This window comes from Adiantum capillus-veneris, chromosome 27 (assembly GCF_014529385.1).
Source record: "Adiantum capillus-veneris isolate H3 chromosome 27, ASM1452938v2, whole genome shotgun sequence".
Taxonomy (NCBI): Eukaryota; Viridiplantae; Streptophyta; class Polypodiopsida; order Polypodiales; family Pteridaceae; genus Adiantum; species Adiantum capillus-veneris.
The window spans coordinates 4361200-4433288 of record NC_140957.1 but is presented as its reverse complement, the minus strand read 5'-3'; the positions used below and the strand labels follow the sequence as shown (position 1 = coordinate 4433288).

At 43.6% G+C, this 72089-nt stretch overlaps 1 protein-coding gene across 1 annotated transcript; it reads left to right on the top strand.

The window, feature by feature from the left end:
• The first annotated feature begins 21057 nt into the window (after positions 1-21057).
• On the top strand, positions 21058-70512 carry LOC147421430 (mitochondrial ATP-independent inner membrane protease subunit 2-like). The gene is made up of 5 exons (XM_086503717.1): positions 21058-21225; positions 43490-43662; positions 44449-44632; positions 69978-70084; positions 70188-70512. Exons 1-5 carry the CDS (start codon positions 21157-21159, stop codon positions 70267-70269), a joined length of 615 nt encoding a protein of 204 aa, XP_086359843.1. The 5' UTR covers positions 21058-21156; the 3' UTR covers positions 70270-70512.
• Positions 70513-72089: the final 1577 nt, after the last annotated feature.

The window sequence follows — 72089 nt, the reverse complement described above, 5'->3', positions numbered from 1 at the left end:
CACACTTTCCTCTCCCAGCCAAAGTGTGGGCTCTCCATTGCGACTCTCATCACTACAATTTTGGAGCATCGAGAGTCACTCATCAGCCATACACATACTACATCATATGTAACTTTGGTCCCATAGGTCATATTTGACCTCCGAGGACGATAATAAAATCTATCTATCTATCTCTCTCTCTCTCTCTCTCTCTCTCTCTCTCTCTCTCTCTCTTCTCCTACACTCATTGGTATGTGTTTGCCCTATTTCTCACCTCATTATCAAAGCAATGAAATTTGATAAATGGTCAAAAATAGTAGGTTTAGCATGTGTGTTTAGACAAGAAGAGCACATACATGGAGTGTGAGGAGGACTCAAGAAGTTCATAATCAAGAAAATGGAAAAGAAAATTTTGTTATGTATTAATGAATCAGCTAATTGATTGTTTGGAAGTTCAAAACCATAGAAATTATCAAGCACTTAACCGGTATATCCGTTGGGACTTCAATTTTCCTCCTTTTCCAATTTATCTAGTAACTTGATCACGTAGCCACATTGAATAAGGAACATTATTGGAAGGACAAGCAACCCTAAGAATTCTATGGCACATTGAGGATGGAAATGATTGGGTGGTTGTAATACCTCCACTTTAAATTAGACAGCTTGCTTTTGAGACCTTAAAAGTTTGCTCAATATTCTCTTTAGAATATAACATTAAGGTCAGCTATTTCTTTTAATTCAATAGATACATCAAACTTTCTCAGTGTCAGGATCCTGGGAGTATGATGATTTTCCATTGCATGTGGGTGGTAAGAAACAGTTCCTTCTTGATATGAAAGCCTTAATCTCATCAAATCAACTCTTTGGTAGCTTACTCTAACAATGTCACTACAAAACAAGATTGGTGAGACTAGTTAAAAACAAGTGTATCATCAATTTATGTGTGCTTCAAAAGCTCCATATGCATATCTTCAAAGTTATGTTGCCCTTCATCACATCACTAAGTGTGACAAAATTGAGATTGTTGCCGCTACTTGCCTGATCAAAATGAGAGATTCATAACACATTGTCAAACATAATTAAATCAAGACACAAAGGCAATTTAATGAGCATAAATATGAACTTAAAGAAAGTGGGTAAAAGATATAGCGATGCCATGGTATTGAGTTTCAGAATGGCCGATCCCACCCATATGGCTTCTGTATTACTTGTAGCTTTACATGAGAGCCTAAGTACAATCATCATAATTCATCTTACCAATTATGTGGCCTTCTTATCATGCCAACACAATGGCCTTTTGATGAGTCCTACAAGATGCCCTTTTTCTGACAAGATCCATAGATATTAGGAAAAATATGAACCCTCTAGGGGCCCTTTGGGATTAAGGTTAATTAGAGGCCAACCAATGAGAAGAGGGTGGTGGACACACTCTATGCCCTCAAAAATGTAGGGGGACAAAGTAGTCTTACACTTCTTAAATGGGCTCTTACCTAGTGAGAAGGTGGGGTGGGGTGGGGGGGGGATGAGTGGGTGGGTGGGCCATATGGAACCTCCAACTTCCCTCCTTTTTGATCCGGTTTTGAAAAAATCCCAAAAATTTGAAATTTTTCAAAACTCAAATTCATCTTCTTAAAACCCCCCTAAAACTATTTTATGGTCAAAAAAGCATTTTTTGACCTCAAAAAGTCAAAACGTGCACCCAAAGACCCTAAAATTCAAAATTTTAAAAAAACTTTTGAAAAAACTTTTTTTGCTATCCAGAGCTCCCCCAAAAGTAGTTCTTAGGCAAAAAGTGATTTTCTCTCTCTAGAACCCCCTTTTCCAACCCCTCCCTGGTTGCAACCATCACACTCATCTTCTACTCCAACACTCTCTCTCTCTACACCATCTCCATTGCTGCAGCAAGGAAGCTCCTTTCTCCTCCCCTACCACCTTCCATTGCCACACCAAGCAAATGTTATCCACCTTCTCCTCCCATTGCCACACCAAGCAAGGGTTATCCACCTTCTCATATCACTTTATCCTCTGTACATTGTAGCAACAAGCAAGGTCCTTCTCCTCCTCCTAGTTTTCTTTGCTCAACCATGGCCAACTCTACTTCGCAAAGGCGGCCAAAGGATGAGGTCACAGCACTTGCATGCCACAACACTAGAGGTGTAGATGATGAGTGGGTGCCACAAGAGTTCACCAAAGGTGCTTGGGTATACATGCAACCATCTGCTATTGGCCCTCATCGTGTGCGGAATCGTGCAAACTTGGATCTTCATTGGAAAGGAAAGCTCCTTGGCTTCAAGAATCAGAAAGACAAGGGGACCGTAGCCATTGTGCAACATGTTTTCTCAATGTCAACCATGCATTTGCAGCAACCACCTCGATTTCCAACACATTGTAAGTACATGTTTTGAGAATACAAAGCTAGGTGTGAAATCACAATGTAATGTTATTATGGATTCATACTTAAGATTTGTCATGCATTTATAGTCATATTTCCATCCACATTGGTGGAGGAGCAGCCACTACATAGTCTCTCTGGCAAATTCAATGCTATACATGCGGATATTGGAGCAATAATTTTCCCACATCTTTGTCCAACCAAACTGGTTCAAAGAAGGATTTTCTTTTATTCTCACTCCTATATTGTCCCTACTTCTACACAAGCGTTTGGAACGCTTGAACCCATCAAAGTAACTTCCTTATTAAGTATGGAGTGGCCGGTGCCAGATTTGTGGTCGGTAGCATCTTTCAAGCAAAAGATGATAATGGATGTCCAAAACTCTTTGAAATACTCTAAAGCTTTTAGGTCTGTGGGCTTGAGTTGGTGTTTGCCTATTCATTGTTTTGTGCACATTTTTAAAGAGTTTGGATTTGTGGAGACTACCACAATGCTTATATGTAAAGATGCGCATTACGAGGAATTAGGAAGGCTTTTAGAAGAGGACTGGGATTTTGTGGAGGGTATGCACAATGGGGACCGGTACCGTTGTAAGGTTGGAGTTTCAGGTATTGGAATGCGCTATTTGAAATCCTGCACCTCCTTGTACATACGATTTCACTATGATCGTTGGATTTGCAAGCTTGGAGTGTGGACTCCCTTATAGAGTGTAGACGGCGCTATTGCAAGCTTTGACATTGCAGTGAAGATGCCCAACGATGCTTTGGAGGCAGTCCAAGTGAACAAGCATTGGACTCTCATTAATGTTCGAGAACATTTGGTTATTATGGGTTTTGAGGCCCTTCAACAAGCACAATTTCGTTTACAAGGTCACAAGGTGAGAATCCTTCCACCACATTTTCAATACATCATGGTTTGTCGATCATTGGATGCTTATTGTAATGAATGTCCGCAGATTGGGAAGAGAATGGAAGACAAACTGAAGGTCGAGGAGGACTGGGGAATGGATGGAACTATGCTATCGATCTTATAACTTTGTAACTCTTGCAATGTTCAAACTGATCCCCACTGTAATCAACATGATTTGCTTCGGCAAATCATGCCTTTGAATATAATTTTTTACATTGGGATGAGAGATCATTTTTTGGTGAAAGTGCCTTTTTTTTTTAATGTCTTAAAAAAAGGGTCCATTATAAAAAGTGAGCCACCTAACTCATTCACTATTTTCACTTTTGCAACTCTTGAGCTCCTCCACTCTCTGTCTACACCCCAGGCTAGATATGGATGCTTCCACAGGCTCAGCATCTGCAGCCACATCCACCCCTTTGTAACGCTTCATCCTCTTCCTCGAGGACACCAAATACAAAGGGAAGTTGGACCTCCACACCTTTTTTACTCGTCTCCCTGACCTTGATTCCACAGTTGCCCTTCACATGGATGCATTTGCCGAGATTTTTGCGTTCATGGAGGAGCACATCATAAAATATTCTGTATCTATCCCCCCACATGTAGGGATTTGGGTGCCTTGCGATCTTTTGCGCTATATACACAAAGGTGATTGCCCATTCTCCAAGCGGTTGCAACGATTCCAAGAAATTGCAACCGATGCAGGCCATTACTTGGACGAGCAAGCCCCAAGGGTGTCAGCGCTCAAGAAGCGCAAGTTGGGGGTGGAGTACCTTTCTCGGCTCGCAACATTTATCTTCTTGGTGAGCGAGGAACCTAATTTGGAGGAACTTTGCTTACCACACCTTCAGGTTGGGTCCTTTATCAAGGACACCAAGGAGCAACAGGTTATCCCCATGAACCCTGCAGCGGAAGGAAAGGCACACCGGCTCGAGTACCCAAGGGGTCTTGAGGAACTGGTTGAGAAATCCATAGTTGCGGCTGGCCCTAGTGACACTCCAGTGCCACTAACACTGACGGATGTGGCTATCCCAGAGGTAGAAATCAGCCGCTTCTCCTCAGTGTTAGTGGATGGGGAGGAGTATGTGTTCCTGCATGATTTGAAGAAAGCATTTGGCCTGCGCATGGATGAATGCTTAAGCGTGTTGTGCAACAGCACCAAATGTCCCTTAGACAATACGCCAGATGTCCTAGAAAGCAAGCTCTTGCCAGATGGGGACTCTGTTGCTGACACTATTGCAGTTGTATGTGCGGAGGTCCTCGCAGCAGAGCAGTTGCACGTGGCTGATGAAGAATTCCAAGCCACGCAAGCCAAGGTTGAGGCTGCTAGGATGCCTATGCCATTATGCAACCTCCCATCTGATGATCCAAAGGTCGTATCTGTGGTGCATGGGAGCATTGACTTGGATGCAAAGGGCAACAGAGAGAAGAACGACAAGGAGCAGGAGGTAAACTGTATCCTAAATTTCATGTTACTATTTTATCCTTCATTGTCTTTTTTCTCAACCTTCATCTTCCAAGTATACATACCCAAAATTATCTTTGGTGTAATCTTGGAAATATTGTTTGTGCAGTGTCGCATGAAATGAATCCCCGGAGTCTCCTATCCAAGAATTAGACACATTGTCTAATGAGAGAATTAAAGCATCTTGCTCTACTTTACCTGCCACATTGGTCTTTGATGTTGGCTTGTTGTCTTGAGACTCCAGCTCCTTCTTCTTGGACCAACAATCCTTCTTGATGTGGCCCTTCTTGCCGCAGTTTCAACCTTCAAGAATTAAATTTGTGTGTGACTTGCTCCGTCTTGAGCGATCACGACCCTTTTGGTTTTTGAACCTCTCCTTCTATCTTCCCCTCGTTTTTGTTGACAATGTAGCACTTGATAATTCACTTGTGCTTCTCCTTTGTATTTCCTCGCTTAGGAGAACACACACAACATCATTAAACTTAAGAGTTTGTGGGTCAGAGACATAGTTACTTACAACCATTACAGTGCTATCCCAACTATCCGGTAGAGACGATAATATAAGGAGGCTCGCACTTCGTCGTCAAACTTGACCTTCACCGATGTAAGTTGACTTATGTTGGTGTTAAAGTCGTTTAGGTGTTCTGCAACTAAACCACTCTTTGCCATTTTTAGATTGAACAAGCGCTTCATGAGAAATACCTTATTGGATGCAGATGGTTTCTCGTAGAGGCCGTCAAGTGACTTCATCAAGTTCTCTGTGATCTTCATCTCTAAAACATTGAAGGACACCATTGATGCCAAGCTTAGCCGAATTTTTCCTAATGCCTTTTGGTAAGGACAATCCATGCATCATCTACCATCGTTGCGGGCTTCTTTGCAAGACTGCCTAGTAGAAAATAAAGGTCCTTCTGGTAGTGATAGTCTTCAATCTACATCTTTCAATGTTGGTAATTCTTGCCATTGAACTTCTCGATCTTGAGCTTACCTTCCTCCGTCATTACTTCCACTCAATTCAAGGAATCCTTTCCTTAAGATACTTTAGCTACAAGCAAACCTTGCTCTTATACCAATTGTTAGGAAATAAGGCGTAGCTAAGTAGATATTAGAGTAGTTTACTTAAGGGAAAGAGATAATTTTCACACATAAGAGATTATAGAAGAGAGAGAGAGAGAGAGCATTTATGATATATGTGGTTCACCCAATGTGGGCTACATCCACGGGAAAGCAGCCATTCAATGGCTATAGTACTTCAAACTAGAAGTAGGTTACGGAGGGATTATGCCATTAATAGAGCTCGTGCCTTGCTTCACTCTCACCACCTCATATGCACTTTGCTTCATCAACTTCACAATGCATTTTGTGTGTAGAAGAGGCCTCCTTTTATAGGCCAAAAGGGTTGCCCTCTCTCATGAGAGGCAGTCGTGTAGCTGCCCTTGTGTAGACAAGTCTGACTTGAATTCTCCCATGCGCCCATGTGTGGCCGCCCTTGAGAAGACGAGTCTACCTAGAAATCAGCCATCGGGCAAAGACTTCCGCCCAGCCTACCAGCCATTGACTTTTGACCAACCGACCGGCCGTTTTTTGATCACTTTTCGACCGTCGTCCAGCCATAATATTCTAGTGGAAAAGGGAATACTCCGACGAGTGAATTTTTGGTTTTTCGACGAGTGATTTTTCTTACGCACAATGGCTTCTCACAATGGGGGCCTTAAAAATGTGCATTTTTAAGACTAGAAGTTACAACGGATAAATCAGGCTCCATACTTAACACTGCTGACAAGATAGTGTGCCAAATTCCATGCATTTTTCTTAAAAGTTGCGTTCTTTTCAGTGCAGTTTATGCGGCATAGCCATTGTGCTCACGTATGATAGTGTGAGTTACTTCAAAGAGTATTTCCAACACGATTTTATACAAATTTTATGCTATGTATGCATATTTGAATACAGATTGAGCTTTTGATAGCTCAAAGGTGACAGTTTCATGAGTATACAGATATTTGGATGAGATGAAGTGTCAAAAGAGACACTCGTATGGGAGTGAGCTCAGTTTCCATGCTTATGGTGCATGTATGCCATAAGTGGATTTGTGATTGTGACGACCCACAACATTGTCTTGCTTCTCTTCATCGTGTTTGAAGAGTGTTTAGTCTTTCTGACTAGTGTATGATATATGTGGATGAGAGACTGAGTCTCTAGCTTATGTGCATCTCCTAGTTGGCTTACTTTATACTTCTATACTTTTTTTTGGTATGCCACTTTGATTGACTGAGTTGCATTTGAGATTCTACTGAAAACACAGGGGAAACTCTATCAAATTTTTCCCAAATTCTTGCCATACATTATATGTATTTGCAGTCTTATACTATGATGGTATATTGGTCAATTTACTCCCATTTTGACAATGATCGAGTATTTACTCTCATTTTGACAAATGTTTTCAGCTTAGACACGGACTTAGTGTTCTTGTATCCACTCTTGCAAGAGTGAGATCTATGGTATGCTTGTAGTGGCTACAAGTAGATTTTATCATATGCATTGTTTTCGATCGACGAACATTTTGATCGTAAGTCTACTGCATACAGTTTACAGGTAGTCACTAGCTACAGGTTCTACATGCCTACACATTTAGATTTACATAGTTATTGGATTCACAACATTATTTGTGGGATGATTTTTTTAATCATAGTGTTTGCTCACAACTTGCGTGTATGATTATGCGCTTTATGGTCACTTGAGAGCTATTTATCCCAGTTTTGAGTTGTTGATATTGTTTGTAATTGTATTATCACTTGGTGCTTGTTTATGTGCGGATTCTCCTTGATTTAGAGCAAACATTGGATGTTGCTTCTATACATCCCATGCTAAAGCTTAGTCAAACTACATACTGCATATAGCATTGAATTTGTGCAGTTTCATACTTAATTAGCATAGTGGTCAAGTGATCTCCCACTTTGACACATATGCATTTTTCTTCACTAATATGACATCCATTATGTGTGATAGATCATAGCCAACAGTGCCGATTCATGAGAGATGATGGTCTCGCTCTTGCCGATACATCCATTATTGGCATTGTGGTCACACAAGGCACATTAGATGTCAATGTTTCAGATGTATGAGGTAGCAATAGAGATGTATTCATGATGTAGAGATGGTTTTGACACACACTAGAGAGGTGGCTTGTATGTTAGTGACAGTGATCTCACATTTACCTCTCACGTTTCTCTTCCTTTTAAGTTTGAAAGAGACGACACTTACTCCCAATGGTGGGGATATATGAGTATGCAACATTCCACATCACATCATGTCATGAGTGGTTTATCACTTTTGCTAGTGGGAGCCTTGGTCGTGTGCATCTAGGTGTGGTTTAGAACTTTTTCTAGTGGGAGCCTCAGTCATGTGCATCTAGCTGACGAATCAACATATGACATAGAGGGTGCATGAGATGTATGATTGTCATTACCATGTGGTGCATCTTAAATGCTACAACATGTACATTATGTTCTCGAGATTGCATTGAGCTTGATCTCAATGAGATGCTTGAGAGATAGTGGGTGTCACAAGTACTTCTTTGAGAGCAATCTTTCAAGGTGAAATTGGGTCATTGAGTCATTGCGTGCGGAGCTAGGTCCTACATCATCTACCCATTGTAGGTTTATGAGGTGTGAGATGGCATAGTCTCACTGAGGGCTCTCACGTGTGAGGAACAAGAGACAAGACGTGTCTTATTCACGAGATGAGCTCTAGTATGCTCAAGAGAGAGAGCATGTAGTTGTGCATGACATGTCAGTAGAGTTTGTAGAGGCACACGGGGAGCAAGATTGCTCTTGTAAAACACATCAGGTGTTGTAAGAGTCTATGCAGAATAGAGGTAGAGCAGGTTTTCTCCCTAGAGACACAGAAAGAGATGACGGACATGGATTTCTTTGATATGCCCGTGCTAGATATTGATTAGGTGATGCTAGGACACATAGTTCCACCTATATGGATGATAGGGACGTAGCCATCCCAATGTCAGCAATGACACATTCATACGTGATGAGTAGTCCTGATGATGCGGTTTATGCACATAGCACTAAGGAGGCTTACAGCAAGCATTGCATAAATCTTGTCGACATTCTGGAATCTTATGTATGACCTACTAGTATCGGGGAGACCCCTAGCAGCTACAGTGGTTACAACAGGGATGCGGTTCATGCACATAGCACTAAGGAGGCTAGTATAGCCAGCGTTGCATAAATTTTGTCAATGTTTTGGAATCTTATGTAGTACAACCTACTAGTATCGAGGAGACCCCTAGCGGCTATAGTGGTTACAATAGGGATTTTCAGTTGAGCAATGACACTAGCATGATGCATTGTGGAGCTATGCATACAATGCATAGATATCTACAAGATTTGCATGCAAGATCTAGCATGGATACACACAATTGCCTATCACTAGAATCGATGTGTCTGCATGAAACTCAAGTGAGCGAGCCAGTGGGCATAGGTTGAGAGAGTACGACCTATTTTTTTGTTCATACTAATAGTTTAGCTAGTATGACCCACTTTTTGACACATTCGTCTTTAAGTGGCAGATTGTTGGGATGAAAGGCGGATGTGTCTTTGCCCCAGGCCGGACGTCCGTTGTCTGGCTACCCATTGATGCAACTAACCTTATTCTTTACATACATAGAAGAATAAGGAGTGAGCACCTTCTAGCCACTCTGCTCCACCCCACACAATGTCTTCCTCTTCTCCTTCTTCACCACATACGCACTCATCACGTACTCACAATGGGATCCATCAACCAATACAACTCCTGGGATTGGTTGCTTAAAATTTTATTTTGAAGTTTAGTTTATAGTCGTGCCAAATTGTGCTTAATGATTCATGGCTTTAGGAGAAACCTCAAGTTTTACCCTAACTTATACAAACAGTACCAATCTTGTACTCAAAGTTTACAAGCACCCAACATTTTACATATTGTAGGACTGAAAATACTTTCATTGATCCAAGAATGAGATCATCAATTCTTCTAATATATAATTTTCTTTCTCATATTGTTTCACAATTTTGGCAAGCAAGTTTATTATAGTATTCTCTCTCATGGCATGCAAGGAATCAAGTTATTTCATAAACATATCTCTATGGTCTATCTAGAATGGTGGATGTATATGCTACTACTATAATCCCCACATATGATATATTTTGATCAAAGGGGAGTTACAAGATCCATGTAAGCTCCAAGATGGATATGCCCTATTCTCATACAAGCTCATGTAACATCAATGTTGAGAGAGAACAATTTTCTCAAAGCCCAAGCCTCTCCTGCCATAGGGCATTGTAGTAATTCAACTTCATTTAATGCTATAAAGATAAGGTTGTTACTAGAAATCGCTAAGAACAAATACAAAAGGTTTTTCTAGTTCATAAAATACTCTTACATTTAGTAGATCATGCAAAACATTACCCTAAGATTATGTTCTAGTACATATAAAATATTAAACGTGCCAACCATGTTGAGGATACAAGTATTGATGTGATCTTTGAGTTTGATTTATAGGGGACCAAGGACACCATCTCAAAATTTGTGTGATTTTTGAGTTGGATTTGTTGTAAACAAGCATTGGTGCGATCTTTGAGTTTCTACCCCCCCCCCCCCCCCCCCCCCCCCCTTTCTTTCCTTCTGACACGTGGTGGCAGCTCCTCGCTCCGATAGTGTATCTTGCAGCCCTCGACCACACAACGAGAGAGAGAGAGAGAGAGAGAGAGAGAGAGAGAGAGAGAGAGAGAAGCATACCAAGGACACCATCTCAACATGGTTAAAAAAGTGTAAGTAATAAGTGAACACATGTGGGTTTTGGATTGTTGGCCCTTTAAGGTGAAAATTATAAACCCTTGGTAATTGTAGAGTTATAAGCCTACTATAGTATTGAAATAACTGATAGTACTTTGGAAAATGAATGTATGTGATCTACAACATGTTTGCCAAAGATAAATGACACCATATAAATGTTGCATAAAATTGCCAACTCTCCATTGAAGCATTGGAATCCTCTTGAGTCCAAGTTCACAACTCTTTGCAAAAGAGTATGTGTGTGATCATTTAGATGTAATTCTAAAGATAAAAAGACAACATATTACAAGGCACCAAGGTGTAAATATTGCTTAACACATTGTAAGTTTCTTAAAATTGAAATCAAAGAATGCTTGGTAACTCTAAGATGGTCTTTGAGCTGCTCATGTAATTTGCATCACTTGAAAAAGAAAGTGAGAGCTATCTTTCTTCGAGTTAAAAAAACTAGTGGATTAGTTTTTCAATTACCATTAACAAGAATCACTTGCAGACATTACCAAAATTTCCTTCTTGCAATTGGTTATTCGTTGAAATTTAGAGGCTAATATTTTTGTGAGTATAAAATCCCTTGTTCTTAGCTTAGCCTCTATCTAGTGGGCTTTGCTAGAATTTTCCACATGGATATTATTTTTGAGTCATTTACCCAAATTTAAATAACATACATTGAGCTTCAATACTGAATGAAAGTGCATTATAATCCATAAATTCACTTCTAACATTGGAAGCCCAAACCTGACTTCTATCATTTGAAGTCCCCTCCGCTAATGTAAAGGAGGAAGTGTGCCTTTTTATTATTATTTTAATCGGGGAGATAGCACCAAATCCCCTTGCACACTTCTTATAAATTATTCATCTAACAATCTTGTGTGTAAGTTCTCAATGTTACTCATTTGCTAATTTTTGATGTATTAGCTTTTACTATTTGTCTTGTAAGGAGAGTAACATAACAAACCAAGGAGGACAAGTGAGATCTATCTTAGATAGCTTGGAATTTTGACTAAGGGCACCTCAAGATTGTAAGGATTTTGTTCTCCTAAAAGGAAGGTGGCCTCTACAAAATGGGGTACTATCTTGGTAAGAACAATTATCTTCATATACTTTGTCTTGGGTAATAGGCTTTCTCATAAAATCTAATATCTAACCAACCCAAATGATTTTCTCATATTAAACTGATCATTTAATGTCGGAGAATAAATGGGAACAAGGGTTAGAATATAGACATGTACTCATGGATCTATCTCAACATGGGGCCAAGGTAAAAGGGCCCAAATGAGGGATGGTCTATCAAAGAGCAATGCTAGCTAATGGAGCTTAAAGACCTTAAGGTTAGCTTTATTAAAGACCTCCAAAGGTTAGTGTTGAAAATCCTTTGACCTTAGGCCAGCTAGGGCTGTGCTTGAGGTGGGAACCCGGCCCAAGCTTGAGGTGCTTGCTGACTAAGGTGCTCGAGGTGCTTCTCATGTTTGCTGACTAAGGTGCTTGTCGTACTTGAGGTGCTAGGGCTAAGCTTGAGGTGAGAACCTTCCCCAAGCTTGAGGGGTTCAAGGTGTTCCAAAAAGTCAACAAGATCCCTACTCAAGGGGGGATGAGCCCTCGTTGTAGGAGCTAGAGAGGGAACACACACACACCCTCACACAAGTCAAGCCTTGCCTAATGAAGCAACAGGGACACATGTCAAGTTCCTCTCCATGTTGCCCTCATAAGGTGCCTAAAGCCTATTGGTTGGCCTCTCAAGGGGTCCAATAATAATTTAGCTAATTTAATTAATTGTGTACAAATTTATCAAGTCCTCTCTCTCAAAGGGGAAAGGGGTACACTTGTCCCAAGGCTAGCATGCTTGCTTGATATGCACTCTACATGTGATTGGCTAGTCTTGACGGGGTCCAATGAGCTTCCACCATGAGAGGGGGTTGACCCAAGCAGGATGGGGCTAGCTTGGGGGGTATACTCTCCCACTCTCTCTCTCTCTCTCTCTCTCTCTCTCTCTCTCTCTCTCTCTCACTCTCTCTCATTGTGTGAAGTGCAAGTGCAAGAGCTCCATGTCCTTCTCCAAGCTTGTAGAGAAGGTGAGAGCCTGCATCAACACTCCTGGCTATGGAATGCAAATCCAACCACGAGCCATGCTTCAATGCTTAAAGCTTGCCATCTTCTTCATCTTCATTACTATGCTATTATGCTATGCTAAGCAAGAAGAGTGCGAGGAACTATTTATTTCTCCTATGTATGTTTCTTCTTCCTCTTCCCTATCCTCATTCCCCACTAGCTCCCTCCACCTTTGAAGGTGTTTGAGGCCTTAGGACTGAGGCCGGGGGGGATGGTTAATGCTTTTACAAATATTATGTTATGCTTATGATGCATAAAGATTTCCATCTTCATGGAATCACCTAGGTCACATGGAACACAAAGACTTTATTGTACCAAGTCTCTCTTGATGGGAGAATCTATAATACAAAAGCCAATTGGAGGGGGACCAGCTCCACATAAATCAGGTCCTCAACTGCTTTCAAGTTCTCTAACTCCCTCTCTCTCTCTCTCTCTCTCTCTCTCTCTCTCTCTCTCTCTCTCTCTCTTAAAGTATTAATAGTTCATGCCAAGTTAATTAAGTAAAATGGTTATGTTGCTATCGCTAATTAAGTTCACCCTCTATGTTCTCAAAAGTAGTCTCACAAAAATGCTCACTCTAATTCTCTTAATTCCGCTATTCTCAAAGTTCATAGGCCATTTCCATTACATTGGTAGCAGAGCTATTGGTTTCTCTTTTCTTGCTTAAGAAGGGAGGTCCTTAATTTGTCCATGAAGGGTTGGACCTGTTCATTGCAATAGGGTAAGTGGGACAGGGATCTATTATCTTGGTTGAGAAGGACTTAGTTCGAGGTACACTGTTGGGAACTATAGTCTTAATAATGGAGTCTCTCGGGGGTTGCCTTTGGCTTAACCATTATTGAGCTATGAGCAAGCTCAACAAGAACCATAATCAACCGAGCAATGTTAAACCCTCTCCACTATTCTTTGCAATCAACAGTGTCTAAACCACGGGTGCTGCTTGAGAACTCATTTTCAAAGGTAAAGAATAGAGACTAAGGTTTTTGAGGGTACCAAAGCACAAAGTAATTCTATACATAAATTTAATTAGCATGGCTGACAATAACCAAGAGAGTGGAATGAACATTGATAACTTTGATTGTGCACATGAAGGTGCTAATGATGATGCCCCCATGTTTGTTAATTATCTTGTAAGTAGGTTGCATCAAGCTATGGCCAACCCTGCTTTGCAACTCAAAGTTACCCAACAACTTCGTGCTTATGGGATTTCCCTTCCTCTCCAAGAGGAAAGAGAGCTTAGGAGGCCTCTTTATGAGACTCCCAAAAGAAGACTCTCTCCCATAAGAGAGGAGGAATCCAAAGAACGAGAAAGAAGCGAATCCCTAAGTTCCCCCGAAGATGTGGCTTCACAAAGACAACGGTCTAGACGATCGCTAACTCCTCCCAAGAGGGAACGGTCAACCCATAGTCCTTCTCCTTGTCACTCCAAAAGGGAAGAGAGGAAACAAAGGAAGAAAAAGGCAAGAAAGAGGTCACTCACCTCTCCTTCTTCTTCACCTTCCTCTCCTTCCGAAAAAAGAAATACCTATTCTCTTAGAGAATATAAGAGGAGAGGACATTGCAAATCTTCCTGTGCATGGCGAAGGTCCCAAAAGCTCAAGAAGTTCAAAGAGGGAGGAAAGAGTATCTCTTTTCTCACCTATGATGGCACCTTTGGTGCTACCAACAAAGTATTGGCCTTCATCCAACAATTTGATGCAGCCTTTGGAGATGAGGGTTTCACGGAGTCCTTCAAGCTATGTCGTGTAGCTATGCACTTCCAGAAATCTGCTCGTCAATGGTGGGCTAGCCTTTGTGGCAACAACAAAGCCCCAAAGACATGGAAAAGTCTACAAGTTTACATCATGAAGTAATTCCTTGCAAGCGATGCAGAGGACAAAGTGCTTATCAAATGGCGGAGTTTGAAGTTGCTCTCCAACAAGTCTATCCACAAATATGTGCACAAGTTTTTTTACATCTCAAGGCTACTATCTTTCAAAAGATAGACTTCACCGAGCAAAAGCAACAATTCTATGCAAGATTACCTGAAGAAATGGTCGAGTGCATCAACTCTCAACGGCCTGGTTCTATCAACAAAGTAATCCACCACACTATGGTTGCTTCCCGCATCAATTTCCAACAAGGGGCTAGAAGGAATGCCAAGCCCATGGAAAGCAAAGACAAAAGTGATGCAAACGCCCCAAGGCAATTCCAACAACAACAACAACAATAATGGGTCCAAGGAGAAGGAAGTTTACAAAGGCAAAAATAAACTCTCTCTTGAAGAGCTTAAAGCTTTTCGTAAGGACCACAAATGTTTTAAGTGTAGAGAGTAAGGACATGGCTATAGTTCTTGCCCCAAAAGAAATGCCCTCAATGAGACTCCTAGAGCTTCAACGATAGAATCTCCAAAAGAGGGTTCTTATTGCAAAGGATCACCTCTCTCTCCTATGCTTGAGAAAAGGTAAGGGAGCATGATGCCTTCATCTTGTTTGACCCTGGCTCTACTCACAACTTCATATCAATGGACTTGGCCACTAAGTTGGGCATTCAAGCTTTTGAGATGGGAGATATTGTAACTATCAATGGGCCTTTCAAGGGACAACAAGCCTCCGTTACTCCCTTGATTGGGAAATTGAGGCTTCATGTCCAAAGCTACGTCGACAAAGAAGAATTTTTTATCTCTCCTCTCCAGCATGAGGATGTTATCCTAGGGGCACCATGGTTCAACCGCATGGCTACCAACATAAAGTTCCCTGAAAGGAGAATCTACTTCACCTATAGGGAAAAGAGCGCTAGTGAGTCCGGTCGTACTATACCACTTATAAATTCACCTACTTTTGATAAGTCGATGAAAAGCTCAGTTTCTACGTACATGATTTTTGTCAAAGAGTCTCTAAATGATGCTAATGTTTTAACAAAGCAAAGTGTTAAAATTGAAGAAGAATTAGACTTGTCTAATTTTCTAAATGGATTCGAAGATGTGTTCATCGATGATATCCCTTTGGACTTACCTTTAAAGAGGGGATGATGACCATCGAATTGAGCTCCTACCAGGAAGCTCGCCGCCTAACAAGCCTCCTTATCGAGTTTCCCAAGCTCAACAAGAGGAGATCATGAGGCGAGTACAAGTGGTAGACAAAGGGATGGTGAGGCCTAGCTCCTCTCCCTTTTGTTCTTGAGTCCTTTTAGTGCAAAAGAAAGATGGTACATACGGCATGTGTGTGGACTATCAAGCGCTAAACCATATCAAAAACAGATTTCCCATACTACAGGTAGAAGATCTGTTTGATAAGCTACAAGGTTTGACCTACTTGAGTAGGATTGACCTTAAAAGTGGCTATCATCAAATAAGGATACTGAATGAAGATATCCTAAAGACCACGTTCCGTACAACATTTGGTCTTTATGAATATATAGTCATGTTTTGGCTATGCACCAACCACATTCAATCGTTTGATGGATAAAATATTTAGACCCTACCGCAAGTTCACTGGAGTATTCTTTGATGATATCATCATCTACTCCCAGTCCTTGGAGGAGCACAAGCAATAACTCCAGGTAATTTTTAAAGCTTTGAGGGAGAACAAGCTTTTTATCAATCAAAAGAAGAGCGAATTTTTCCTTCAAGAGATTCAATACTTAGATCTCTCGGGATGGTATCCGTATGGATCCATCAAAGTTGGAGGTAAAAAAAGCATGGCCTAATCCAAGGAATCTACATGAGCTAAGAAGCTTTATTGGTATGTGTGCATACTATAGACTCTTCATAGACAAATTCTCTCAAATAGTTGGACCATTGCACTACTCACATTGCTAGTAAGCATAATCAAGGGGCCGCATGCACTTTCACGACGACCAAGAGTTAATGCGGTGTCTATAGCAACTCACAATGATCTATCTTCTATGATAAGTGAGTATGCTACTAACCCCGACTTTAGAGACATAATGTCAGCTTTTGCATTGGGGAAGAAAGGAGAACCATTCACCTTGTAGGATGGTTACATTCTCCATGGAAATAGGCCATGTGTTACCCACTCCCTTTGTGAGAAAGTTATGTATGAATCCCATGCTCCTCCCTATGCGGGGCATAGAGGTATTCAAACTACTCTTCGAGGAGTAGAGACGTACTTCTATTGGCCTACCATGAAAGTGGACATACAAGAGTATGTTTCAAAATGTGTGGTATGCCAAAAGACCAAATATGATAGAGGGAAGCAACCTGGATTACTCCAGCCATTGCCAATCCCTAATTCCCATGGGAGAGTATATCCATGGATTTTATCTTTGCATTACCCAATTCTATCCATGGGAATATGGGAATATGGACAATAATTGACAGGTTTAGCAAACAAGCACACTTTATCCCTGTCAAAAAGACTATTAAGGCACACCAAATGGCAACTCTCTTCATATCTCACATTTTCAAACACCATGGATTGCCAACATCCATCGTGTCAGATAGAGATCCTAGAATGACCAGTAATTTTTGGAAAGGTCTCTTTGAAAGTCTAGGTACAAGATTGAATTTCTCTTCGACCTATCACCCACAAATGGATGGCCAAAGTGAGATAGCCAATCTTACGATTCTCGAGCTACTAAAGACTTATGTTACAGAAGTAGATCAACACTCACAATGGGAGAAGTACTTACTCCTTGTAGAGTATGCGTACAATAATACTATCCATACTACTATGGGAAATGCACCTTTTGAGATCATAGAGGGAAGACCTAAAAGTCCCTTGCTACTTAAAATACATGGGAAGATCTTTGCTTCCGATGAGTATAGCCATGACCTACAAGAATCTTTTCAAAAGATTAAGGAGGCTATATCCATCTCTCAACAAAGGCAAAAAGTTTCTATTGACAAGCACAGAAGGACCTTAACATTCAAAGAAAATGATTGGGTCTTACTTAAGTTTCCCAAGGCTCGATTGAGGCAAACGACGGGTAAAAATCCTAGGGGCCATCAAAAGTATTATGCTAAACTAGAAAAAAGATATTATGGTCCTTTTCAAATCTTGAAGCCAATCAATAAGATGGCTTATCGACTCAAGTTGCCCAACCATTGGCTCAAACACAATGCTTTTCATGTGAGCCTACTTAAGCCCTACAAAGGAGAGGCACCAAGAGAACCAATTATAGAAGACCCTCTAGAAATTGAAGACCAAGATGAGGTGCTACAACCCGAAGCTATTCTTCGGCATGAAGACAAGGTACTACGACATGGTAATTTTATTCGACGGTATCTTATTAAGTTCAAAAATTATCCTTTTGAAGATGCTAGATGGATGCAAGGAATACAACTTAAGGATGAACCTTGTCAATGCTTACAATGCAACATTAGAGTAAGCAAATGTATATGTTTTTTTTTAAATGACCGATGTTTTTGTCTTATAAGACTAATTCTCTTTTTACTGTGCACAAATTTAAGTAGTATGCATGCTTAAAATCATGTTTGTGATGACAATGTCTCTCAAACACCAAGTAGAATTTGTCACTCTACTTTGGGAGAATGAAATGGACTAAAGAGCAGACATGCTTGCGGCAACTAAGTCTCCCAAGCCCCAAGTGGATTAGTCATCCATCTTGGAATGATGTCGTAGGGTAAAAAGGGATCCTCTACCTGCTACGAAACATCGACTAATGACTAAGGCTTTATCTCTTCTACCTCATAGTCGAGGACGACTATGATGTTAAGAGAGAGTTAATGTCATAAAATCTAATATCTAACCAACCTAAATGTTTTTCTCAAATTAAACTGATAATTTAATGTGTGAGAATAAACAGGAACAAGGGTTAGAATATAGACATGCGCTCATGGATCTATCTCAACACGGTGCCAAGGTAAAAGGGCCCAAATGAGGGATGGTATGTCAAAGAGCAATGCTAGCTAATGGAGCTTAAAGACCTTAGGGTTAGCTTCATTAAAGACCTCCAAAGGTTAGTTTTAAAAGTCCTTTGATCTTAGGCAAGCTAGGGCTATGCTTGAGGTGGGAACCCGGCCCAAGCTTGAGGTGCTTGTCATGCTTGCTGACTAAGGTGCTCGAGGTGCTTGTCGTTCTTGAGGTGCTAGGGCTAAGCTTGAGGTGAGAACCTTCCCCAAGCTTGAGGGGTTCAAGGTGTTCCAAAAAGTCAACAAGATCTTTACTCAAGGGGGGACGAGCCCTCATTGTAGGAGCTAGAGAGGGAACACACACACACACACACCCTCACACAAGTCAAGCCTTGCCTAATGAAGCAACAGGGACACATGTCAAGTTCCTCTCCATGTTGCCCTCATAAGGTGCCTAAAGCCTATTGGTTGGCCTCTCAAGGGGTCCAATGATAATTTAGCTAATTAATTTAATTGTGTATGCATTTATCAAGTCCTCTCTCGAAAAGGGGAAAGGGGGACACTTGTCCCAAGGCTAGCATGCTTGCTTGATATGCACTCTGCATGTGATTGGTTAGGCTTGAAGGGGTCCAATGAGCTTCCACCATGAGCTAGGAGAGCGGGTCGACCCAAGCAAGAAGGGGGCTAGCTTGGGGGGTATAATCTCCCCCCCGCCCCCCCACAACACACACACTCATTGTATGAAGTGAATGTGCAAGAGCTCCATCTCCTTCTCCAAGCTTGTAGAGAAGTTGAGAGCCTACACCAACACTCTTGGCTATGGAATGCAAATCCAACCAAGAGCCATGCTTCAATGCTTAAAGCTTGCCATCTTCTTCATATTCATTACTATGCTATTATGCTATGCTAAGCAAGAAGAGTGATGATAAGTGAGGAACTATTTCTTTCTCCTATGAATGTTTCTTCTTCCTCTTCCCTACCCTCATTCCCTGCTAGCTCTCTCCACCTTTGAAGGTGTTTGAGGCCTTGAGTCTGAGGTAGGGGGTGGTTAATGTTTTTACAAAGATTATGTTATGATTGTGATGCATGAAGCTTTCCATCTTCATTGCAATCACCTAGGTCACAAGGAACACAAAGACTATATTGTACAAAGTCTCTCTTGATGGGAGAATCTATAATACAAAAGCCTATTGGAGGGGATACCGGCTCCACATAAATCTGGTCCTCAACTGTTGTCAAGTTCTCTAACTCTCTCTCTCTTGCAAAAGTATTGTTCATGCCAAGTTAATTAAGTAGAATGGTTATGTTGCTACGCTAGTTAAGTTCACCTCTATGTTCTCAAAGTAGTCTCACAAAAATGCTCACTCTAATTGTCTTAATTCCGATATTCTCAAAGTTCATAGGCCATTTCCATTACATGCTTCAAGTTCAAGACTCTTCTGATAGATCTTTAAGGTCTCTTTGGACCGATTCTAAGAGGTTCAAAAATTCTCTTCTTTTTCTTCTCCTTCTGCGCGCATGTGTATGGGTAATAGGCTTCGAGTTCAAGACTCTTCTGACAGATCTTTAAGGTCTCTTGGGATCAATTTTAAGATGTTAAGAAATTCTCTTCTTTTCTTCTCCTTCTACACGCGTGTGAGCGCGCGCGCGTGTGTGTTTGTGTGTGCAACTTTTTCTTTCTATTGTCTTGCAATATTAACAACCAGGCAAGTGAAGCATGGAGAGAAGGCTCTAGGTGATAATGGGTTACTCTTTGAGAATTACACACTATAAGGGAACACATCTACGAATAGCGCATATAAAGTGTGGTGCACTTGCTAGGGCACAAGTAATAGTTTGCAAGCCTCTTGTCTAAGGTTTCCGTTTGGACTTACTAGAGTGTACATCCGACGTGGGTAGGGCAAAGAAGATGTTGGTCTTTTTTATCAAGTGAACAAGTAAAGCTTTTTGCCTATTACCCATTTTGTTTACTCTTCTAGATACTTGGGGTATGCATATCCATTAGAGCATTACTAAGGACACTATGGTGGCACTCCAGCAACCCTTGCTTGAAAATTTGGCCATGGAGCTGCTTTTCCTTTTTCCATTGGAAGTTGGAGTGTTTGTGCTCTTCAAAAGAGTCTAAGACTCTTACACAAATTTTCTTTTTCTCTTACTAGGGTTAAGGAGCCAACGCCTGCGACAAAAGTCGTCACAATGTCGCCTCTAACAGATAACACGATGTCGCTCAATGGTTTCCTATGTTACAAAAATGGGTAATAGACAGAATACCGGCAAGGGGTATTATAGAGACTTTGGTGCCAACAAGAATCGAACTCAGATTCAACGTCGAAGATCTCACCTCAATTGCGCTGTCCACTAAACTACAAGGTAGAAAATGACTTAGAAGGCTAGAGGATGCCTCTTAAGTGGTGCTCTTTTGCTTTAGTTTTTGGGGGTCAGGTGTCCCTAAAGAGGGATCCGCATTCTAATTGGCCCCTTTACCCTAGGTACTGATGAAATATTTTGCCTCTTGCTATTAGATCCATCCTGCTCCAATAAGTGGTCTACTGATTTGTCGATTTGGCCCCTTTAACTCGTCTTTCCTCCTCACAATTAAGGAATGGTATTGGGAACTGCAAGCAACCTCACCAATTCTGTGGCACAGTGAGGATGGCGATGACGGCGTGGCTGCGGTACCTCTACACCAAACTCGGCAACTCGCTTCCGAGCAGCTTAAAGGTTTCGCCTTTCTGCCCATTATTCTTTGATAGTCTCTGATATGGGGTCCGCTATTTCTTCTTAAGACTGCCGTAACATCAAACTTGGCTCCTTGAAGTATGCAGAACTTGCTCTTCCATATAGACCGTAAGGAAGGGCTCCTTCCCTTTTCTTAAAGCCTCGAGTCATCAGATTAACTTTCCCTTTTCTTGAAGCCTCGAGTCATCAGATTAACTTTCTGGTAGCTTGCTAACAACCTCACTGTAGCACAAGACTCGTGAAGCTCTAGTAGAAAAACGAAGGCCTTCATGCGAGAGAGGGAGGCATATCATGAACTTATGTTTGCTTGCAAAGCTCCATATCCTTAACCATCTCCATGTCATCCAAGAGTGTAAGGACTATTTGCGATCTGATTGGATAATTAGACCTCACGAAAGAGTAGTAGGGCAACCTATTCATATGGCAAAGAGGCTATTTTGCGCCATGTGATGCTTGCAGGTACTGAAGTTATCAAGCGAAATAGTGGGGCTTTTCGAAAACCACAGTGGGCAGTTTTATGCCGGTGAAGCGGTGTGAACTTCTATTGTGTTAATGCTTGTTGAAATTCCAAGTTGCTTGAGCTTCCAGATTCTTGAAAGGCAAGGCTTTCTACCAAAGCACCACTTAAAGCGTAATGTAGTTGGGTAAGGTGTGTCTAGAATAAGCTCAAAAAAATAATTTGGTGTCTGTTCTTCGGTTTTGAAGAATTGAGGAATGACTGTTTGATGTAATAATTTTTTCACCAGTGTACGGATTGCTAACTTGGCAGCATACAGACCGATGACATGGCATAGTCTACGGAAGCTGCAGACTTGGCAATTTTATGTAGGGAGATGCTTTTGGTGCCGGTTTGTAATAGAAGATGGATTTTGAATGCGTTTTTGAGGCAATTAGTACTTGAAAGTGAGGTTGCTATTGGGTGCTAGGTGCCTATAATAAGAGGCCAGGGTGCCATTAGCGCTCAATAATGTGAGTGGGCTCACATGAGCAATTTTAACGACAATTGGTTAGTATAAAAAGAAATACGGGATGAGGCACCCTGGAGGGGCCAATCTCTCCCATTCCACTTTGTGGACTGTTTCTTTTTGTTCAGTTTGCTGATTTTCTGTCGTGTTCGTATTGCTGCATTGTCTTATTGCATTGTCAGGTGACTCGCGAGTTTCAAATTGTTTTGGTATGTCTATGATCCCATTATTTAGTTTGGCTTTTAGGTATTTATTTTACTTATTTGTCAAAGCCTGGGTAGGGCAATTTCCTGAGGTTGCTAGTAGCTATATAAGCAACTCCTTGCCTCCATTGTATTACACATTCAGTTATTCATTGGTTCAGGCGACTCTCTCTCTCTCTCTCTCTCTCTCTCTCTCTACGCTTCCGCATCGCCGACTTTCACATAATATCAGAGCTCTTGGTGTAGCTCGGTGCTTGAAGTACCTTGGCGTGGAGGAGCAGCCCCGTGAGAACAAGAAGCGAGTAGAGAGGAAGCTCTCCCTTGTCACCGGCGTCACTGCCACAACCCCCCCGCCCCCCCCCTTTTCCTCTTTCAACCCACAACATTTTTAAAACGTTGGGCGTTATGCCCCTTTACCGCCTCCAACACCCTTGCCCTGCTCGCGTACTGCCGGAAATCCCCTCCCCCCCAATGGCTAGCGTTTTGTATGTGTGTTCACTGTTTTTAAACGCATTGGCTGCTGTGCCTTGGCGATGAGAACCTCCCCTCCCCCATTTGCTTGGAGACGACGACGACCAGAGATACCCCCCCTCCATGGTGCCTTGCCGATAGCGTTTTAGAATGCTAGTCGGGTAGTCCTTTGCCGGTGACGGTCCATTTGGTACCCTCCTTGTGAGAGTGCGCGTGTGCGGAAGAGAGAGAGAGAGAGAGAGAGAGAGAGAGAGAGAGAGAGAGAGAGAGAGAGGAGACCACAAACGCAAGATATGGTGAAGAGGGGGCGATCAGCTCCCCATGACTACCACGAGCAGAAGACCCAATACACGATAACCTGATAGTGTGGAAGTGGGTACCCCCTTGGCCCCATATATAGGTGCCCAAGCGGAGGTAGGGCAAAGCCCAACAAGAAATATATGAAATATGAGGGCGCTCGGACAAAGGTGGGCGGTCAGACAGTGCAGCCTAAATGCATATGCAAAGAGTGGCCAGCTCGGAGGCACACTAGCCGTACATGCATGCCCTAGACTTGTGAAGCAGCAGAGTGGTGTAAGTCTAACACTCCCTCTTAGCACTTGATGCTGAACAAACCGCATGAAGCCGAAGATGTGAGGCAAATGATAAAGATGTCTGCTGCCATGTCCATTTAAGGATACTCCATGAGTGTAGAAGCTGTCTGGGGTGTCCTACCCTGCGAGAGATCTCCATGGTAAAGTGTCATCTCACGAGCAGTGTAGCAAACTGTGATACTCCGCTAATGTAGTGTGAAGGTACTGCATGACGGTCCTGAACTGAGTGTGAAAACAACTACTTGTCGTAATGCCGATAGACTTGCAAGTGTCCTGCCCAATAGGATCTGTGGTGTCTGTAATCAAACCGTCTGGAGGAAATGGGAAAGCCCAGGAACTTTCATGAGAATGATCGGAAGCCTGTCAATGCATGAACTTGTAACCCAGTGTGGCTAGGTGGCTAAGCTGTGTAAAACTCCAGGAAGGCCAGATGTAGCAATCTGCGTCGTAAACGTCCTCCAAAACAAGGAAAGCCATACTAAATAGTATGCATTGTAGAAGCTACCGTAAGCTGCAACAGTCACCGGGAGACCGCACGGACCACCACCGGATGGTGTCCTGTCAGTAGGTAGGGTAATCCAAGATGAGGGGAAAGCTAGACTCAACAATCTGCGTTGTGAAGGGCCTCTGGGAAGAGGTGTGGTCAGACCAAGCTGTTTGCACCGTGATCATCGTGTAGAAGTATGGAAGCCAAACTGAGAAGTCTGCGCTGTGAAGATCCTCTGAGAAGAGGAAAGGCCATACCAATCTGTCTGTGCCGTCTTACCTGTATCTCCTGCCTCCAATCCTCCGATGTGAACCAAAAGAGAATTTGTGCCAACAACACCACCAAACCGCATCTCGGTGTCGCTCTCAATGTGAATGAACTGGGAGTGGCCTACTGCCCAGGTCGGGGGATAAGTCTATTGTAAGGTTACTGAGGGTGAGTGGAAGCAACTCTGAAGGTGGCAATCCAAATGATCAGGAGTGTAGAAGAGCAACTGCACTATTATCCAAGCCAAGCTCTAGGTGACTCCGGATGTAGTTGCGAGATGCTTGATTTCTTGCATCTCGCGGGTAAACTCTCCTAGAGAGTCCAAAGAACTGAAGTCGCACTCCAGTCTGTAGTTCCAAGCAATGAACCTGTCCAAGAAGAGATCCGAGATCCTCTTCCTAAGTCCATGTAGATGCTCCTGTGTAAGCAAGTGATCTAACGTGTAGAGGTCAAGTGGTAAGTGTCTATCCACCAAAGATGGTGGTGTCTTCTTTGGGAATTGTCGAAATCCCATATGCCATGAGCATGGCCATATCTCGTGTGAACTCCTTGATGAGTGCATAGGTGTGTCCATCGCAAACCACAAGTCACCACCCCCTCTGGAGTGCGCAACCGCCGAATGATGGTTGGAATGAATGGATCTCCCAAGGATCGTACGCCCGCAGATGATCAAGCCGATGTCGAAGATACCGTGTACTGCAAGTCACTGAGAGACCGCATGGACCACCATCGGATGGTGTCTTGGCAGTACGAATGGAGATGCATGAGACTGATGCAAGTCTAGGCTATGTTGACGACTACGACGAGGATGACGACACCGACCTAAGATCTGAAATCTGCAATCTTTTTATTGCTGTCCAAAAACGCTATGGGCTGAAATCTGCTACTTTTTAGGGGCTCAACTTGCAGGTTCTTCACTGCTGAAAATGCTGCATTGCTGTGGCTGAAAACGCTGCAAATCTGCAAAAACGCTAGGTTGATGTATCTGTAAAAAACTCTAGGTTGTTGGTTCTCCAAAACGCTAGGGCAAGGGTTTCCAAAAACACTAGCTAGTGGGGTCTGTGGCGATGATCTTCTGATGGAGAAACACCAGGCTGATGCTGTGGGTGGCGATGGTGCTTGATGAAGAAAATGCTAGATCTGGGTCTTGCTTGGAGGGAAGTCCACCAAGGTCTTGTTGGAGAAGTTGCCTGCTGAGCCAACGTCTAGTCTAGGTTTGCTTATATACAAACTTACTCAATTTGCCCTACCTTTCCAACAAAAGTCACTTAAAAAATAATAAGTGAAAAATGTCAAAAATAATAAAATAGGCTAAATACACTGGAAAATTCTCTTGAAGGATTTTGATGGATTCTGATGGGAATGCTTATGATCATGCTGTGTGCAAACAGAGGATATGCATCTACACTAAGTGACTAGGCATGCACGGTCTACGAATAGACTCACAAAAGTGCCAGATCACTTCCAATTTAGACTGATTGCTGACTGAACCCTGATCATGCTATAGCTTGTCCACGGACACATAGGGTTGGATGTGTCACGTGACATCTCCTCCGTTTCAAAGTGAGGTACTCGTACCGAACTGTATGGCGTCGAGGGAGATCGCCAATAGCATCCGGAATCCTGGAAGGGACTCTTCGCCAGCCCACTCTAATGTGCGGGTCGTGCGATTCTTGAACTTCATAAAGGTCTGCAACTCTTGCTTCTTTGGGCCGCGCCGAAAGCGACCCAAAGTCTTCTGTGGCTCCTTCCATGCTTCAACTTCGTCTAGAGTCATGCTTCTTTCTTCTTCAAGAATCTCCATGGCTGAAAACTCCTGAAATCATTTCCAACACAGAACCATGAATATACCTATTCCATGTAAAGTGAGTAGAAAAAATCTTGTCTTCCTCAAAGACTGTGCATGCAATGTAGATGAACAAATAGACGGAGTGCCAAACCGTTCACCACACACACGCAAACAATGAGATCGAATAGTGTCTTTCGGATCTAAATCAATCAATTGTGGCAATTCACAACGGAAATGCCCATGCTTGATGCTCATACTTTCTTGTGCTCGTTCTATGATTGTGGCGTGCCAAGGAAGAGACATGGAATGTGACTTCCTTGAATGCATACTTGTCAGCTTTTCATGAAAAATCCGCATACATTCGTGCTCATCCATGAGTGAAACGTGATCAACGTACAATATGTCATGCCTAGTAAAAGGGATCACATAGAGACGCTGACTAAAATATAGGAAACGATCATGAATGAAGCACTCGTACTATGCGTGCGTATCAATCATGCGAACACATAATACTTCCTGTGAGGGTTCTTTGAACCTAGGCTCGAGAGCCAAGATCGGTGCTTCCTGAATGATCGAATCGTCCTGTGGGGGTTCTTTGGACCTCGACTCGAAAGCCAAGATCGGTGCTTCGTGATTGATCGAATCTACAACGAGGTTAGCTTCGCTAGAAAAAGCATCCACTAACACATCATCCTTGTGAACAATTACATCATCTTCATGTAACTCATCATGCTTGTGAGAAATCACATCTTGGTCATGCAAATCATCATGCTCGTGAGAAATCACATCTTGATCATGCAAATCATCATGCTCATCATTATCATCCAAATCATCATGCTTATCATTGTCATTCAAATCATCATGCTTCTCACAATCATGCTTTGAAGAAGAAGAGACCGAGAGAGTCTCTTTTCCCGAATCTCTTGCATTTGTACCTGAGCTTGAGAAACGAGTCGCAAGAACTCTTTCATGTGTTGGTTGCTCTTTCCTTTGACGACGGCTGCGATTCTTTCTTGGTGTCTGCGCTCCATTTTTGCTTTTCTTTTTGCTCTTCTTTCTGCGTGTCTGTGTTCCATTTTTGCCATTCTTTCTGCATGTCTTGCTTCGCGTTCTAACTTCCTTTCCATAAACATTTGGTCCAAAGCCTCCATAGGAGTTAGTGCAATCCTTGATGTAGATGGGGAAGGGGGAGGGTCAAAAAAACCTCCTGGTGGGGAAAATTCTTCTTCGCCTCTCTCATGCTCATGACCTTCAAGCGAAGTATCCATTCCGCTTCGAGTGATGACCATTTTGAAGTCGTGGGTTCTTGTGGGTTCTGGGGGGTTCTTGTGGGTTCTTAAGTTCACGAGGAACTTGGGTTCTTGTGGGTCTTGGTTCTTGGGGTTCTTGAGGGTCTTGAGGTTCTTGCGGTTCTTGAGGGTTTTCTTTCGCTTGCAATCTGTGTTTGAGAAGGATCTTCTCTTCACCCGAGTTCTGCTCCTTGGGCGCACCCCTTGGCGGCCTTGTGCTCACACCAAGGTTGCTTTTTCCCACCTCACGTCGATTGGCCGGCCGCTAAGTGCACGGTCCGCTCTCAATGAGTGAAAAGAGACACAAGGGGAGGCTGGACAAGCCCTTCTTTCTTGGGATTCCTGTCACTCTTCATAAACACGATTAGGAATCGACACGCCCAAGCAAACTTGGGTTTGTGCGATCACAAGAAGCAAAAAAAATTCTTGTGATTCTTGTGGTTCTTTCCTTGAGTGATACAGAACACTGTCAATGCTCTGATACCAATGCTAGGTGCAGCGGAAGAATGTTTGCGCTTTGCTCAAGATGAGTGCTCCGAACTGTGATCAAGGTTCCTTTTGTTCTTATGGAAGGTAGAGCCTTCTGTTCCTAATGAGAGAGTGCTATGATCACAAACAAAGTGAATGGATACTGTGCGTGCAAGTGTATGAGACTGAGAGATAGAGAGAGAAGATAGATACGACACCAAAGACGTAAAACCCTCCTCCGAAGGCCCCACTCTCGTCGGCGAGAGTGGTCTACTTATGATTGCACAATCTGGTACAAATGGAGATGCATGAGACTGATGCAAGTCTAGGCTATGTTGACGACTACGACGAGGATGACGACACCGACCTAAGGGCTGAAATCTGCAATCTTTTATCTGCTGTCCAAAAACGCTATGGGCTGAAATCTGCTACTTTTTAGGGGCTGAACTTGCAGGTTTTTCATTGCTGAAAACGCTGCATTGCTGTGGCTGAAAACGTTGCAAATCTGCAAAAACGCTAGGTTGCTGGTTGTCCAAAATGCTAGGGCAAGGGTTTCCAAAAACGCTAGCTGATGGGGGTCTATGGCGATGATCTTCTGGCCAGGCTGATGCTGTGGGTGGCGATGGTGCTTGATGAAGAAAACGCTAGATCTGGGTCTTGCTTGGAGGGAAGTCCACCAAGGTCTTGTTGGAGAAGTTGCCTGCTGAGCTTGGCTCCTGTTGCCTCTTCTGCCAATTAGTGCTAGTGTAGGTTTGCTTATATACAAACTTACTCAATTTGCCCTACCTACTTTCCAACAAAAGTCACTTAAAAATAATAAGTGGAAAATGTCAAAAATAGGGAAAATAGGCTAAATGCATTGGAAAATTCTCTTGAAGGATTTTGATGGAAATGCTTATGATCATGCTGTGTGGAACCAGAGGATATGCATCTACACTAAGTGACTGGGCATGCACGGTCTACGAATAGACTCACAAAAGTGCCAGATCACTTCTAATCTAGATTGACTGGACTGGCTGAACCCTGATCATGCTGTAGCTTGTCCACGGACACATGGGGTTGGATGTGTCACGTGACATCTAGGCTCAGTTCAAGATCATGTAGGTCCCCCCGTCGCACTTAGCAAGTTGGTGGATACTAGGAAGTGAACTCAATAAAGGCATAAAGTCAAGGTGGGATCACCAAAAGAAAGTATCCGACAGTTGGGCCACATTGCACTTTTGGATGCGGTCCCAATGAGGATAGATGGTCAGATGACCAGTGGGAGCCCAATGGAAGCATCTCTTAAAAATAGGGAACTGCTATTTTGGGCCGTGAAATGTGTTCGCGTCATTACCTTCGGTATGACCAGGGAAACTCTTTACAACTCTGCCGTGAAGTCAACTGGACATCTAGTCGGGGATTTTTAGGCGGCAACCCCAAAACGGGAAAATGCCTGTAAACGCGCCAAGTGGCACATTCCTGTGCTCTTTCCTCTTGCATCAAGAAGTGGCTGCTGATTTTTAAGCTGGGAGAGGCCTCATTTTGCAACTGTCACAGGTTAAGAGCTATGGAGTGCTTTCTTTCCACTCTTTGTATAGTGTGGTGCTAAGAGTGATGCCCTGCACACTACACACTGCTCCCTCTCCCCCCTACGTGCAGTTATGTGATGCCCCACAAGAGGGCTCTTCATTTGACTGATGTACAGCTGTGTGGTTTCTTGCTTTTGTGCTGAGGCAAGAGCCTCCTTGAGGAGGAACAGGGGTAGCTAACTGCTACTCCTAAGTAGGCACCAGTGAGGGTCATAACCTCACCGTACAGGTGCGTTTTCAGCATTGTGTATGTGCTGTAAATTGACTGTTTTTCAGCCATACGGACCCCATAACCATTGGGAATAGTGCCCCACTGGCAGAGGACAGTTAGGGGACTGTTTGGGGCTGAAAAGAGGGCAAAAACCAGTAAATACAGCGTTACTGTTTTGGGCAGGAATTAGAGGGTTTATGCCAGTGGAAGTGAGTTCCAGGAGGGGAATTGGTTTCGCGCAAGTTGTGGGGTTGTTATGTTGTCGAAATTTGGCCAAACAGGTCGTATCTAGCTGGATACGGGTAAAGGATTTCCAAGACTCTACTTTGTAATTTACCCTCTGAAAGTATAAAGAAATACTGAAAGGGGCGCTAATTTTGGGGCCTACAGGTTGTCGGCGTCTGCTCTGAGCATTCTAGCTTCCGAGCCGTGTGTGTGCTTAAGTGTTAATTCCTGTCGCAGGTTTCCTTTGCACGTTCTGTGTGTGTGTGTGTGTGTGTGTGTGTGTGTGTGTGTGTGTGTAAAGTAAAGAATTTCGGGTGAAAGCCAAAGCCTCCCGCCCCACATGCCAGTTTCAAGGTTCCATTGCCGGGATATCAATCACTTTTTCCTCAAGAAGTGAGCCTCGGTTGTTTTGGGTAAAGACATAGAGTACATGAACGCGGGATTACACTATGGCCGACAAAGGGAAGGGCATTATGGAAGAGGGTTCCTCTTCGAAGGACAGACGGGAAACTACTATGGTGTTCGAGATTGGCGAGAGCTCACGGCCACGTCAGTCTGTACCTCTTGTTGATGTGAATGTCCCTCCAGTAGTACAAGGCTTTATGATTGGGCAACTTGAGGATGACGCGTTCAGGACTCAGTTAGTTGCCGCAATGAATGTCTTTTCGCAACTGGTGCAAAATCCAAGGTTTATGGAGTTCTTGCAAGCGCCACCAGTGCAACAAGAAAATATTCAACCTACACCGCGTACAGAGCTTGTTCAGGCTCAAGCCCAAGTACTTCATGCGACTTAGCAGGATAGGGAACACTCGCATGTTGCGGAGTCAGTGGCTCCAAAACAGGTTCCTCTTGTGCTTGAATAGGTGGCTAGAACGCCTATTCCACAGGTTATGCTAGTTCAGCCCGCCACCTTTCAGAGCCCGCATGCTGTCTTGAATGGATAGGGAACTGGTTACTAGGCAATGCACCCAGTTTTTCCACCACCCACGGTACATCGTGGGTATTTCGGAGCTGGATCAGTGTTCCAAAGTATGGCTGGTTATGCGCTTGGAAGTCAGCCGTACATGCCAGGAACAATGTTTGGGGGTATGCAAGGCATGATGCCAAACCCCATGTATGGTAGCATCGGCATGCAGCAAGGTTTTCAATGCAACTAGGGCCAGTTTGGGGTGCCACAGGGTCATTTTGGCATGGCTGGTTTTTCTGAACAGCAGCCAGATATTGCATCTCTGATGCAAAATTTTAATGGCCAAGATGTGCCGATCATGCCTACTGCAGTGCCCACGTTGCAAACTATTCTGTTCCTATCAGTAGGTAGGGAAATCCAAGATGAGGGGAAAGCCAGACTCAACAGTGTGCGTTGTGAAGGGCCTCTGAGAGGAGGTGTGGTTAGACCAAGTTGTCTACACCGTAATCATCTTGTAGAAGTAGGGATCCAAGAAGAGATCCAAGATCATCTCCCTAAGTCCATGTAGATGCTCCTTTGTAAGCAAGTGATCTGATGTGTCGAGGTCAAGTGGTAAGTGTCTGTCCACCCAAGATGGTGGTGTCTTCTCTGGGAATGTCGGAATCCCATGTGCCATGAGCATGGCCATATCTCGTGTGAACTCCTCTGATGAGTGCATAGGTGTGTCCATAGCAAACCACAAGTCACCACCCCTTGTCGAGTGCGCAACCGCCAAATGATGGCTGGATGAATGGATCTCCCAAGGATCGTACACCCGTAGATGATCAAGCCGATGTCGAAGATACCGTGTAGTGCAGCAGTCAGTGAGAGACCGCCCGGACCACCACCGGACGGTGTTCTGGCAGGAGTTGCTTCATCCTCTGTGAAAAACACAAGCCATGTGGCTGCTATTCACCCAAAAACGCAACTGCGAGGTGATGAAAATGCTGCTGTCCAGCAATTTTCAGCTTGCTCATACGCTCCCGGCATGGTCCGGGGCGGTGCAGAGGGTGGAGGGAGGGCGTGGAATCAATGTAGCAACCCAAAGTGGGCTGAAAACAGAGAAAAAACAGCAGGTGTTGCTGGATGAAATCCGTAGATATGAAGAGGAATTTGACCGGCAATGCACCGGATGCAAGGCCGTGTGTCGTGGGCAAGATCTGGTGGAGCAAAGCTGAGCGCTGCCGCCTTTGCTGCAAAAACGCTGATGCCCCCAAAAACGCTGATGAGCTGCAAAAACGCAGGTAGATGGGTTGCAAAAACGCAGGTTTTCCGGCGACAAAAAGTCCCAAAAAGGGGAGCGCTAGTAGCTCGATGCAAAAACGCTAGGCGAATCTGCAAAAATGCAGGTTGAGGAGGTCCTCCCGTGACAGAAAAACACAGATTTCCATTGCTTGCCTGGTGCATGCATAAGCGCTGGCTATTGCTGATCTTGGGAGGAGTACCCGATGCGGATGATGAAGCGTGGTCCCATGGAGAGCGTGAAGCTGCTGATGCCATGTGAGTGCGCGTGTGCGGAAGAGAGAGAGAGAGAGAGAGAGAGAGAGAGAGAGAGAGAGAGAGAGAGAGAAGACCACGAACGCAAGATATGGTGAAGAGGGGGCGATCAGTCCCCCATGACTACCATGAGCAGAAGACCCAATACACAATATTAAGGCTTAGATAGCAAACTAAAGATTAAAACATCAGAGGGTATCTTCTAGGTGGGGTGTTGGGAGTATTTGAAACGCCTCACTAATGAGATAACTTAGTTTCTCAGTTTACCTCTACCTTTTGCTATGTCTTATCTTTTGCTTCAGGATTCTTGACTTCTGGTTGGCTCAGGTGTCACAAGGACGTGGCAACTGTTAACTATGTCACGAGGACGTGGCAACTGCTAACCTTAGTTGTTGGTTTCTTTTCAATGATTTTTGTTTTATTTTTGAGACCCTCTTTTTGAAGTTGCAAATGGACGAACATTGTATGGCCAATATAAACGGTAGTTTCACCGGCAGACGGGAAGTTGGTCAGCATTGGAACTTGTATAGTAAGAGGATGTGTAGGCTCAGTTCAAGCTCATCTAGGTCCCCCCTCGCACATAGCAAGTTGGTGGATACTAGGAAGTGAACTCAATAAAGGCATAAAGCCAAGGTGGGGTCACCAAAGGAAAGTATCCGACAGTTGGGCCACATTGCACTTTTGGATGCGGTCCCAATGGGGATAGATGGTCAGAAGACCAGTGGGAGCCCAACGGAAGCATCTCCTAAAAATTAGGGAACTGCTATTTTGGGCCATGAAATCTGTTTGTGTCATTATCTCCAGAATGCCAAGGGGAACATTTTAGAACTCTGCCGCAAAGTCAACTGGGCAACCAGTCGGGAGATTTTTAGGCGGCAATCCCGAAATGGAAAATCGCCTGTAAACGCGCCAAGTAGCACATTTCTGTGCACTTTCCTTATGCAAGAAGAAGTGGCGCTGAATTTATAGTTGGGAGGCTCATTTTGCAACTTCCTGTCACAGGTTAAGAGCTATGGAGTGCATGCTTTCCACTCTATGTACAATGTGGTGCTAGGAGTGATGACATGCACACTACACACCTCTCTCTCTCTTCCCTACGTGCAGTTATGTGATGCCCCACAAGAGGGCTTTTCATTTGAGTGATGTACAACTGTGTGGTTTCATGCTTTTGTGCTGAGGCAAGAGCCTCTTTTAAGCAGGAACAGCAGTAGCTAACTGCTACTTTAAAAGCAGGCACCAGTGAGGGTGATAACCTCACCGTACAGGTGCAATTTCAGCGCTGATTATGCGCTGTATTTTGACTGTTTTTCAGCCATACGGACGCTAGAACCCTTGGGAATAGTGCCCCATTGCTAGAGTGCAGTTTGAGGATTGTTTAGGGCTGAAAACAGGGCAAAACCCAGTAAATTCAGTGAGCTGAATTTACAGTTTTTCGGCAGGAATCAGAGGGTTTATGCCGGTGGAAGTGAGTTCCAGCAGGGGAATTGGTTTCGGGCAAGTTTTGGGGTTGTTATGTTGCCGAAATTTTTCCAAAACAGGCGGTATCTAGCTGGATACAAGTAAAGAATTCCCAAGACTCTACTTTGTAATCTACCCTCTTAAAGAATAAAGAAATACCGTAAGGGGCACCAATTTTGGGGCCTACAGGTTGTCGGCATCTGCTCAGAGCATTCTAGCTTCCGAGCCATGTGTGTGCTTAAGTGTGAATTCCCATCGCAAGTTCCCTTTGCAAAGTACTCTTTTTCTTTGTGTCTAAAGTAAAGTAAAGAATTTCAGGTGAAAGCCAAAGCCTACCGCCCCATAGGCCGGTTTCAAGGTTCCATTGCTGGGATATCAATCACTTTTTCTCAAGAAGTGAGCCTCGGTTGTTTTGGGTAAAGACACAAAGTACAGGAACGTGGGATTACACTATGGTCAACAAAGGGAAGGGCATTATGGAAGAGGGTTTCTCTTCAAAGGATAGGCAGGAAACTCCTATGGTCTTCGAGATTGTATGAACTTTGTCAATGCTTACAATGCTACATTATAGTAAGCAAATGTACAAATTTCTTTTAAATGACTCATGTTTTTGTCTTATAAGACTGGCCCTCTTTTCAATTGTGCACAAATTTAACTAATATGCATGCTTAGAATCATGTTTGTGATGACGACGTCTCTTAAACACCAAGTAGAATTTGTCACTTTACTTTGGGAAAATGAAATGGACTAAAGAGCATACATGCTTGCGGCAGCTATGTCTCCCAAGCACCAAATGGATTAGTCATCCATCTTGGAAAGATGTCGTAGGGTAAAAAGGGATCCTCTACCCGCTAAGTAAAATTGACTAATGACTAAGGCTTTATCTCTTCTACCTCATAGTCGAGGACGACTATGATTTCAAGAGAGAGGTAATGTTATAAATTCTAATATCTAATATCTAACCAACCCAAATGATTTTCTCATATTAAATTGATCACTTAATGTGGGAGAATAAACGGGAACAAGTGTTAAGATATAGACATGTGCTTATAGATCTATCTCAACACGGGGCCAATGGTAAAGGGGCCCAAATGAGAGATGGTCTATCAAAGAGCAAGGCTAAGCAATGGAGCATAATACCTTAGGGTTAGCTTCATTGAAAACCTCCAATAATGTGGGTAAAAGTACTTTGACCTTAGGTAAGCTAGGGTTGAGCTTGAGGCGGGAACCCGACCCAGCTCGAGGTGCTAGTCCTACTTGTCATGCTTGATGACTGAGGTGCTTGAGGTGCTTGAGATGCTAGGGTTGCACTTGAGGTGAGAACCCAGCCCAAGTTTAAAGTGCTTAAGGGCCAAGCTTGTGATGGGAATTGGGCCTATGCATGAGGGGCTTGAGGTGTCAAAAAGTCAAATATTCAATCCCTACAAGGAGGGGGCGAGCCCTACATGAGGGGGGATGAGAGAGAACTCCCACACACTCACACCAGGCATACATGGTACAAAGAAAGCAGAAGGGACACTTGTCAAGTTCCTCCTCATGTTGCCCTCATTGTGTGCCTAAAGCCTATTGGTTTGCCACCCAAGGGGTCCAATGATAATTTAGGATATTTAATTAATTGATTTTGCATTTATGAAGTCCTCTCTCTCAAAGGGGAAGGGGGACACTTGTCTCAAGGCTACCCTTGCTGCTTGTAATGCCTCCTGCTTGTGATTGGCTAGGCTTGGAGGGGTCCAATAAGCTTGAAGCATGAGCTACAAGGGGGGGTCGACCCAAGCAAGCTAGGGGGTTGCTTAGAAGGTATACTCACCCACACACACTCACAAACACTCTCATTGTGTGCTATGCAAAGTACAAGAGCTCCCTCTCCTTCTCCAAGCAAGTAGAGGTTGAGAGCCTACACCAACACTCTTGGCTATGGAGTGCAAATCCAACCAAGAGCCATGCTTCAATGCTGCCATCTCCTTCTTCTTCATTACTATGCTAGCATATGAAATGTTTCTTCTTCCTCTTCCCTACCCTCATTCCCTACTAGCTCTCTCTACCTTCGAAGGTGTTTGAGGTCTTGGGATTGAGGCTTGGGATAGTTAAAGCTTTCTTCAAGTTTATGTTATGCATGTGATGCATGAAGCTTTCCATCTTCATTGCATCACCTAGGTTACAAGGAACACAAAGATTCTATTGTAACAAGTCTCTCTTAATGGGAGAAATCATAATACAAATGCCTATTGGAGGAGGGACCGGTTCCACATAAATCCGGTCCTCAACTGTTGTCATGTTCTCTAAATTCTCTCTCTTGCAAAAGTATTGTTCATGCCAAGTTAACTAATTGCTATGATTATATTGCTATCTTCAATTATGTTCACCTGCTATGCTCACAAAGTCATTTCTCAAAAGTACTCTCATTAATTTCCGCTACTCTCAAGTTAAATAGGCCAATTCCATTACATTGGTATCAGAGCATTTGGTTTCTCTCTTCTTGCTTAAGAAGAGAGGTCCTTAAGTAGCCTATAAATGGTTGATGTTGTTAATTATATTAGGGTAAGTGGAACTGGGATCTATTATCGGTTTTGTTGAGTTCACTATGTGGGGGATGATGCACACCTCAGGAGCTTTGGACTTAATAATGGAGTCTTTTTAGACTTGCCTACGACTTTACCATTATTGAGCCATAAGAAGTCCGAAAGGAGCTAGCCCTCGGCAACTCTGCTATGTTATACCTACTCCTCTACTCTCTATAATTAACCACTTCGAGCCGTGGGTGTAGATACTTAAGAGCCGATTTTCAAAGGTTAAGAGGAGTGGCAACTAAGGTTTTGAATTGCCAAAGCATACACTAAGTACATACATAAATTTTGTTAACATGGTTAAGAGGAGTGGCAACTAAGCTTTGATTTTGCACATGAAGGTGCTAATGATGATGCTCCCATGTTTGTGAATTATCTCGTCACTAGGTTGCAGCAAGCTATAGGCAACCGTGCTTTGCAAGCCGAAGTTACTCAACAACTTCGTCCTTATGGAATTTCCCTTCCTCTCCAATAGGAGAGAGAGCTTAGGAGGCCTCTTGAAGAGGACCCCAAAAGAAGACTCTCTCCCATTCGAGAGGAGGAATCCAAAGAGCAAGAAAGCAATGAAAGTTTAAGTACCTTTGAAGATATGGCTCCACGAAGACGGCGGTTTAGACGATCGTCCACTCCCCCCAAGAGGAAAAGATCAACACATAGTCCTTCTCCTCATCACTCTGAAAGGCAAGAGAGGAAACAAAGGAAGAAAAGGGTTAGGAAGAGGTCACCCTCTTCTCCTTCTTCTTCACCTTCCTCCTCTTTCGACGAAAGTTATGGCTATTCTCCTAGAGAATACAAGAGGGGAGGACATCGCAAATCATTTTCTGCATGGCGAAGGTCACAAAAGCTAAGGAAGTTCAAGGAGGAAGGAAAGAGTATCTCTTTTCTCACCTATGATGGCACCTTTGGTGTTACCGACAAAGTGTTGGCCTTCATCCATCAATTTGATGCAGCCTTTGGAGACGAGGGGCTTCACAGAGTCCTCCAAGCTACGCCATGTAGCTATGCACTTCCAAAAGTCTGCCACTTTCTTAAAGGACAATGCGCTCACATGGTGGACGACATTGTTAATGCAAGGATAGGCACCCGCCACTTGGATTTACTTCAAGCAAATATTTGCATTTGCTTGGCTGTCAAATGAATTTGAAGCCGACGTCATGACAGATTGGCACCAGCTTACTTCAGCTTCGTGCAAGAGCTTGCTGGAGTACAATAGGAGGTTTTGTAAAGCGTTAATCTCAGTGACCTCCTACAGATTTGTGCCATTGACAGAGCAGATAGAGAAGTATTGTTGTGGGTTGCCTAAAGGGCTTCGCGATTACTGTACAAAGAACAGAGTGGCTACTCTCACTCAGCTTATGGAAGTTGCGAACACTGGTCTTGCCTTGTTGAAAGGAGAGGACAGTGGGTTTCTGAGCAACGAGAAAGGAGGGCCGTAGAGGAAAAATTCAACGAAGAAGCCCTTTGTGAAAAGGCTCCTGCAGCGTCACAGGGGTCAGAAAACGCCACCAAAGACAAGGATTCAGCCGGGACTTCTAGAGCGCAGGCAAAGAAACTGAAAAGGAAGCCTTTTGTGCGTAAGTCGCTCGAGGAAAAGAAGGTCCTAATGGTTGAAAACAAATGCTTTATATGGGAGCAACCTGGTCACTTTGCTACCAATTGTCCACAAAGGAAAAGACCAGCTGACTCAGATGATAAAGAGGACCAGAAAGGCAAGAAGCTTAAACCCACGGCAGGTTTGATGCCAGATATGGTGGGTGACAGGCCCAGTACAGATGCCAGCGAGTTATACAGAGCATGGGGTAAAGTTAGAGATCAGACGGCACTCATCTTCTTTGATCTAGGTGCCAAAGCAAACTTTATCTCACCAGAGTTAGCTATGAAGCTGGGATCAAAGCTGAAGAGATGAGGTACACGGCAGAGGTAGGGTTGGCATGTCTTGGCCACTCAGAGTGTGTTACTCCCATTATTGAAAAGCTGCGTCTGCATATTCTCATATGTAGACACAGAAGAGTTCTATATCATGCCATTGGAAGGGTGCGATGCGTTACTTGGAATTCCGTGGATGTTCAAAGTACATGGTGTCCTGGATGCCTTTGGCAAGACGGTCACCCTTCAGCATGGGGGGAAAACTCATGTTTTGGATGTAAAGCTTCAAGGGGAATCTGTCCCTATTGTATCTGCTTCGGCTATCACTTCTGTAATAAAGAATCATCTTTTTGTGTACTTGATTTTTGCACGTGATGTCTCAGATAATTGTCAGTCAAATTTATATGTGCTAGATAAAGAAAGGTCAGCATTTTTATCGGATAGATTTGGTGCCAGGACGTAGCCCACCAAATAGACCTCCCTACAGGGTTAGTGCGGCGCAACAAAAAGAGATTATGGGCCAGAGTTATTAGTGAAGGGGCTGATTCAGCCTAGTTCTTCACCCTTTTGCTCCCCAGTGCTCCTAGTGCAGAAAAAGGATGACTCATGGTGCATGTGTATTGATTACGGTGCGTTGAATAAGAATACCATCAAGAATAGGTTTCCTATTCCTAGAATTGATGATATTCTCGATCGTTTAGAGAGTGCTGCAATTTTTAGTAGGATAGATCTAAAGAGTGGGTACCATCAGATTCGTATAAGGCCAATGGATGTGCACAAGACTGCGTGTAGAACGACATTTGGTCTTTATGAGTTTCTAGTGATGTTGTTGGCCTAACAAATGCTCCTGCCACGTTCAACAGAATGATGGACCGGATTTTCCGCTCGCATCAAGAGTTTGTTGGGATGTTCTTCAATGACATGATAGTCTAGAATAAAGATAAGCATAGGCATCACTTGACCATTGTGTTCGAAGAGCTGTGCAGTCACAGGCTACTTGTCAATCCTAAGAAAAGTGAATTCTTCCTGGAAGAGATCCACTTTCTTGGCCACATAGTCTCAAAGGATGGTGTCAGAATGGATTCCGCAAAGGTCGAAGCTAGGCCAGACTTGAAGACTGTGTACGATGTCAGAAGCTTCTTGGGATTGTGTTCCTACTTTAGAAGGTTTGTCAGGAATTTTCCAAAGATAGCATCACCTCTTCACGCTTTGCAAAATAAAGAGGTCACTTTCAGATGGACCCAAAAAGAGATTTCAGCTTTTAGTCTCTTAAAAGGAAAAGTTGACTTTAGATCAAGTAATTGTTTTGCGAGATCTCAGAAAGTCATTTGTGGTCCAGTGTGATGCGTATGACAGTAGCATTGGAGTAGTGCTAATGCAAGATGGACGGGTAGTAGCTTATGAAAGCCGAATTTTGCAAGGGCCAGAGAGGACTACGCAAGTCTATGAGAAAGAGCTCTTGGCCGTGATTCATGCGCTTTCTAGCTGGAAGCAAATCTCTTAGGTGCTGGTTTTGTTGTCCAAATAAACCATCAGACCTTGCAATACTTCTTGACACAGTCAAAGTTATCCGAAAAGCATATGCGATGGGCAAACATTCTTTCTATGTTCCACTTCCAGATTATGCATGTGGAAGGCAAGAAGAATGTTGTGGCTGATGCGTTATCAAGGAAGCCACAAATTTCAGCTGTGTCAATTCCTTATCATCATGAGTTGGATGACATGAAGGAACAGTATGCTACTAATGAAGAATTTGCAAGGATCTTTTAACAATTGCAAGAGGGGCAACATCATGAGCACTACCTCTTCAGAGATGGTTTTGTGATGATGCATGGCAGACTTTGTATCACTAGGCCATTGCGACATAAGGTCATGGAAGAGAGTCGTGTCCCATCGTATGCAGGGCATCGTGGTATTGATGAGACAGTTAAAGCAGTAGAGACATTCTTCTAGTGGCCTACCTTGAGGAGAGATGTGGATGCCTTTGTGTGAGCATGCCTGATTTGCCAAAAGGTCAAGTTTGACAGGGGAAAGACACCTGGGTTGTTACAACCACTGTCGACTCCGGATAAGCCATGGGAAAGCATTGCTATGGACTTTATCTTTGATCTTCCAAGAACGCCAACAGGGAATGATGGTATATGGACCATTGTCTGCAGGTTCAGCAAACAGGGCCATTTTATCCCTATTCGGAAGAAGATAAAATCTGATCAGATGGGACGCTTGTTCATGTACAATGTGTTTAAGTACCATGGTATGCCACAATCGATTGTCAGTGATCGTGATCCTCGCATGACAAGTTTGTTGTGGAGAGGATTGTTTGAGAACATGGGCACTACGCTCTAGTTCTCGTCTTTGTTTTATCCACAAACTGATGGACAATCAGAAGAGGCTAGTTCTACTGTCTTAGATTTGCCAAAATGCTATGTGTCAGATAATAAGGGCAAGTGGGAACAGTATTTGCCTATGCTTGAGTATGCGTACAATAATACGGTACATTCGTCAACTGGCAAAGCACCTTTTGAGATTGTTGAAGGCGGCAAAAAAGTTCCTCTCATTTTGGATACAAAGGACAAGATCTTTGAGGTTGATCGATATGTTGAGAACATGGATGAAATGTATAAGAAAATTAAAGTTGCCTTGGAGAAGATGCAGGCAAAGCAGAAAAAGGCTCGTGATTGTCACCGTCGTCAATTGCTGTTATCACTTGTTGATTGGGTTCTGTTAAGGTTTGAAAAGGCAAGGTTAAAGAAGATGAAGGGCAAGGAATGGTTGTTTCCTAAGCTCAGCATGCGTTACTATGGGCCTTTTCAAGTGCTTGACAAGATCAACGATGTGGCTTACAGGCTGAAATTGCTTGATGCGTGGAAGATTGATTAATGCGTTCCATGTGAGTCTTCTAAGACCCTTCGTGGGTGATGTGCCAAAAGATATGCCAGATCAGGATCAGCCAGAAGTTGAGGAACTTGATGAGATCCTGGTACCTGAGCAACTTTTGGCACATAAGGACAGAAAAGTTAAAGGACAGGTTGCAAGACGCTATTTAGTGAAGTTCAAGAACTACGCCTATGGATGCAAAGTGAATGGAAGAGCATGAACTGTCAGAGTCACCAAATGTATTGCAGCTTCACCTTGAAGCCTTTGGGTTACAACCTACTTATTGCCCAACTCAACGTGTGCAAAGGAGGGGTAATGATAGGGCTAGCACATCAAATGTACATATGAATTCAATGTAATAGATGGAAATGACAAAAGTATGAAGGTCTTATTAAGTCATTTGTATCTATGTGTCACGACCTTTCTTGCGGATACATGCGATGAAAAAAGAGTGCGAACAACACAAGATCATCAGTGGCGTGTATTTATGGTACGCAATCGAGGACGTTTGCGATTTTAAGAGGGGAGTATGTCACGAGGACGTGGCAACTGCTAACCTTAGTTGTTGGTTTCTTTCCGTTAATTTTTGCTTTATTTTTGAGACCCTCTTTTTGAAGTTGCAAATGGTCGGACATTGTATGGCCAATGTGAACGGTAGTTTCACCTGCTGACGGGAAGTTGGTCGGCAGTGGAATTCGTATAGTAAGAGGATGTGTAGGCTCAGTTCAAGATCATGTAGGTCCCCGCGTCGCACTTAGCAAGTTGGTGGATACTAGGAAGTGAACTCAATAAAGGCATAAAGCCAAGGTGGGGTCACCAAAGGAAAGTACCCGACAGTTGGGGCACATTGCATTTTTGGATGTGGTCCCAATGGGGATAGATGGTCAGAAGACCAGTGGGAGCCCAACGGAAGCATCTCCTAAAAATTATGGAACTGTTATTTTGGGCCATGAAATCTGTTCACGTCATTATCTCCGGAATGACAAGTGGAATATTTTAGAACTCTGTCGCAAAGTCAATTGGGCAACCAGTCGGGAAATTTTTAGGCGGCAACCCCAAAACGGGAAATGGTCTGTAAATGCGCCAAGTGGCACATTTCTGTGCACTTTCCTCATGCAAGAAGAAGCGGCGCTGAATTTATAGCTGGGATGCTCATTTTGCAACTTCGTGTCACAGGGTTAAGAGCTATGGAGTGCATGCTTTCCACTTTATCTACAGTGTGGTGCTAGGAGTGATGACCTGCACACTACACATTTCTCTCTCTCCCCTACGTGCAGTTATGTGATGCCCCACAAGAGGGCTCTTCGTTTGACTGATGTACAACTGTGTGGTTTCATGCTTTTGTGCTGAGGCAAGAGCCTCTTTGAGCAGGAACAGGAGTAGCTAACTGCTACTCCAAAAGCAGGCACCGTTGAGGGTGATAATCTCACCGTACAGGTGCAATTTCAGCGCTGATTATGCTGTGTATTTTGACTGTTTTTCAGCCATACGGACGCCAGAACCCTTGGGAATAGTGCGCCTCTGCTAGAGGGCAGTTCGGGGACTGTTTAGGGCTGAAAACAGGGCAAAACCCAGTAAATTCAGCGAGCTGAATTTACTGTTCTGGGCAAGAATCAAAGGGTTTATGCTAGTGGAAGTGAGTTTCAGCAGGGAATTGGTTTCGGGCAAGTTTTGGGGTTGTTATGCTGCAGAAATCTTGCCAAAACAGGCGGTATCTAGCTGGATACAGGTAAAGAATTCCCAGAACTCTACTTTGTAATCTACCGTCTTAAAGAATAAAGAAATACCGTAAGGGGCGCCAACTTTGGGGCCTACAGGTTGTCGGCGTCTGCTCGGAGCATTCTAGCTTCCGAGCCTTGTGTGTGCTTAAGTGTTAATTCCCGTCGCAGGTTCCCTTTGCAAAGTACTCTTTCTCTGTGTGTGTCTAAAGTAAAGTAAAGAATTTCGGGTGAAAATCAAAGCCTACCGCCCCATGGGCCGGTTTCATCTGGATTTTGACTGCTTGAGTTTTTCTTCACAAGGTTGTATGACCAACTGTGTGGCTACAGTTTGAGGGCTTCCACCCTCCATTGTCCTGTCCTTCTATCACCTACTGATATTTTAAAATGACCTTTGGAAAGGGTCTAAGGATTACAACAGAGTAGTTGTACATTTTTCTCTCTCAGGGCAAGTCTTGTACATATCGTTCAATTTTATGAAAAAGGGCTCTATTCTTGTTGTAGAAATATATTTCTGACCTTATGAAGGTATATTTGTAACTCTATTGTCGGAAATTTTTCTTTCCAATTTTGGGCAATGCACCAGCTTGTTGATTGCTTCGGTTGCTAGTAGTATATGTAACTCTATGTACTGTTGTTCAAAGTGTTATGATTCTTTACATTTGCGATCACGAGCTGTGAATGCTAGCAAGTTTATTAAATTTCATTAGGTACAGTGGATAAGATAGCACATGATGGTTATTCTTTATTAACATCGTAGTGTACCATATGTAATGCTCAGAGTTACAAAGATGGTCAGATTTCGGCCAAGGAATTGCAAAATAGGTTATGGAGAAATATGTTCCATGAACGATTGACGCTCTTGAAATCAATCAAAGGTGTCGAGATGGAGCCCACATTTGCCAGTCAAGGAGAAACGATACTTGTGCGCAAGATACCTTCTCCTTCTTCCAGGTATAGTACTTCCGTTGCTTGTTTATTGACTCAACAATGCTGTACCTTTCTCTTGTAGCAGTAAGTTTTAAATCAAGTTTGGCACTGCTATGGCTTCTTGTTTTGGCTGACTTGGCCTTAAGCATTAGCATAGTATCTTCATATGAAGTAATCACAGAGCTTGTGGAGTGCTTGCATACGGAGGCCTTGTGAAGTTCGTAAAACATGCTGAAGGTGTCTATGTGTGGCCCAAGCTATGTGCATGTTAAGGGGGTGTTCCATGTGTACATGCTAGAGTTGGGCCTGTGTGTGTTTGAAAAGAGTTTTGAATCCAGATTCCAGATGGTAATAAGGACCGTTTAATCTATTTGATCAGATTCTTTTGAAGCCAGCCAAAGCAAGGCTGAAAAAGGGCGGCTGTTGTTTAGGTGCTAGATCTATGTTCTTTTAGGTTGCATGCCAACTGACGTTCTTCGTAGATATTTATCGAGGTAAGGGCATGGCAAGCAAATAGGGAAGGTCCAGATCAGAAAATTGGTATTCTGAGTGGGCGTCCAACTTAAGAAGTCAGTGTTTAAGGGCTTGTCCTGGACCCATCCAGGCATATATGAAGTTTTTATTAAACAGAAAAGAAAGGATGACGAGTGATAAGCAGAAAATTTTGCTTTTATTGTGCACCAAACTAGCAGCATAGCCATGGCGTTCAGGGGTAAAAGTAAATACAGATGTAAGACATGGTAGTAACTGTGCTCTTTTGTTTTCAGTAGTGCAATGTGAAGGAGCTTTCTTTAAACTATTTTTGTAAAGGTCTGTTTTTATAGGGGATGTTGTTCTGTTCAAAGACCCTCTGGACCCAGAACAGGAGCGGGTTCGTAGGGTTGCTGCTATTGAAGGGGATCAGATGGTGTCAACAGATGCAAATGATTTGCCCTTTGCCTTAGATGACGGACATTGCTGGGTTATCAGTGACAATGAGTCGATAAATCCAACTGTAAGCATTATGTATAATTTAGTGTCAGTTAATTTATTGCTGTATTTAATAACTCCTGTAAAAAACAAACCCACACTTTTCATTTTAGTGATAATATGTAGGGGTCAATTGATTTGTCCATTCGTGGCCCTTGTTTAGTATTCCTTTTTTTGTGTGCAAAAACAGGCGATACAAGGCCACAAATTTTACTCAATCTGTTGCTTTTAGTAGCGGTGACCATTAGATTCCTATTCAAAAATTAAAGGCTTGCTTTATATATTGCTTGGCGTATCAGGGCCCTTTGAACTAGGCAGGTGGAGCTTATATTAAGCGAGCCCGGTGATTGTTCTCCCCTAGGGGTTGCTTGTGCAAGTCCTCGCTCTCTTTAGTGTCAGTGTCTTGCTGTATCAGGATGCAACCTGGATGTTTTGGCCTGCAGTAGGACTGTGGACATATCCAATGTTAGAAAAACGGAGCGTGGAAGTTATAATGTGAGATATTGATCACATACATGCATGAGAGTGAAAGAGAGAGAGTTAGACAACAGGATGAGTACAAAATGACAGCCATGTGGCTCTTATATACTCATAAAATGTATTGACATGTGCTCATGTGTGCATGTGTGGTGTGTGGGTGTGTGTGGAAGCATACATTGATACCTCGCAATACACTCACTATTGGGCATTGACAATATTAGTGGGTAGTATTTAGTTTGTAACCAGTCCTTAGTCCTAACTTGGCAGCTGATGGAGCTGCTGATGTGCCAGCCACAGTGCTGGTTGATAAGGCAGCAGGTATGCTGGTCTCATCATTTGGTTGTGCAAGTGTTAGATTGTGTGCTGTTTGTCCTCTGGCTTGGTGACTTTGTAGGGTCATAGCGTATCTCATGCGAGACCAACTGGTTAGCGGTTCTATTACTGGGATAATGATCCTGACGGCTTCTAGCATTCCTTCGTGTTCAGAGGCAGACAGCTAAGGACTACAGTACATTGAGGATGACGTTTTGAAGATGGAGCAATAGGCAGAATACTGGAGAGCGAATTTTGACTTTTATCCAGTTTTTTAGTGCTTTGGAAGCACTTCCCAAAGTGATTAGGAAACCAGACTTTGTTGAGCACAATGCACCCAGTTGTTTAGTGCTCTGTTGAAGCTGAGGGGACTCTATGCCAATGCTGGACTGGCTTTGTTTGATGTCTCAAACTGAACTCTGTAGCAACCTCTCCCTAAGGGAGATATCAAACAACATGTCTCTTGAGTAGCCACTAAACTGTCAATGGAATTGATGACTATATGTGCTGCCTATATATATACCATGTCACAAACTTGTGGCAGCATTAATTGCTGGGGGTAGATTTTATAGCGTACACGGATCAGCAAAGTTTTTATCAGGGGTCACATGCTTGGTTTCCCTTACCTCTCGTTGGCAATCTGACATTTGGTTGTTTTCGTTGTTCTTGCGAATGTATGATCTTGTGTGTTGCCCCTACCACTTGCGTCCCTCGTGATTGTCCCTTGTTGTTTCAAGTTGCGTGCATTCGTTTTGTCCCTGTTGTGTGACTTTCAGGTTTCGAGCGGAGACGCAAGACGGCTCAGCTCAGCATTCGGGACTCAGGCTTAACACTTGCTATCAGCTTCAGCAACGATAACCCCATAAGGTGGGAGACAGGTGATGGCCCTTCAAGAATAGCACTGCATTCAAGCTAAGCCTAGCCCCCCCTGTTTTCAACGTTTTGTATCGTTTTCGGACCCATTGACGTGCATTCTTTGTTCTTTTGCCTTGTTTCACGACTTTTTCCATCGTTTTTCACGTTTTCCGACCCATAGACAAGTGTCCTTTGTCGTTTTTCACCAATTGAAGTTTTCGAAAAAAAACTCGTTTCTTCACTTTTTTAGTTTTTTCAATGTTTTCTCAGTGTTGTGGACTTGTTTTCACCAGTTTTCATTGTCTGACCTCACTTTTGGCACGTGTGAGCTTTTATGACAGTCTTTGAAAGTTTTTGACGTTTTTTGCTGTTTTCATCGGTTTTCGACATTTTCGGCCAAGCGTCAGATTTTGGTGACTTGAAAGCATCAAACACCATGAGACTGGCACAGGTGGCAAAACCAATGTCGAGCGAAGATCGGATGAGAAAAGCTAAGGTTGACACACTAGCAACCACAATAGTTCCAGAGAAGAAAGTTGGACTATAAGGAGACCCTTGAATGTTACCTTCATGCTATCAAAGAGAACGTGTAGAAGTAGAAGGAAGAAGTCTCCACTTGGCTCCATGACATTGACGAGCATCAGCGGCTACTTGCCCCCCCCCCCCCCCCCCCCTCCCCCCTGTTGGGAGGGCACGTGTCAGGAAACACTCAACTAAGACGGTTGCGCTCCACCTGAAATCGACACAAGGATTGTCGAGGTGGGTAGCTGAGCCCTATAACGAGTGATTCGGAAGGGGAAATAAGTGGAGTAGATGGTGAGCCCAATTGGAACAATGTAACCACTAGATGACACAAAGAAGAGCAAAGGGATATTCAGCATCACCAAGTGAACAATGCCTCCAACAAAGACGACAACGATGTCACTAAGCAGGGATCAAATGGAACAAACACGATTATGATACAAATGACAATGAATATGAGAAGTACAAGCCCCTACCTCTAGAAAAGTTCAAAGGGCATTGGAGTTCTCTAGTTCTCTCTTGTTGGTTTAGAGAAATGGAAAACTATATGATGCTCAATAAAATCAAACCTCGAAGGTGGGTCAATGCGGCCTCCACCTTCCTAACCGATGACGCTCACATGGTTTCTAACTAAGGATGAAGCCCAAAAGTGGACTAGATGGTGAGATCTCAAAATGGTCATGACTCCATATTTTGTGCCAGAGAATGAGAGGAACTAAGTCTTGAGATGATTGGCGAACCCTCCACTAGGAAGGGAAGATTCCAAACTACATTACAAAGTATAGAAGACTCATGCTACAGCTATTGGATGTGCAAAATGGGGATCTCCTCTTGGATTCCTTTTTGGTGCACGCTCATGGTTGCGCCACGAGGTGAAGTAGAATCCTGCAACATGGGAGATGGCAGCAACTATGAGAGTACGCCTCCTAGATAACAGTAATCAACCGCAATACACAAATCTGGACTTATCCTGGATTCATCCAGGTATATATAAATGTGCAAGTCAACTCAATAGCTCAAACTAGTCTCCCCAAGTGGTGCGGTCCCCCACGAGCAACGGGTTGTGGCAACTCAAGGTTCGATGACACATGGCTAGTTGCTTCATCCAAAAGTTTTGGAGCTATGAAAGGTAAGCAAAAAATACACGAAGGGGCAACACCCCACCAAAGCACGCCCCCTACTGTACGGATGACACTGAGCTGCAAGAGCTCAAAAAGAAACTCCAAGAGTTTGAAACCAAGGATTCATAAAACCCACCACCTCTCCCTATGGAGGCCCCCTCTTATTTGCCAAGAAGAAAGATGGGAGCATGTGGTTCTGTGTCGAACAAATATCCAGTGCCTCTCACAGAAGACTAGATGGATTGCCTTCAAGGGGCTAAATATTTTACCAGAATCGATTTACGTTGAGGCTACCACCAAATACATGTGGCCTCATAAGATGTGGAGAAGAGTGCCTTCCCCACGAGGTGTGGAAGTTTTGAATAGAATGTCATGGGCTTTGGACAGCTTCACGGGAGGCCATTGCTGTTTTTTGAGAGATTAATGACAGCTTCTGCAACATGCTGGATGATTTTCTCATTATTTATATTGATAATTTCTTGATCTACAGTTGGACTCTCGAAGAACATTACAAACATGGTGCGGCACTTCTCCAATGCCTCTACGACCTTCCACTCTATGCCAAACTCGAGAAGTATGAATTTGCCATGCAAAATGTAGAATTTCTCGGGTTCTTTGTCACGTCCAAAGGGATCACGGTGGACCCCAAGAAGATTGAAGCTTTCATTAAGTGACCATCCCCACCGCAGTTTGTGAAGTACGGGAATTCATGTGCTTCTGTCAGTTTCTTCGCCGCTTTATCAAAGATGTCAACAATTCTTTGTATTGTGCTAATTTTTTCTATCTTCTACTGTGCGTATGCCCTGTCAACTATCTCGTTTTGTGCTAATTTTTCCTATTTAATGCTTCTTTTAGTGCTAGGCTTGTGTATGCCCTGTCAACTACCTCGTTTTGTGCTAATTTTTCCTATTTAATGCTTCTTTTAGTGCTAGGCTTCATTATGACCGGGTCTGCCTTCATCTCTAGAATTATGAAAGAAACTAAGTATGTTATTCTCTATATTGATGTATGCTGGTGTGGGGTGTGTGTGTGTGATGTGTGGGAGCATATATTGGTACCTAGTTCTACACCCACTATTGGGCACAGATGATGTTAGTGGGGATGTTGTTGTATTTAGTCAATACTATGCATAACGAGTTGATGGTTAAATTGTCTTGCGGGTGACTATTATGACTCTACACCTTGCACTTTTCTTTTAGGGTGAATCCAGACTTATCCTAGATCATCTAGGTATATCTTTTAGTTTTATAGGGGACGTGCAGATTTCGCACTAAAAGAAGCATGAAATAGGAAGTATTAGAACAAAAATGAGGTACCTAACTGGGCAATATCAATTGGTTGTAACTCGGATGAAAACTTCACACTGCTAGGCTTCATTATGACTGAGTCTGCCTTGCACCTCTAGAATTATGACAGAAACTCAATACGCAAATCTTCATGATGATGTGTGTGTGTGTGTGTGTGTGTGTGTGTGTGTGTGTGTGTGTGTGTGTGTGTGTGCGTGTGTGTGTGTGGGAGCATATATTGGTACCTAGTTCTACTCCCACTATTGGGCACTGACAACGTTAAGTGGGGATGTCGTAGTATTTAGTCAATACTATGCATGATGGAGCTGATGGTTATATTCTCTTGTGGGTGACTACCAGGAGTCTACACCTTGCAATTTGCAATTTTCTTTAAGGGTGAATGTAGGCTTATCTTGGATTCATCTAGGTATATAAAGATTACAATCAAATTGCAGCCCCACTAGCTGAAATCACAAAGGGCTATAAACCGTTCAAGCGGACAACAAGAGAAGAAGAGGCTTTTGAAGACTAAAGATTGCAATGTTCTAAGCGCACTTTTAAAACTCCCAAAATTTTCCAAGCCATTTGAAGTCCATACGAATGCTTTTGAAGGGGCAAGTGGAGGCGTCCTCAGGCAAGATGGCCATCATGTGAAGTATGAATCTTTCAAGCTCTTAGACGTCGAGCCCAGCTTGGCTACACATGACAAGAAAATGCCCTCAATGGTCCATTGTCTCTGTAAGTAGAGGCACTATGTTCAAGATAAACACACAAGATAAAGTTAAGATCCATTGTACAAGTATGAGATCCCATGGTACCGAATTTTGATAGAATTCCAAGTGGTCCTTGCAAAAACAAGGAGGCATACAATCAGACTCTAAAAACTCTGAGCAAGAGAAGATTTTTTCAAAAGATTCCAGATCCTTCCATCCAATCAAAACATTCTCAAGAAGGAGATGATTATCACACACTTGGAAAGTTATTTTGTGTTTTCACACAATATACTGTTATGCTCATCCTAAACTACAAAATTTATCAATTGAAAGCACAAGTGTGTTTGCTAGCATGCATTGTTATTATGTTGTTACACAATAATGTCTCACATCTTATTCTTACTCCCTAATATCATGGTGATGCATTGGTGCGACTTACTCTGAAAGCGCGAAGCAGAGGGTACCGGTAGGTGCGCGTCGCGATGTAGTGTAGGATTGGGACAAGAAGCAGGAGGCGGAGTTCAGCAGAGAGGAAGCGCTAGGGATCGAAGCAGGGGGAGAGAGAGAGAGAGAGAGAGAGAGAGAGAGAGAGAGAGAGAGAGAGAGAGCTCACGTTTTTGGGGAAAACTCAATAAGTGAGTTTTGGGTTTTCCCACTTTTATTATAAGTGACTTTAAAAAAATGTGTCTAGGTTCACATTGAACCTGGACAAAGTATAAAAATGTACAAAACGGGGTTATTTAGGCCTTTAATCCAACAACCTCCCACTTAAAGGCATAAATGACGCCTTTAAGTTAACCAACTTCCACCAGTGGTATGCAATGCTCATGTTGAGCCTTAGCAAGACTCTTGGTGAGAACATCTGCAGGGTTATTCTGTGTATGGATCTTAGTCAAGGTGAGTAGACCATCCTCCAATACCTGACGTATGAAGTGGTATTGCACATCTATGTATTTGGTACGCGCATGAAACATGGCATTTTTGGCTAAATAGACAGCACTCTGGCTATCGCAACCCAACACGGGTGTATGAGCAGGCATGCCAAGTTCTTTTGCAAGTCTGCCCTACCAAATGGCCTCCTTTGAAGCCTCTGTGGCTGAAATATATTCAGCCTCAGTAGTACTCAATGCCACAATTTTTTGCAACCTAGAACACCAAGAGACTGCACCACCAGCAATGGCAAATACGTATCCACTGGTAGATTTCTTGGTATCCATGTCACCTGCCTTGTCTGCATCACAATATGTAACAGACTTGGACACTCCAAGTCAAGAATCAATCACCACAGCACCAAATAACCACTTCAAAACAATTCACAGATCACAATAGATTTGCACTGGCCTGGCGGAGTTCCGTGCCTAGAGATATTGGCCCCAAAGACTGGCGCCCCTTTCGGTATTTCTTTTTGTATTAATCAATGTCAAAGTACAAGAGAGCGGTCAGGGTTTCACTCTCAAACTTTGCGTCCAGATGCTCTGCAGAGTGAGCCCTAAACCTCTTATTTAAAGTTTACAAGGGATGCCCAAAGGCAGAGCCCCAAAAGCAGAGCCCCAAAAGCTTCCAAAATAAAAGCAAAGTGTTCTCTCTCTATCTCACACAAACTCTTTTGAGTTTTTGTAAAATAAAGCAATCAATTCTCTCTCTCTCTCTCTCTCTCTCTCTCTCTCTCTCTCTCTCTCTCTCTCTCTCTCTCTCTCCCCTTGCCCATGCATAGAGAAAAAGCAACAAACTGCCGTCGCTGGAAGGTTGAAAAAGCGCCGAAAATTTTGAAAATCCGTACTCCTACCACGTGGCATTTCTGTCGCCAATTTTAGGGTTTCAGCCAGCAATTAGGGTTAGGGTTTCCAAAAATTAGGGTTTGAAGGTTTTACGGTTTCTACTCTCGATAGCTACGTCATCACTTTGTGACATACCCCCCTCTTGAAAGCATTGTAATCGCCCTCGATTACGCCTGCAAAACTGACAGAGGCCATAAACCATCTTAACAGACACTGACTGTTAGTACCTACGTACTAGGAACACACATCTAGCACATGTACCAATCGACATTCACATCACACGACATCACAAGACATCGCTAGACATCACAGGACGACACATGACATTCAACATTCATTCGAATCTTAGACCATGATTTATCAGCAATGTAGCTAGCAATCGCATCCAGATCCAATCGGGACCTCATCGATGTCCGATTGACTAACCCCTATTGCAACCATGTCTATTCGAGATCAATCCGACCAAAATGTTGCAGTCATTTCGTTTATCAGTTCTTGCACTTAAAAGAAGTCAAGAACAAATCAGCATCATAATCAGGAATTCCATTTCATAAAGTCAAACAGCAAAATACTGTCAGCTTTAGTATCCTTGAAGCTCAAAGAGACATCAATGACTCTAGTATCAAAATCAAGGCATCTGTTGACAAAGGAGCGGAGTAACTCCCCTCTTGTGCATCCCACTGCACCAGATCTCCAGCCAAGTTGAATTCTGGGTTCCATTTGGAGTAGACTATGCTAAACCAAAAGCCTCGAGGTAAAGTTCCACAATTTGAGGAGTATCTGCCAGGTTCTCCTCCTCCATCCACTTCGCATCCAATGCAGAATAGTTCTTTAACTTAACCAAGAACCACCTTCGGACTTTACCTTTATTCTTCGTATCCTTATGTGCCAAAATCTGTTCAGGAACAAGGATCTCCTCGTTTTCTTCCACTTCGGGTTGCTCATCAGGCTCCCCATTACAGGCACATCACCTTTAAAAGGTTTCAAGAGACTCACATGAAATGCATTGTGAATCCTCCAAGTATCTAGCAGTTTCAGTCGGAAGGAGACATCATTTATCTTTTCAGTGATCTGGAAAGGGCCGTAGTATCGCATACTAAGCTTTGGAAAAAGCCTCTCCTTTCCCTTTTTCTTTCTCAGGCGTGCCTTCTCAAATCGTAAGAGCACCCAATCATCCTCCTTTAATTTCAAGTCGTGACGATGGCGATCCGTTGCCTTTTTCTGTCGTTTTTGAGATTTCTGCAAAGTCTTGCGAACCTTGGCAAAAGTCGTATCTAAGTCTCGCGTATATTCTTAGGAAGGGTGGAACCTTCGCAGCACCTTCAACAATCTCAAATGGCCTTTCCCGTCGAAGAGTGTATCGTGTTATTGTAGGCAAATTCCACCAAAGGTAGGTAACTTTTCCCATTGAGTCTTTTGATCTGAGATATAAGACTTCAATAAATCTAGAACCACTGAATTTGCAATCGCAAATTGCCCATCAGTCTGCGGGTGGAACGATGACGAGAACTGCAACCGCGTGCCAATGTTCTCCCAAATTGCCTTTCAAAACAAACTCGTAAATCTGGGGTCTCTGTCGGAGACAATCGTCTCAGGCATGCCATGTAATCTGAAGATCTGGGCCACAAACAGTCTTGCTAAGTGATCTGGCTTGAATGTTTTCTTCACTGGAATGAAATGAGCTTGTTTGCTAAATCTGTCAGTAACAGTTCGGATACCATCGTGACCACTCTGTGCTCTCGGGTGATCCAAAATGAAATCCATTGCAATACTTTCCTAGGGGCGGGTGGGTATGGGTAAAGGTTGTAACAAATCTTGTGTCTTATGCCTGTCAAACTTGACCTTCTGGCATACTAAGCAATTGCGCACAAACTCTTCCACATGCTTTTTTTGTCTCGGCCAAAAGAAGTATCTCTCTACCCCTTTCATGGTGGTAGCAATGCCGCGGTGACCCGTAAAAGGTGGACAGTGGCATTCAGTCATAACCTTTTCCCTCGACAACTGTGTAACGCACAACATGGTTTTTCTCATCAAGTAGCCATCCCGAATGGAATATCCCGCTACTGTCTCCCTATCCCGTATCCGTGTGAAAACGTCTACAAAATCTGTATCTGTGGCATATTGGTCGACCATATCCTCGAAGCTCCTATGATGTATCGCGGAAATAGCCAGAACCAATGGCTTTCGAGACAAAGCATCTGCCACCACATTCTTCTGTCCTTGCACATGGACAATCTAAAAGTGAAACAGTGACAAGATGTTGCCCACCCCATGTGCTTTTCCGAAAGCTACTTCTGTGACAAGAAGTAGCGCAAACTCTGATGGTCTGTAAAGACGGTAAAATCCGTTCTGAGTAGGTAATGCCGCCATTGAGTAAGAGCATGGATAACCGCCAAAAGCTCTTTCTCATTAAGACCGCACCCAGACTACCACCACAAGCATCACAATATACTTCAAATGACTTCTGCAAGTCCGGCAAAGTCAAAACTGGTCCTGTAGTCAATTTCTCTTTCAATGTCTGAAAGGCAGTCACCTTTGTGGGTCCCCACGAGAAAGGGACTCCTTTCTGTGCCAAGATATGCAAAGGGGAAGCAACCTCTGCAAACTTTCGAATGAACCGTCTATAGTACGAACACAGTCCCAAGAAGCTTCTAACTTCATGGACATTCTTCAAATCGGGCCAATCACGTATAGTCTATATCTTGGCCGGATCCATTTGCACTTCTGCTACTGAGACAATGTGTCCCAAAAAGTGTATTTATGGTAGGAAAAAATTTACTTTTCTTTGCATTAATCACTAACTTGTGATCTCGTAATGCCTGAAAGATTTGAAGCAAATGATCTCTGTGTTCAGCCTCATTCTTGGAGAAAACAATGATGTCATCAAAGAAAGTGCCAACAAATAGCCTGTACTCTCGAAAAATCACGACCATCATCCAGTTAAATGTCGCAGGAGCATTGGTTAAGCCAAAAGGCATCACAAAAAACTCAAATAACCCAAAAGTCGTCCGAAAAGTTGTCTTGTAGACGTCTCCCGATGCGATCTTGATATGATGATATCCACTCTTCAAATCAATCCTGCCGAAGCACGAGGATCCCTGTAATCTGTTGAGTATATCATCGATCCTAGGAATCGGAAATCTGTTCTTGATGGTGATTTTGTTGAGAGCTCTATAATCGATGCACATTCTTCAAGGTCCGTCTTTCTTCAAAACCAACACCATTGGAGAGCAATACGGTGAAGTACTAGGCTGGACAAGACCCTTTTCCAAGAGGTCTCTCACTTGGTTCATAGTCTCTTCATTCTGTGCTCGGCTCACACGGTAAGGTGGCCGGTTCGGTGGTGTGCTTCCAGGTATCAGATCAATGGTATGATCTTCAGAACGAGCAGGTGGTAGCTCGCCTGGTAGGCCCTCTGAGAAGCAATCGGCGTGAGAGTGGAGAAAATCTTGGCGTTCTTTATCAAGTTTAGACATTTTTTTTGTCCTATCATTATCGCTCATCTCTTTCATAAAGATCGAGTAAATTAACAGATTGGATTTCATTATTTTAGAAATGGCCGAAGCCGATACAATAGGGACAGACTCGCCCTTCAGTTTAATATCAAGTACAATTGTTCTGCCCTTCTCTGTAGTCAATGTCGCTTTCCTCGCCCGATAATCGACCACGGCGTTGTTCTTGTGGTACCAGGGAATCCCTAAGAGAACATCACAACCCTCCAAAGGCATTATGAAGAAGTCTTCATGCCCCAAATACCCTTGACAATGCAACCGAAGTTTGCCAATGACAGGTGTAATGGCTACGTCCCTGTTGGGTGCCGCTAGAACTGCCTTCGCAAGTGGTCCCATCCGGTCGGGAGTGATCTCAAGCCGCGCCACCAATTCCGGTGAAATGAAGTTGGCCTTGGCTCCTCCATCAAAGAAGATCAGGGCCTCTTGATCTTTCACTTTGCCCCAAGCTCGGCAAAGTTCTGTACTCTCGTCCATGGTGTTGGGAACGGTACCCACACAATCTGGAACCAGTCTTGTTTTCATCTTGCCTTTTCGTCCACGTTCCTCAGCTGCTCTCGAACTCTCAAGCTTGTCGTCGTGCTTATCATTCTATTCTTTCTGTCCCTTTTTAGGGCACTTCGTGGAAATATGTCCATGTTCCCCGCATCCAAAGCACTTCCCCTCGTTGATGAAGTGAGCTCGCTCCTGAGGAGTAAGCTTGGGTCGTGCATCCTTCTTCTCTTCTCTGGGTTGCTCTTTCTCTTTCTACTTTCATTCCCAGAAGTCTGTTCGGCTCGTTGTGTCATGGCCTCATCGGTGGGTAGGTCAGACTGCTAGAGTGAATGGCAAAGCCCCGCTTTGCATGACTCATCAACTCCTGAATAGAAGCTGATTTCTGCTCCAAGCAGTGATCTCGGATCTCTGTAGGTAGACCCAAGGTGAACCGCGCAATCTGTTCTCTGAACGAGATCTTCTTGAATGAAGAGGCGGGTAGACAAGAGCTCCAGAATCTCTCACAGTAAGCATTTATTGTATCTCTCTTGGTCATCCGAAGATGGTTCCAAGCAGCTCGTATATCGCGTTCATACTCTTGCGTCAACCAAGAAGAAATACAAAGCTTCTTAAATTTCAGCCATTTAAGAAGCGTGGACCACCAAGTTCGAGCATTCTCCTTAAAGTAAGAGGCAGCTCTGCGAATCTTGGAGTGCTCTGAGTCTTGTTTAAAAGAAGCGTGGACCACCAAGTTCGAGCATTCCCCTTAAAGTAAGAGGCAACTCTCCGAATGTTGGAGTGCTCTGAGTAGCGTCCTCCCGCGAAAGCGATGTCAAACTGTTGTATAAAAGACAAAGCCTTGGAAGCATTTGAGTATCCTGAAATAGTGTCAAATTTGATCGAGTGTCCACCTTCCTTAAACTCTCTGACTTTTTTGTTTTTATCTTCCAGAAAGTCATATTGGTTGGCTTGATAAAAATTCTTAAGTTTCCTTCATCGGAGTCTAAACTGTTTGTAGACGAGTCCTCAGTAGAACTGTCAATCACTGGGCGAGATTTAGACTTATTACCTTTTTCTTGCCCTTTCCGAAGCGTTGTTTCTTGCTTCGCTTTTTGCCTTTTTTGTCTTCTTCGCTCGAATCTGAAGAGCTAGAAGAACTGTCAGAAGAAGAAGAAGAAGTGGGTACTCCTTCAAAGTGAACACGCTTCTTATGTTTCTTTGCTTTGTCAAATGTCGACTGACGACCCAAATAACCCGGGCAATCAGTGCCTTTCTTTTGCTTTTTTGTCGTGCTTTTTGGCTTTCTTTTGCGCGTCAAAAAGCTGAGCAATACGTGCATCAACCACCTCTTCTAGTTCCTTCTCTGAATATTGCTTGTGATCAGAAGGTTTCTTGAGAGCGGGTTTCGGGGGTGGTGGTGTGGTTTTCTACCACTGCGCATGCACTTCCTGAAAAGAAGTCTCGCTCATATATTTTGCCAATTTCGGATCCTTCGCAAAACTGAGCATCATCTTTATTGCATCATCGATCAATTGACGACGCTTCATCTCTCGTTGCTCCGCCTTAGTAGGCCGAGACGGGCCATACTCTCTGCTGGAATCTTTGTTGTGATCCCTGCCCGCATCTCCAGATGTAGAGGGAGTCGATTGATCCTTGCATGAAGCCATAGGTGCTGCGGAAAAAAAAAATTGGTGATCGGATTTCCAGTAGAAGAGAAATCGGCTGTGCTGATACCACTGTAACAGACTTGGACACTCCAAGTCAAGAATCAATCACCACAGCACCAAATAACCACTTCAAAACAATTCATAGATCACAATAGATTTGCACTGGCCCGGCGGAGTTCCATGCCTAGAGATATTGGCCCCAAAGACTGGCGCCCCTTTTGGTATTTCTTTATGTATTAATCAATGTCAAAGTACAAGAGAGCGGTTAGGGTTTCACTCTCAGACTCTGCGTTTAGATGCTGTGCACAGTGAGCCCTAAACCACTTATTTAAAGTTTACAAGGGATGTCCAAAAGCAAAGCCCCAAAATCTTCCAAAATAAAAGCAAATTGTTCTCTCTCTATCTCACACAAACTCTTTTGAGTTTTTTGTAAAATAAAGCAATCAATTCTCTCTCTCTCTCTCTCTCTCTCTCTCTCTCTCTCTCTCTCTCTCTCTCTCTCTCTCTCTCTCTCTCTCCTTGCCAATGCGTAGAGAAAAAGCAACAAATTGTCGTCGCTGGAAGGTTGAAAAAGCACGGAAAAATCCGTATTGTTGCCACGTGGCATGTCTGCCGCTAGCTTTAGGGTTTCCAAAAATTAGGGTTTCTGGCAAATGTTGAATTTAGCTTACGTTTCAGAGCATCAAGACTAGTCTTATGTTTCTCGGCAAGCAGCATGTCATCAACATAGAGAACAAGTATGATGGGACTACCATCTTCATCCCTTTTCGTATACAAACAATGATCTGCATGGTTGCGTTTAAAGCCTTGAGACAGCATAAAAGTGTCAAACTTCTTATACCACTGCCATGATGATTGTCTCAAACCATACAGAGCCCTTTTCAGTTCGCATACAAGTTCCTCACGTGTAGGAACTACAAAACCTTCAGGTTGTTTCATGTATATGTCCTCTTCAATGTCACCATGCAAAAACGTTTTCTTTACATCCATTTGATTCAATTCCAAATCAAGCACGGCAACGAGAGCAAAAAGGACACGTAAAGTTGTAAGCTTTACAACAAGAGAGAAGATTTCTTGAAAATCAATTCCTTCTTTCTGTGCATATCCTTTTGCAACCAATCTTGCCTTGTACTTGGGTTTTTCATCCACAATCTTAATCTTGTATACCCATTTGTTAGGAAGAGCCTTTCTCCCTTTAGGCAATGGCACAAGATCCCAAGTATCATTTGCATACAAGGATTTCATTTCCTCTTGCATTGCAAGCTCCCACTTATTACTTGACTCACATGACTTAGCCTCTTTATAAGTAAGAGGTTCACCCTCATCTGTCAGGAGAATATAATGCAAAGAGGGATCATATCTACTCACATTCTGCCTTGGACAAGTAGAACGCCTCACCCAATGATCCACATTATCTGGAAATGGGTCTACATCAGGTGGAACAATGATATCATCAACAAAGGGCTGTTGTACATCATTTTCAGCCCTGTTTTCAGTATTGTTATGTGGCTGCACATGCCCTTCAGGAGCCTCATTTTGTTGTCCAACGTCATCTGGCTCAAACACCACTGATTCATCAACATTTTTAGCCATATGTGGTGCATCCCGAGGGTCAAAATTAGGCCTAATAGGTGGTTGTACATGCTGAAATTTGACCTTCTTATGGTCACTATTAGAGGCACAATTGTTTTTAAGCAGCCTTGCCTCATTAAAAACAACATCCCGACTGCGTACAACCTTTTTGAGTTGAGGTAACCAAATTCTGTAGTCCATTTCACCTTCTTCACCGTATCCCATGAAGAGGCCTTTAATGGACTTTGCATCCAGCTTACTCCTAAACTCAGGTCTTACATGCACAAACGCTTCGCAACCAAAGACGCGTAAGTGATCATATGAAGCAGGTTTACCAGACCAAACCTCTTCAAGGATGTCACCTTTCAAAGACATTAGAGGGGATCGATTACATATATGCACTGCAGTTTTTAGAGCTTCTCCCCAAAATCCATGAGGGAGATTAGCTGTGGACAACATGCATCTCACCCTCTCACATAAAGTCCTATTGTATCTTTCAGCCACACCATTAGAAGAGGGGTTGTATGGAACAGTAAGCTCCCTCTTAATGCCCAAATTTTCACAAAATTTGTTAAATTCACCACTTGTGAACTCACCCCCATTATCCGTACGTAAGCATTTCAGCTTTTTACCTGTCTAGGTGGTCACAAATGCACGAAATTTCTTAAACACGGCAAAGGCTTCATCCTTAGATTTGAGCAAATGAACCCAGATTTTTCTAGAATGATCATCAACGAAAGAGACAAAATAATGTGCACCCCCCATGGATTTAGTGGGCATGCTACAAACATCAGAATGTACAAGATCAAGCACATTAGATTTGCGAGAGACACGGGAGTAATAAGAACTTTTCTCTTGCTTGCCATATTGACATTCATTACAAAAATCAAGCTTTGTGCCTTTAGCATCAAGCTTGTTCAAATTACAAAGCTTAGTAAGGCCTTTTTGGCTCATATGGCCAAGCCTCTTATGCCACAACTCCATATGTGAGTTAATTTCAGCCAAAGCAATAAATTTGCCCAACAAGGCCTTTCCATGCAAGCAGTAAAGTGTCCCTTTCTTTGTACCTTTTTACAATCAACCTTGAGCCTTTTGTCATCTTCCATGATCCTCTCTCAAACAAAATGCTGTAACCATGCATATCCATCTGACCAACAGAAAGCAGACTCTTCTTGATTCTTTGCACATATCTAACATCATGCAAGACAAGCTCATTTGTGTCATCTATAGAAAGATGCAGGGTGCGAATACCCTCAATGGAACATGCATGATTGTTTCCAAGGTAAACATGGCCATGGCTGCTGCAACAAAAGTAAAAAAGCACTCCTTGATAGGAATCACATGGAATCAACTATCCAAGTCTGGGATAATGCATCATTAACAATCAATAAAGCATCAATTAGATCACTCTTGGTGATCTGCATATCCTGTGTATGAACATTGAGAGAGGCATCAGACTTATGAGCATCATCAGTTGACAAAGTGGCACATAAGATGTCTTCAACATCTGACAGCTCCTCAATAACAACACTAGAGACCACATTGGCCTTCTCTTTGTCCTTTGGACTATCGTGTGCATCTGTCTTGATCTCCTTCTTCTCTTTCTTTTTGTCTCCACCGTTCTTCTTCCTTTCCAATTCTGCCTTATAGTACCTGCAATCAGGTTTCTTGTGACCTTTCATGCCACATTGATAGCATGTCACACTACCCTTGCTACTGACATCAGCCCGGGCCACTTGTCCCCAGCTGCCCTATCCGTCGGGGATTTGCTTCACGCTCTATCTTGAGAACCGGGGCTTTGTTTGACGAGCCGTCTGGACCAGCTTCTAGAGCACACTGAAAACTACATTTTAGGACACTGACTTGGCATTTCGGATACCTTCACGTGCCATCCCATCTGGACCATCCCGCATGACTTTTGGCCTAAAAAGCCGCTTTAAGCATACATTTCTGCTACCCTTTGGCTGCCTAGGGCCTTGGCACCTGCCCTAGCCTTCTGCACTGCACTCGACTGCCGCCTTTGCCTGGCATAGACCATCTCCTAGCTTCGACCAACTTTGGCTGCACCAACGTTATCAGTTTGTTACAAGCGTCTAGATCTGCCTAGCTCAATGGCTCGGTCAAGCAACGTATCTCTAGTGTGGGTGGGCTTTGAGATCTGCTGTGGTGACTGCTCCTCTGCCTCTCCCCTGGCTTGTGTAAAGAAGTCTGTGATTCGTCTCTGAGACTCTCTCCCTTGATGTCCTCAGCAAGCTCTCCCTAAGTCTGCGTAGCTCCAGTAGGAACAATCCGAGACATCTCTGATCCTCGTATCTCATGACTCTAGAAAATGGTCCGAAGCCCTCTCTAAACAGACACTAGAAGCGGCCGCGTATCTCATAGTACGCCGGGCAATGACATGTGTAGTGCAGCTCTGTCTCTAGTTTTGTGTGTGTGTGTGTGTGTGTGTGTGTGTGAGAGAGAGAGAGAGAGAGAGAGAGAGAGAGAGAGAGAGAGAGAGAGAGAGAGAGAGAGAGAGAGAGAGAAATGAAATGAAATGAAATGTAATATTAACGTCTTCAAAAGGCCAAAGTGACCTATAAAACCAGAAAGTTACAATGTGGTGGATCTGATACAAAGTCAGAGTAACAAAAAATGGCAGAAAAAAATACGATGGAATCTTAGATTGCTAGATGTGAGCTAAGCAGCTAGGTGGGATAGCTAAATCACAAAAGATCCAGCATCGGTCGTCGCTGGCGGATCTCATCAATCTCCTCTATGGTCAATAGCCTAACCGGGTGTCGTGCATGTCGGGCCAAAGTGATCCGAATCCTCTGATGCAGCCTCCGTATATGTTCTGTAGTCCTCCGCAGTCGTGGGCGTTTGGATCTCCCTAACTCGGTTGCTCGGTCGATCAGTGTGCCTCTGGTGTGAGGTGAAGAGCTCTCCTGTGGTGGTAGCTCCTTCGGGTGTCCAGTATCTGCTCTAAAGAAGTCTGTGATCCGTCTTTGAGACTGGCTAGCCTCTCCCCTCATGAGGCTCTCTCTGTGTCTGCGAGCTCGAGCAAAAACAGACCCAAGCGTCTCTAATCCTCGTACCGCATGACTCTAGAGAGTGGTCCAAAGCCCTCTTTGAACAAGCAGCGGAAGCGGCCACGTACCTCGTAGTAGACGGGGCAGTGGCATGTGTAGTGCAACTCTGTCTCAGGCTCCATGTCACATAGGAGGCATGTCCTGGCCTCTTCCAGTACTTCACTGTATCTCCCAGTCTCGATCCGTAGCTGGTGTGAAGATGTGCGTATGTGGCCAATGGCACATCGTATCCCATGAGACAAGTGGGTGTCCATGTATCTGGACCTCGTCACAAAACCGTCCTCTGTAAGCTGGAGAAGATGCTGAAAGCCATCTTCGTGCCCAACTCGTGTGTTGGCTGTATCCATGTCCTCCTGGTGTCTAGCTGAGTCATGTCCTGGTGGATGAGCCTGGTGATCTCGGACTGTGTAAGAGTCAGAGAGGGTGCATCTAGTGAGTATTGGAAGGGGGGCAGTTTGTCCATGCTGAACCCATGCGCCTGAAACCATGATATCATCTCCCCATACCAGCATGCTGTATCTCCCTGCCTGGCCAACTGTCGAGAGGACTCAAGTGCAAGGCGGGCATATCTGTCTCTGGGAAGTTCCCACATGCGGTGTATGAAGGAGACAGATCTGGTCAACGCCTCCACAACTAATGGGGGGGCAGCTAGCTCTGCCCGGATAATGGCACGTGGTACTGAAGCCTCAGCTCTAATGAGCCGCAAGATCATAGAGACTAATGGCTTCTCCATGTCCCCCCATCCATCCGTGCGACCTGTCCTCCCGTGATGGTCCAAGGACGGTCCCCAAATCTCAGCTCCATAGAGCAATGCAGAAGCCACCAAAGTGTCAAAGAGCCAGAGCTTCGTCCAAGGCTCCTGAAATTGAACATGTGAACACATCCTCCCCAATCTACCCAACGCTGCGTGGGCTCTAGTCAGTCTAGTCTCTGCTGCTCTCCTCAATGAAAATGTTGGTCCACTGAAAACCACTCCAAGGTAGGTGTAAGCATCTGTATACTCCACTCTCTCCTGGCTGTATGTGAATGCGGGCGCTGACCTCCTGATCCACTGCGGGGTGGTATTAAATACCATGACCTTAGTTTTACCAAGGTTTACAGACAAACCACTTTCCTGGGCGAACATATGCAAAGCATCCATGTAACAAACTTGGACACTCCAAGTCAAGAATCAACCGCGACAGCACCAAATAACCACTTCAAAACAATTCACAGATCACAATAGATTTGCACTGGCCCGGCGGAGTTCCGTGCCTAGAGATATTGGCCCCAAAGACTGGCGCCCCTTTCGATATTTCTTTTTGTATTAATCAATCATCAAAGTACAAGAGAGCGGTTAGGGTTTCACTCTCAGACTCTGCGTCCAGATGCTTTGAGAAGTGAGGCCCTCACCACTAATTTAAAGGTTACAAGGGATGCCAGGGATGCCCAAAAGCAGAGCCCCAAAAGCTTTTAAAATCAAAAGCATCAGTTCTCTCTCTCTTAGAGTCTTTTCTCTTTTTTTTTTTTTTTAAAAAAGCAAAAGCAAAATTCGCGTCGCTCATCATTTTCCCAAAAAAAAAAAAAATTTTTTTTTTTTTTTAATAATCCCCCTCCGCGATTTCCGGAATTTAGGGTTTTTGGCAAAAATTAGGGTTTGCAAGAATTTTAGGGTTTCTGCTGTCCGCCACGTCATCACTTTGTGACATACCCCCCTCTTGAAAGCATTGTAATCGACCGCGATTACGCCTGCAAAACCGACAAAAGCCATAAACCGTCTTAGCAGACAGTGACTGTTAGTACCTACGTACTAGGAACACACATCTAGCACATGTACAAAATCGACAGTCACGTCACACGACATCACAGGACATCACCAAACATCACAGGACATCACATGACATTCAACATTCATTCGGATCTTAGACCATGATTTATCGGCAATGTAGCTAGCAATCACATCTAGGTCCAATCGGGACCTCATCGATGTCCGATTGACTAACCCCTATTGCAACCATGTCTATTCGAGATCAATCAGACCAAAATGCTGCAGTCATTTCGGCTATCAGTTCCTGCACTCACAAGAAGTCAAGAACAAATCAGTATCATAATCAGGAATTCCATTTCATAAAGTCATCCAGCAGAATACTGTCAGCTCTCAGTATCCCTGAAGCTCAAAGAGACATCAGTGACTTTAGTATCAAAATCGAGGCATCTGTTGACAAAGGAGTGGAGTGACTCCCCTCTTGTGCATCCCACTGCACCAGATCTCCGGCCAAGCTAAATTCTGGGTTCCGTTTGGAGTAGACTATGCTAAACCAAAACATCGAGGTAAAGTTTCACAATCCGCGGAGTATCTGCTAGGTCCTCCTCCTCCATCCACTTCGCATCAAATGCAGGAAAGTTCTTGAACTTAACCAAGAACCGCCTTCGGACTTTACCTTTCTTCGTATCATTATGTGCCAAAATCTGTTCAGGAACAAGGATCTCCTCGTTTTCTTCCACTTTGGGTTGCTCATCAGGCTCCCCATCATCAGGCACATCACCCTTAACAGGTTTCAAGAGACTCACATGCAATGCATTATGAATCCTCCAAGTATCTGGCAGTTCCAATCGGAAGGAGACATCATTTATCTTGTCAATGATCTGGAAAGGTCCGTAGTATCACATACTAAGCTTTGGAAAAAGCCTCTCCTTTCCCTTTTTCTTTCTTAGGCGTGCCTTCTCAAAAGTAAGAGCACCCAATCATCCTCCTTCAGTTTCCAGTCGCGACGATGGCGATCCGCTGCCTTTTTCTGTCGTTCTTGAGACTTCTGTAAAGTCTCGCGAACCTTGGCAAAAGCCGTATCCAAATCTCGCAAATATTCATCCGCTTCAAATTTCTAATCTTTCGTGCTCAGGAAGGATGGAACCTTCGCAGCAATTTCAACAATCTCTCATGGCGTCTTCCCCGTCGAAGAGTGTATCGTGTTATTGTAGGCAAATTCCACCAAAGGTAAGTTCTTTTTCCATTGAGTCTTCTGATGCGAGATACAAGACTTCAATAAATCTAAAATCACTGAATTGGCAATCTCAAATTGCCCGTCAGTCTGCAAGTGGAACGATGACGAGAACTGCAACTACGTGCCAATGTTCTCCCAAATTGCCTTCCAAAACCAACTCATAAATCTGGGGTCTATGTCGGAGACAATCGTCTCAGACGTGCCATGTAATCGGAAAATCATCGTGATCATTCTGTATTCTCGGAAGATCAAAAAAAATGAAATCCATTTCAATATTTTCCCAGGGGCGGGTGGGTATGGGTAAAGGCTGTAACAATCCCTGTGCCTTATGCCTGTCAAACTTGACCTTCTGGCATACCAAGCAACTGCGCACAAACTCTTCCACATCCTTCTTCAGTCTCCGCCAAAAGAAATCTCTCTATCCCTTTCATGGTGGTAGCAATGCCGCGGTGACCCGTAAAAGGTGGACAGTGGCAATCAGTCATAACCTTTTCCCTCAACGGCTGTGTAACTCACAACATAGTCTTTTTCATCAAGTAGCCTTCCCAAAGGGTGTATCCAGCTACTGTCTCCCCATCCCGTATCCGTGTGAAAATATCTGCAAAACCTGTATCTGTGGCATACTGATCGACCATATCCTCGAAGCTCCTATGATGTATCGCGGAAATAGCCAAAACCAACGGTTTCCGAGACAAAGCATCTGCCACCACATTCTTCTGTCCCTGCACATGGACAATCTGGAAGTGGAACTGTGACAAGATGTTCACCCACCGCATCTGCTTTTCCGAAAGCTGCTTCTGTGACAAGAAGTAGCGCAAACTCTGATGGTTTGTAAAGACAGTAAAATCCGCTCCGAGTAGGTAATGCCGCCATTGAGTAAGAGCATGGATAACCGCCAAAAGCTCTTTCCCTAGATCTGTGCTGTCATCTCCGGCCTAGAGAACAAACGGCTCTCGTAAGCTATGACATGGCCTTCTTGCATCAAGACCGTACCCAGACTACGACCACAAGCATCACAAAATACTTCAAATGACTTTTGCAAGTCCGGCAAAGTCAAATCTGGTCCTGTAGTGAATTTCTCTTTCAACATCTGAAAGGCAGTCACCTCTGTGGGTCCCCACGAAAAAGGTACTCCTTTCTGTGTCAAGGTATGCAAAGGGGAAGCAACCTCTGCAAATTTTCGTATGAACCGCCTGTAGTACGAACACAGTCCCAAGAAGCTTCTAACTTCATGGACATTCCTCAAATCGGGCCAGTCCCATCCGGGTGCCAATCGAACTACCTCCGCCTGTGGCGTCAGTCTGTCGGGCGTAGTTCCAAATCGAGCCGCCAATTCCAAGTGAAAAGAAGTTGGCCTTGGCTCCTTCAAAAGAGCTTCCTGATCCTTCGCTTTGCCCCGAAAGCGGTAAAGTTTGTACTTTCATTCATTAGATTCGGTGCAGGTCCCACGCCATGTGGTACCAGTTCTGCTTTTCTATCTGCCTTTTCTGCCACATTCCTCAGTTGCTCTCGAACTCTCAGACCTGTCGTCGTTTTTATCATGCTGTTCTTTCTGTGCCGTATCAGGGCACTTCGCGGAAATATGTCCATGTTCCCCGCATCCAAAGCACTTCCCCTCTCTGATGAAGCGAGCTCTCTCCTCAGGAGTAAGCTTGGGTCGTGCATCCTTTTTTTTTTCCTCTGGGTTGCTCTTTTTCATTCTACTTTCATTCCCAGAAGTCTGTTCGGCTCGTTGTGTCATGGCCTCATCTGTGGGGTATGTCAGACTACTATAGTGAATGGCAAAGCCCCGCTTCGCATGACTCATCAACTCCTGAATAGAAGCCGACTTCAGTTCCAAGCAGTGATCTCGGATCTCTGTAGGTAGACCCAAGGTAAACCGCTCAATCTATTCTCTGAACGAGATCTTCTTGAATGAAGAGGCGGGTAGAAAAGAGCTCCAGAATCTTTCACAATAAGAATTCACTGTATCGCTCTTGGTCATCCGGAGATGGTTCCAAGCAGCTCGTATATCTCGCTCAAACTCTTGAGTCAACCAAGAAGAAATAAAAAGCCTCTTGAATTTCAGCCATGTAACTGGCACAGTCTTGCTTAATAGAAGCGTGGACCACCAAGTACGAGCATTCCCCTCAAAGTAAGAGGCAGCTCTCCGAATCTTGGAGTGCTCTGAATAGCGTCCTCCCGTGAAAGCGATGTCAAACTGCTGTATAAAAGACAAAGCCTTCGAAGCATCTGAGTATCCTGAAAAGTATCAAACTTGATCGAGTGGCCACCTTCCTTAAACTCTCGGACTTTCTTGCTTTTATCTTCGAGAAAGTCATACTGGTTGGCTTTGTAAAAATTCTTCTTGTTCGCATAAAACTTTCCGTCATCGGAATCTGAGCTGTCTGTAGACGAGTCCTCAGTAGAACTGTCAGTCTCTGGGCGAGATGTAGCCTTCTTTGCCTTTTTCTTGCCCGTTCCGAAGCTTTGTGTCTTGCTTCGCTTTTTGCTTTTTTCTGTCTTCTTCGCTCTAATCCGAGGAGCTAGAAGAACTGTCAGAAGAAGAAGAAGAAGAACTGGGTACTCCTTCAAATCGAACACGCTTCTTCCGTTTCTTTGCTTTGTCGAATGTCGACTGACGACCCAAATATCCCGGGAAGTCAGTACCTTTGTTTTGCTTTTTGCCGTGCTTTTTGCCTTTCTTTTGCACGTCGAAAAGCTGAGCAATCCGTGCATCAACCACGTTCTCCAGTTCCTTCTCCGTATATTTCTTGGAGGCAGAAGGTTTCTTGAGAGCGGGTTTCGGGAGTGGTGTTGTGGTTCTCTGCCACTCCGTCTGTAGCTCTTTCAAAGAGGTCTGGTTCATATATTTTGCCATCTTCGGGTCCTTGGCAAAATTGAGCATCATCATTGTTGCATCGCTGATCAACTGGCGACGCTCTATCTCTCGCCGCTCCGCCTAAGTAGGCCAAGGCGGGCCATACTCTCTGTCTGAATCTTCGTTGTGATCCCAGCCCGCATCTCCAGATGCAGAGGGAGTCGACTGATCATTGCCTGAAGCCATAGGTGCCGCGGAAAAAAAATTTCGGGGATCGGATTTCCCGTAAAAGAGAAATCGGCCGTGCTCTGATACCACTGTAACAAACTTGGACACTCCAAGTCAAGAATCAACCGCGACAGCACCAAATAACCACTTCAAAACAATTCACAGATCACAATAGATTTGCACTGGCCCGGCGGAGTTCCGTGCCTAGAGATATTGGCCCCAAAGACTGGCGCCCCTTTCGATATTTCTTTTTGTATTAATCAATCATCAAAGTACAAGAGAGCGGTTAGGGTTTCACTCTCAGACTCTGCGTCCAGATGCTTTGAGAAGTGAGGCCCTCACCACTAATTTAAAGGTTACAAGGGATGCCCAAAAGCAGAGCCCCAAAAGCTTTTAAAATCAAAAGCATCAGTTCTCTCTCTCTCTCTTAGAGAGTCTTTTCTCTTTTTTTTTATTAAAAAAAAAGCAAAAGCAAAATTCGCGTCGCTCATCATTTTCCAAAAATATATATATATATATATATATATATTTTTTAATAATCCGCCTCCGCGATTTCCGGAATTTAGGGTTTTTGGCAAAAATTAGGGTTTGCAGGAATTTTAGGGTTTCTGGCAGAAATTAGGGTTTCTGCTGTCCGCCACGTCATCACTTTGTGACAATCCAAGTGACGTTGCATCCCCTCCGGAGAGTCGGAGATCAACACAATATCATCATCATATAACAATAGTGGAATCCATGTCCCTGCCAGCTGTGCACCTCTATCCCCAGCTCTCTCAATGTAGTCAGAAACCTCATCCACATACATACCAATTAGAGTAGGAGAGAGCGGGCAACCCTGCTTCACCCCAATAGTGCAGTGAACCGCTATAGAAAGGCCCCTTGGGGTACGTACATGCCCCACTACTGACCTGTATAATGCCATAACTCCCCAGATGAGCTCTGTGGGTACTCCCATCTCCTGTAATCTGCGCATCAATCTAGCTCTGGGTACTGTGTCAAATGCTTTGCGGAAGTCCACAAAGCTACAATAGATCCGTCTCTGATGCGATCTGCCCTCCTCAATGATGGCTCTGAGTGTCAAGATATGGTCAAGAGTAGAAAAGACTCCTGAACCCCAGCTGCCAGAGAGAGAGAGAGAGAGAGAGAGAGAGAGAGAGAGAGCGATTTAGCGCAATTTTGCCCAACCCACTACCAAGGGCCTGAGCGCACGTGAGAAAAGCCGTAAGCAAGAGTGAAAGCATCTTGAAGGTGAACATAGAGCTCTAACAGGTTGGAGCTCTAGTCTCTCTACCAGGGTCTCTACTGGCAGATATCTTTCTGGTTGGGCTCGGAGTTTTGAAACTGTCTCCTTGGAGCTAGCCACAAACTTTTGATTAGAGGAGCCACCTTAAGCAAGTGGACTGTCCTCTACAGTGCAAGAGACCTCCTTGAAAGCGTTAGTTTAGTTCCCTGATGGTTCTTTCTTTTGATCTTCCCCAGGGGTTTTCTTAGTGATGCCAGTTGCTTCTTATTTATTATCTTTGTCATCGATTGCTACCCTTGCTCTGTGCTTGCAGATGGTACTGGGTACTAGTTGGTGGGCTTCTGCCCGACATTGAGCAGCTGCCATCTTCCTTTCTCGCTGATAGCCTTCTGTTTATCTTGGATTTTGGAGTTACGTCACCGAATGTACTTCTGGTGGGAAGTGTCTATCCTTCAGAGGCAGTTGTCATCTTACGTTGGCCGGGACACTTGTTACTCTCTTTAGGGGAGGCTTTTTCCCCTGGCGTTTTTCAGTTAATTCAGGTTTTGAGTTTCTGCCCATCTGCAAGTTGTATATGGTTCTTTAAATTTAGCCTTTCAGCACGCTATGTATGAGAGTCATGTACTTGCTCTCTGGATTGGCACCATTCTGGTGTTCTGAGGGGTTTTCAAGTAATAAAAATTTAGCTTCTTTTTGGAGAGAGAGAGAGAGAGAGAGAGAGAGAGAGAGAGAGCAATTTTTTGGTGTAATCTGTTCAGACCTCTGGAGATAGTAGGACGTTTGGGCAATTGCCCATGGAAAATATTGTGGGTAGAGTTGTTTATGCATGTCGCTCCTCTGATGACCATGCACATGTGATGAACAGGTACCAGTTTTACTCTTCTGAATTCTTAATTTTGAATATCGAATTTCTGGAACGGCACCTAATACACCTAAATCAATTTTTTGCATATAATTTTTTCATGCAGTGAGGAGGCTATGCGGGAAGATTCACCCATCTTGGCAATCGAGCTCGATGTGAACGAATTGTCACAACATGACAAGCAATAAAGGACGAGCTCTGGATCAATGATGTTCGCTCTCAGTCCACAATAGGATGAAACTTCTTGTACGTGGAGGTGATTTACTATAATTAAGCTCTAGGACAAGAGCATGGATTCTCCAAAAAGGTTTGGAGAGCAATAGGGTGTTGAAATCAAAACAAAGTTGGTTGCAGAAAGGATAGTGCCCAGTGTGTGTAAATACAAGACAAAGATCTCTTTTGTTTCAGCTCTTTGAAGTCCTTTTCCTGCTTGCTTCCCTGTTGCTTGTATGGTGCTTTTCTTATCACCATTTTGTGATTCTAGCCTGAAAGTTAGCACGGTATTGACGTTCTTTATGTCTATGAAGTATGAAGCTAGCTGCCTTGCAGAAGCAATCTGAACACTTGATTCCTTGCTTTCAAGCATCAAAGATCAAATTTCAGGATCTCTTGTTAGATTAGGAGGTTGTGTGTGTGTGTGTGTGTGTGTGTGTGTGTGTGTGTGTGTGTGCGCGCGCTTGCGCATGCACGCCCACTTGTTTCTATTCCGCCTCAGTTTTCCAGAAGTAAGAATGATGGAAATCCCATATATAATCAAAGCAATTGGCTAATTTGATTTATGCCCAGAATAAAATGAGATCCCACTGCGGACAATGGTCACTCATGATGACCAACTCATGCTTGTCTCAGGTTTTGGTACTTAATGATCACTCCTGTTTATGTAATTAAGCCTTTGAGTTGGTAAAACATTAGTAAATTGTTTAAAGCTGGAAACCTAGGGGCAACGCAAGGTTTGCCTGTGCATGTGTCAAGAATGTAGGTAAAAACAATACCATAGGAGACATAATCGAACTTCAATGTTTACATTCTCTTGGCCTTATGAAAGAGTGTTTTCCTACAGAAGGCCTTAATAAAGCATTGAACTCTTGGTAGCAATTGTGGACCGTGGGGTAAAGCTTGATGATTAGTGCTACCTGGCAAGTTAAGGAAGGTTCATTTCTATTTCTTGTACGAGTTATCAACTAAGCATTGTCTCTTGTATATGTTGGCCACTGTCCAAGATAACCATTACTATAAAGAGGGGCATGAAGTAGTGGGTCACACGTTTTGTTCATCCTCTTATGGAGGCCATTGTGACTTATCACCCTAGTATGCTCAATAGGAAAATGCGTTAACATTCATCTTCATCACTTAGCGATATGTTGGCCAAAATTAATTGATATTATGACTAAGGCTCTTGCAATCATGCTTACATCTTTATTCTTATTATGGTACAAACTCTACACCATAGAATTTTATCATTTTGAAGATTTGTTAACTTGTTCTTGAAGGTATCTTTTGACTTAATCCTCAAATGTGTATCCGCTCTAGCTAGTCATGTGTCATCATCCTCTAATTCACCTTTCCATACAGTCAAGGAATCATGTCATCTATGATGTGAGCCCTCATGGCTCCAATCACCTCTAGAAGAGGACCCAATTATATAAATCTCTCTCAAATGATTCGAGAAAAGTGCTATAAGTTTTCCTCATATTGTAAGTCTCTCTCATTGCTATATAGCATCATGAATACAACCCATCAACCCCCAACAACCTTTTATTTGCGTAGGTTTTTGCGCATTTTTGTGCATTGGTGATCTCTTTTGGGTGCTTTCCATGTGGATTCCATCTTCTTTGTCAAAGTAGAGGAGACGTTCATCAATGCACTCCATGGCACCTTCACTTGGGTTTTGGAGACTACTCTATGAGTTTGTCTATTGAAGCTTTGAACTAGAGAAAGACACAATTCCAGCAGCATGACTCTCTCCATATTTTTGTAATGAGCTATCATTGGTTGTATTTAGAACTCT

Coding starts and splice junctions, on each gene's coding strand:
- LOC147421430 (XM_086503717.1), top strand. CDS start 21,157: ATGGCGATGACGGCGTGGCTGCGGTACCTCTACACCAAACTCGGCAAC. Junction 21,226..43,489: donor CGCTTCCGAGCAGCTTAAAG/GTTTCGCCTTTC, acceptor TGTAATGCTCAG/AGTTACAAAGATGGTCAGAT. Junction 43,663..44,448: donor ATACCTTCTCCTTCTTCCAG/GTATAGTACTTC, acceptor ATTTTTGTAAAG/GTCTGTTTTTATAGGGGATG.